The sequence below is a fragment of the Chiloscyllium plagiosum genome, chromosome 6 (assembly GCF_004010195.1).
Source record: "Chiloscyllium plagiosum isolate BGI_BamShark_2017 chromosome 6, ASM401019v2, whole genome shotgun sequence".
NCBI lineage: Eukaryota > Metazoa > Chordata > Chondrichthyes > Orectolobiformes > Hemiscylliidae > Chiloscyllium > Chiloscyllium plagiosum.
The window spans coordinates 9563793-9635881 of NC_057715.1; positions in this window are offsets into that span (position 1 = coordinate 9563793).

Sequence of the window (72089 nt, forward strand, 5' to 3'; positions counted from 1 at the left end):
ATCGAGTGTGCTGGCACTGATGTGAAAACTGGAAGGTCAGCAGTGGTTAGCACCTCACCTCCCTGGCTGTGCAATTCTCTGTGAAAGGTGCCCAAGAGGTGGCACAGTGGCTCAGTGGTTGGCACTGTTGCCTCACAGCACCAGGGTCCTAGGTTTGATTCCAGCCTTGATCGACTGTCTGTGTGGAGTTTGCACATTCTCCCTGTGTCTGCGTGGGTTTCCTCTGGGTGCTCTGGTTTCCTCCCACACTCCAAAGATGTGCAGGTTAGGTGAATTGGCCATGCTAAATTGTCCATAGTGTTAGGTGCATTAGTCAGAGGGAAATGGATCTGGGTGGGTTACTCTTCGGAGGGTCAGTGTGGACTGGTTGGGCCGAATGGCCTGTAGGGAATCTAATCTAAAAAAAAGAGTCTATTGCTTAATTAATGAGGTGATGGGTAGAAGATTGGGTTAGGAAAATTGTTCCAAGCCACAACTGACTAGCCACTATGAATTACACGCACTAAAACATTAAGTTCTAAAGGGCAGTTTCACCACCCCCGATCTTTTAATATCATGTATCATTCTGATTCCAAATGGTTCACCTAAAATCTCTCTATTTCTTCTCAAGCACTTCGCAAAGGCGATGAAAATGATAAAACCCTGGAAACATTGATCTCACATTTGAAGCTGTTGGAAGGTACTTGTCTAGACTCTGTAAATGGAAGAAAGTGAGCACTGCAGATGCTGGTGATCAGATCGAAGAGTGTGGAATTCCTGATGAGCTTATGCTCGAAACATCGATTCTCCTGCTCCTCGGATGCTGCCTGACTGGCTGTGCTTTTGAGCACCACACTTTTCGCCTCGAGAGTCTGTAAATGGCAGTAACATTTAAGCTGCATTTGACACACTTCATCTTGGGTTTATCAACAGGAATGTCTGCATATTGTATACAGACACTGATCCCCAAAATAATCATCCAATAAAAAAAAACCCTCACAATTATAGAGCAGCTTTTCTTTGAAATATATAAACTCTTAAATCCTGGATCACACAATGCACTTTTGATCAATACAAACTACTGTCTATATCCAATCTATCACCTTTTCAACGCACATTCAGAGCTGTCCTCTATTCCCACACCTTGGCAAAAGTGACTGTGATGCTTTGAAGGTGGCACACTCCAAATTCAACTCTGTTTAATATTGTTCATTACTCATGTGTTAGAAAATGATCTAAAGAGCAACAACAGAAATCTCACACTCAGAGTTGTGACTTATCCAGACAATGCTTCACTCTAGTTACTGATTGCTTACCCACAGCAGGAAGCATTTATGACTGCTACACAATGTGAAACATGAGGGAAACTCTACCATTTTACAAATGTTTGTTGCTTATGCACAAAATTAACACCGGAGACCAACGTCACCAAAAGAAGTGTGCGTACAACATAAAAAGTTCAGAGAATCTGGCCAAATTTTAGGCAAATGAATATACCTTTGTGTTCTGTTTTGAACACTACAAGCAACCATGTGTGATAGTGACCATTGGCTGTTTGGATGTAGGTGCTGTCATAGAAACAGAAGCATTTATCAATGTCTTGAGAAACAGAACATTTAATAAGCTCCAGGTATTTCTCTTGCAACAGTGAAAAACCACTGGAAGTTCTTGGGACTGTTGAAATGCCAGTCTCATTCAAAGACATCTGAATACAGAGAATGCTGCTTATCAGTTTCCACGTAACAACAGATTTTCACAACATTATAGTCACAAGCAATTTCTTTGCATGCCAACTATTTTTTAAGGTTGAGATCTGATTGGTTCAATGTTATAAGAAAACCAAGGGGTATTGCATGTAACCTGCATGTTGACCCTCCCGTGCTCCTAGTCTCACATCAAACACAACAGAAGCACACTACTTCCCATCATAAGCAGACAAATACGGAACTTCACCTGGACTTTGACAGTGTGATGTGAAACCCCTGTGTCTCTCACATATAATTTATGAAGAAAAGCAAGAGCGAGGAGCAGTCAATATGGAGTCACCAGTGCAGAAATAAAATAAGAAGACACTTAAAAATAACAATCAATAATATCATAGAAAAGAAAAATGCCACTGTGCATTTCAGTAAACTCATCCTCAGATACAGGCTGCCATCAAATTGAGCTTGGAGAAGAATTGAGGCACCTTTCTGTATTCTCCAGTCACATCAAATTTTTCGATACAAAATGTTTAATGATGGATCCAACTCAGTGAGTGAGGTATTAAAACACATGATTCTGCTTTGGTGACAGTTCATGCTGAACATTCATGATGATACTTGCATCTAGAGATATAGAACAGAGAACAATACAACGCAGAACAGGCCCTTGGGCCCTCAATGTTGCGTCGACCTGTGAACTAACCTGAGCCCATCCCCCTACACAACCCCATCATCATCTATGTGCTTATCCAAGGATTGTTTAAATCTCACGAATGTGGCTGAGTTAACAAAATTGGCAGGCAGGGCATTCCACGTCCTTACCACTCTCGGAGTAAAGAACCTGCCTCTGACATCTGTCTTAAATCAATCACCCCTTAATTTGTAGCTATGACCCCTCTGACAAGCTGACATCATCATCCTAGGAAAAGGACTTTCACTGTCTACCCTATCTAATCTTCTGATCATCTTGTATGTCTCTACCAAATCCGCTCCTTGCCTTCTTCTATCCAATAAGAAGAGATCCAAGTCTCTCAGCCTTTCCTCATAAGACCTTCCCTCCAGACCAGGCAGCATCCTGGTTAATCTCCTCTGCACCTTTTCCAATGCTTCCACATCCTTCCTGTAATGGGGCGACCAGAAGTGCACACAATATTACACGTGCAGCCGTACCAGTGTTTTATATAGAGTCATAGAGTCATAGAGATGTACAGCATGGAAACAGACCCTTCAGTCCAACCCGTCCATGCCGACCAGATATCCCAACCCAATCTAGTCCCACCTGCCAGCGCCCGGCCCATATCCCTCCAAACCCTTCCTATTCATATATCCATCCAAATGTCTCTTAAATGTTGCAATTGTACCAGCCTCCACCACATCCTCTGGCAGCTCATTCCATACATTACAGCTCCGGAACTCAATCCCTCTACCAATAAACCTTAACACACTGTATGCCTTCTTAACAGCACAATCAACCTGGGTGGCAACTTTCAGGGATCTATGCGCATGTACTCCAAGATCCCTCTGCACATCCTGCCATTGGCCCAGTACTTCGCCTTTCTGTTATTCTTCCCAAAGTAAATTACCTCACATTTATTTGCATTGATCTCCATTTGCCATCTCTCAGCCCAATTCTGCAGTTTATCCAAGTCCCCCTGCAACCTGCAACATTCTTCCACACTCTTCACTACTCCACCGACTTTAGTGTCATCTCCAAACCTACTAACTCACCCACTTATGCCTGCTTCTAAGCCATTTACAAAAATGATAAACAGTAGTGGTCCCAAAACAGATTCTTGTGGCATACCATTTGTAACTGGACTCCAGGCTGAATATTTTCGATCAACCACCACTCACTGCCTTCTTTCAGAAAGCCAGTTTCTAATCCAAACTGCTAAATCACCCTCAGTCCCATGCCTCTGCATTTTCTCCAACAGCCTACCAAGTGGAACCTTATCAAAAGCTTTACTGAAGTCCATGTACACCATGTCAACAGCCCAGCCTCATCTACATGCTTGGTCACCTTCTCAAAAAAACTCAATGAGGTTTGTGAAACATGACCTGCCCTTGACGAAACCATCTGCAAACAAATTGTTGCTTGCTAGATAATTATAAATCATATCTCTTATAATCCTTTCCAAAACTTTTCATACAACAGACGTAAGGTTTGCTGGTCTATAATTACTTGGGTCATCTCTACTGCCCTTCTTGAACAAGGACACAACATTTGCAATCCAATCCTCTCGTCCTCTGGTACGAAACCTGTAGACAATGATGACTCAAAGATCAAAGCCAAAAGCTCCAACACCTCCTCCCTGAGACACACTGAAAGTGAACATGAGAAAAGCTTATAGATGTGCTTGCAAACTTCTTGTAAACCTGTCTTAAACAAAGACAAGTTCTTATCCAAACAAAAGCAGAACCAAGTTAATATAGCCATGCATTGTGAGATCATGCCCCTCTGTAGGAAGAATAGAGACATGGACTATTTTCCAAATGGGGAGAAAATTCAGAAGTCTGAAGTGCAAAGGGATTTGAGAGTTCCAATCCAAGATTCTCTCAAGGTAAACTTGCAGGTTGAGTCAGTAGTTAGGAAAGCAAATGTAATGATGGCATTTATGTTGAGGGGACTTGAATATGAAAGCAAGATGCTCTATAAGGCTCTGGTCAGACCACATTTGAGTGCTCAAAAGTATTGTGTGCAGTTTTCGGCCTCTTACCTCATGAAGGATGCACTGGTCTTGGAGCATGTTCAGGGGAAGTTCATGAGAATGGTCACAGGAATGAAAAGCTTAACATATGAGGAATGTTTGTGACCTCTTGGTTTATACTCAATGGAGTTTAGAAGTATGAAGGATAATTGAAACACACGGAATACTGAATGGCCTAGACAGAGTAAATGTTGGGAAGATGTTTCCATTGGTAGGAGAGACAAAGATCTGAGGGCACAACCTTATAGTACAGGGATGACCTTTTAGAATGGGGATAAGGAGAAACCTCTTCAGCCAGAAAGTGGTGAATCTCTGGAATTCATTGCCACAGAAAGCTGTGGAGGCCAGATCATTAAGTATATTTAAGACTGAGATAGTTAGGTTTCTGAGTATCAAGGGGATCAAGGGTTATGGGGAGAAAGTGGGAGAAAGGGGTTGAGAAAATTAACAGCCATGATTGAATGGTGGAGCAGACTCAATGGGCTGAACGGCCTAACTTCCTCTCCTGTGTCTTATGTCTTACGATGTGGGGATAAAACTTGATCAATTGAAAAATGAAACCATTACATATACAACAGATTCCATAGACACACTGTAAATCAAGGGTCTGCTCAGATCCATCATGGACTTCAGATTGCTTCATTCCTGACCTCTCTACAATATTAGAGGAGAAAGTGAGGACTGCAGATGCTGGAGATCAGAGCTGAAAATGTGTTGCTGGAAAAGTGCAGCAGGTCAGGCAGCATCCAAGGAGCAGGAGAATCGACGTTTCGGGCATGAGAAGGGCTCATGCCTGAAATGTCGATTCTCCTGCTCTTTGGATGCTGCCTGACCTGCTGCGCTTTTCCAGCAACACATTTTCAGCTCACTACAATATTAGACAGCCACATGACCTGACATAAAAGGACTATAAGATGAGAGTGGACTGAATAACAAATGGACTGTACACCATTCAAATGATGGATTTTAGCAACTTGCAAAATTCTTGAGAAAACAATCTAGCTAGGAGCAGATACAAGTCTGTTTACTGAGGTGCAGTTAGGTAAAGATGAAGTCATGAAGAAAAATGATGCAGACAGCCCTTCAATAATTATAATAGCAAGCAAATTGTGAAGGTCTCTTAAGCAAATGGAGAAGCACTCTTAAATCACCTAAGAGTTGCTACATTTTCACCTCTGTTTGCATGGAATGGAGTTTTAGGTCATAACCATAGACCAGGAGTAAGCCCATTCACCAATTCACATCGCAAACTATCTACTGAACTCAACAAATTTCATATGGAGTATCAGCCAGGTAAAGCCAATTCAATGGATTACCAACAGTCCTATTACTTGTAAAGAAAAGGTTGGTGAATAAATATCTTAAGTATATACTCATCAAAACATGTTGGAAGCCTGTAGAATTAAGAAATTGTAAATATGATCAAAATAAAGTCTTGGAATGAAATGACTCACAGAATGCAAGGTCTTCAAACAATGTTACATCCACTTCTGACCTCGTTACGCAATAACTCTATTGTCATCACACAATGATGGGGGATTGTTTTGTTGATAAAGCACATGAAGGTCACCAGGGAATTGTAAAAGCCAAACAACTCTTTAGGGAAATGTTGTTTCCTACGAATTGATTGCTTAATCGAGCACAAAAATCAATGTGCTTGTTTGATTTGGCAAACAATGTCAAATCATTGTGATCGTTTCAAAGCGTCTGAATGACTTCCATGAGCATGGATAGATGTTAGTATTGATGTTATCAAAATTCCCACTGGTGACTACTTTACCTGCTTGTTATCACTGATGACTTCAGCAGATTCCCACTCATGGAAACCATTAGATGAGCTTCAATGAAACTTTCACCACAAAAGATTGACCTTGCTTGGAATCCCTAAAATGGTGAGAGGTTGCAGTAGACTTTGTCAAGACAATTTATTTTACTAAGTTTGCAAACTATCCAGATTTCAGCCATCAGAAAATCACATCCCAGTGGCTAAACAGACAACAGAGGATTGTTGACATTTATGTACATTTAAAAAAAAATGCAATACATACAGCCACAGGTGATAGCAGTTGTGGAAGTGCACTATGGTTTACTTTGCTAGTACTGAGCGACTCCTCAAAACTACTGGATGGTTTCCTGCTGCAATCATCTTTGTATTTCCTATGCAACTGTTTTCCCCTGAGATAACCTGAGGAGCCAACAATCAATATTTATATGACGACGTTGAGAACAAAAGGATGGAATTCAATGAAATGCTGAGCATCTCATGAAATTGATAGCTTTCCCACCAAAGCCAGAAGAAAGGCTGAGTGTGAAACATGATCATTGTTAGAAATTGGTCTCTCTCAGCCTGGAATATCCATCAGCCCTCTTCGGGTATTGAATCTATGGAACTCTTAGCCCAGAAAGGAATATTTTCTTCATCCTCTTCTTTTCATAAATTAGGCATACATTACTCTGAGATAATGCCTTCTGGTGTTAGACTTTCAACAATGGGAACCAACCCTCTACATCTATGCTCAAATCCGTGAAGTACACGTTTTGATAAGTTAGAACATAGGACATGAGGAGGCCATTCAGCACATTGAGCCTGTCCTATCATTCAATGCAATCTATTGATTAAACACTTCAATGTCTTTTAAGTAAGTCCAGAGCCTATGGTGTTATAGGTAAGGTACTGGCATGGATAGCGGATTGGCTGACTGGCAAAAGGCAGAGAGTGGGGAGAAAGGTTTTTCAGAATGGCAGCCTTGACTTGTGGAGGTCTGCAGGGATCAGAGTTACAAATCACACAACACCAGGTTATAGTCCAACAGGTTTAATTGGAAGCACTAGCTTTCGGAGCGCCGCACCCTTCATCAGGTGTTTGTGGAGGACACAATTGTAAGACACAGAATTTATAGCAAAAGTTTACAGTGTGATGTAACTGAAATTATACATTGAAAAATACCTTGATTGTTTGTCAAGCCTCTCATCTGTTCGAATGACCATGATAGTTTCACTTCTTTCATATGTAAATCACAAAACTTTTTTTAAAAGTTACATTTTCAGGTTAACTGTAACAATTGGTGTCAGTGCAGATACGATGCTGAGATATTGAAGGTGTTGGCCCCTGTGTTCCCTGTCTGTGCCATAATGTTTAGACTGATCCCTACATGATCCAAATCATGTAGACATCAGTGCTGGGACCACAACAATTCACATTAGATATTAACAATCTGGATGAATGAACTGAGGTCATTGTTGCAAAGTTTGCAGATGATACAAAGATAGGTGGAGAGGCAGAGATTATTGAGGTAGCAGGGAGGCTACAGAAGGACTTGGACAGGCTAGCAGAATAGGGACAGAAAGAACACAATATGGGAAAATGAATTTATGCACTTTGTGAGGAAGAGTAGAGGCGTAGACTATTTTCTAAATGGGAAAAGGCTTCGGAAATATGAAGCACTTTGAGACTTGGGAATCTTGGTTCAGGATTCTCAAAGTTAACATGCACGTTCAGTTGGCATTTGGAAAGGCAAATATAATGTTGGTGTTCATCTCAAGAGGGCTAGAACACAAGAGCAGAGACCTACTGCAGAGGCCGTATAAGGTTAGATCGCATTTGGAACATTGTGAGCAATTTTGGATGGATGTGCTGGCTTTGCAAGGGGCCCAGAGGAGGTTTCCAAGATTGATCCTGGAAATGAAGGGCTTGTCTATGAGGAGCAGTTGAGAACTCTGGGCCTATATTCTTTGGAGTTTAGAAGGATGAGGGGAACTAATTGAAACTTACAGAATACTGAGACGCCCAATAGAATGGACTTGAAGAACATGTTTCCACTAGTAGGAGGCACCAGGAACCAAGAGCAAAGTATCAGAGTGAAGGGATGACCTTTTAGTACTGAGATGAGGAATTTCTTCAGCCAATATAAAGCCAATAAATAAATTGTTAAACCACAAATACTGTTTAGCTAACTTTATAAAATGAATTGATTTAATAATTATTAAAACATTCAATCATTTTAGATAATCATTATCCATTGCATATGCTTAAGAATCACGGGCTCGGTAATCGTTATTAGTTTGTGTTAACTGCTTCACATTTGAAGAACCACTTTTAGAAGGAGATTTTATTGCAGTTTCTGAGAGATAAGGACAGCAAAAGCAACTGAACAAAAGATTATTTGATACCATAGAAACCACAAAGGTTCTATTATATGTAGAATTTTAGTCTTATCTAGTAGAAGTTTCATATTACTTTTTAAAGCCTTTTTTACTTTTTTTTTAAAGAATCTAGTCATCAAATCCAAACCATTGTTTTCAATATTTGATTCTGGGACCAATCATTTCTCCTCTCACATTTTAAAATGTAAGACTTTTTTAACAAGGCGTAATTTGACACTGCTTTGAATGTGAAAAATGTCATTTTTTCTGACACCAATGTAAAAGTTGACTTGTTCAACTTGCCTTATTGAAGTTCAATTGTTAACAGCTCTCAGTAGTTTTGACACACATGACTCATGCTGATAACATAGGTCAAGAAACAGGCACTGCAGAATGTACTTTGCTTGCAAAGATTTCCAAAAATGTACGAGCTCCTGTCAAAGTGAGTGATGTGACTCAGTTAAGCAAAAGTTTGCAGGAGCTGTTTGATATATACACATACAAGAGCTGAAGGACTGTGCACACGTGTCTATTAGGGAGGTGGAGAATCAACTGTAAGGGCTTCTACTCAGTGAATTGGAAAATTGTCTATAAACCCAAAGGGGTCCTGCTCAGTGGGGTGGTAAAACTGACCTAACAGCACAATTGTTTTATTTGTCAAGAAAGCGTTTCACAAGGAAAATGTGCCATTAATAACTTTTGGGTGGGGGTGGGGTGAGGATGAGCTGCCTTTATTGTAATTCACTGATGTTAAAGAGAAATAAAAATTGAACTAATGAACTAATTGAATTTAATGTGGGTAGTCACGTTAGAATATGTCTATCACAATATGAAAAAAAAAGAGTTAACCATTGCTGGAGTTCTGAAGAAGGGTCACTGGACCCAAAATGTTAACTCCGATTACTCTCCACTGATGTAAACAGGCCTGCTGAGATTTTCCAGCAATTTCTGTTTGTGTTTTGTTAACTATTAATGAGTCATGCTAGCTTTCACATGGTAGAGAAAATTTTGAATTAGGAAATTAGAATCATAGATCACAGAAGGAGTCCATTTTACTCTTGTGTGAGGATGAGTTAATCTGGGAGTAGAAAATGTGTTGCTGGAGAAGCGCAGCAGGTCAGGCAGCATCCAGGGAACAGGAGAATCGACGTTTCAGGCATAAGCCCTTCTTCAGGAATGGAGGGCTGAAGAAGGGCTTATACCCGAAACGTCGATTCTCCTGTTCCCTGGATGCTGCCTGACCTGCTGCGCTTCTCCAGCAACACATTTTCAGCTCTGATCTCCAGCATCTGCAGACCTCACTTTCTCCCCTAATATGGGAGTAACCTTACATTGATGTCACAGAGCTGCAAATCACTGGGCATAAATATTACAGTGTGAGCAGAGTTTGACCACACTATTGGACTCTAGAATAGAGACTCTTGGTATTACCATGAAGTCTAAGCCTGACAACATTTATAGAGTCATAGAGTCATACAACAGAGAAGCAGATCTTTTGGTCCATCCAGTCCATGCTGAACATAATCCCAAGCTAGAGTAGCCCCATTTGCCTGCTCATGGCCAAATATGTCCAAATCTTTCCTATTTATGTACTTATCCAAATGTCTTTTCGAAATTGTAACTGCACCCAAATCCACCACCACCTCAGCAGCTCCATTCCACGTGTGAACTACTCACTGTAAAACATTTGCCTCTCATGTCTTTTTTAAATCCCTCTTCACTCAGTTTACTAATATAGCCCCTAATCTTTAAATTCCCCCATCCTAGGGAAAAGACATCTGCAATTCACCTTAACTATACCCCTAATTATTTTATAAACCTCTATAAGGTCACCTCTCCACATTCTATGCTCCAGCAAAAAAAGTCACAACCTTTCTTTGTAACTCCATTCGAGGCAACATTCTAGAATATATCTTAACTTTGCCTTTCCTCCATTTGCCTGGTTTGAACCCAGACTCAGTGTGGCATCAAACTACCTGATAAAAGAACCCAAAGTGCTGGGAATAGCTCTTTGGTAAAGAAACATTATTTGATTGGTTCTGCAACACCTGCTTTCACCCCATAACCTTGCATTGTTGTGATTTTCCCCTATTTCCAACTGCAGTCCAGTGTAAACACAAAATGTTCACAAAATGTGATAACCATTGCATTTAAAAATTTCAAATGAGAATTTGCTCAAGGAGAAGGAGAAAAATTTGAAGGATCTCATTCCTCCTGATGGGAATCTCTAATATAATACAGACATCAGCACATTCAGTCAGTGCTTTACTTAGGTAGATTATTCAGCACCTAATGAGTTTCACAGACAATAGACAGTGAAAGGGAATTATGTATCATAGGATGTTGTCCACATGTTCTGTTCAATAGGATAGAGATGCAAATCTCTTGGATACAGCACATAAAGAGAACCAATCGGAGGCACAGCAAGAGCTGTGCGAGATGTTTGCAGCCCTGTCAGGATGCTGTTCATATCTTGAAGAAATTCCTCAAAGGAGGAAGCTCACCGTACGGAGTACAGTCTGAAGCAAACACCTATGAGTGGTGAATTTTAACATAATGGGACTATTGTTTGTTCTTGTTGACCAGGAGACTCTTTGCTCTTACCATCTCCCATAAGCAGATTGGGAGGATGTATAGGTTGGCATTCAACCCATCCTTGGCCATCAGTTCATGGAGTGAGACTTAAACCTACAGCTTCTGCCTCAGAGGTAGATATCCTATCCATTGCTCCTTGAGATTTGTGGGCGGCACGGTGGCACAGTGGTTAGCACTGCTGCCTCACAGCGCCTGAGACCCGGGTTCAATTCCCGCCTCAGGCGACTGACTGTGTGGAGTTTGCACGTTCTCCCCGTGTCTGCGTGGGTTTCCTCCGGGTGCTCCGGTTTCCTCCCACAGTCCAAAAGATGTGCAGGGTCAGGTGAATTGGCCACGCTAAATTGCCCGTAGTGTTAGGTAAGGGGTAAATGTAGGGGTATGGGTGGGTTTCGCTTCGGCGGGTCGGTGTGGACTTGTTGGGCCGAAGGGCCTATTTCCACACTGTAATGTAATCTAATCTAATCAAATTTCCACAACCCTGTCCATAATTGCATTGCCTAAGGTATTATCACAGATCTACTTACCTCTGCAATATACACCATCGACTGTAGCATCCAGAAGTCTGCTTACATTTGGCTCAAGCTACTGTGTTAACACCTCGAAGGATAAAACCATTAAATGGATTGGAACATCTGTGTTTCAAGGGCTGACCTTTTATAACTGAAGAAGCTCAAAAAGACTTTTAGCCATTGCTGTTTTAATGAGTTGATTTGAACACAATTTCAATTGTTTCTGCTTTTCATTCAAGAGGTACAAAAATCAAAGTTATGTTTTCATGATGAAAACTTGAAGGATGTCAAGGGAATTAATGTTGTAGGGTTACTAGTGGAGGGTAGTCTCTTAATGTAAAATTGATAAAAGCTATCATAAACATCAGATAACAGTGAGAGCATCACGAGCTGGAAGGTGTGACCATGCCATGCATTGGGTTCTCATCTTTTCTTCCTCAATGGGTGAAGAATTCTCCATGCTTTCTTATTGAGTGATGTCGAGCAGAATGCTGTAATATGAAAGTACTATGGCAACTCACTGGTTTGGGCATATGCTTGCATGATCCTTTTCTTGAGATTGCAGATAAATTGCTTTTATTAAAAAAAAATCCATGGAATGTTAGCATTACTGCAAGGTTGGCATTTGTTGCACGTCCCCAGTTGCACTTGAGGAGGTGATAGTGAGTCACTCATGAGAAAGAATATAATCCATCTGGTGAGGGGTGTGCTTTTTTGAATGAAATTCCAAACTTTGCTCCAGTAATAACGTCTGGATGCATTTGGACAGATGCATGAGTAGCTGGGGAGCAGAGGGAGACAAATGCTTAGGAATTGACCGACAGGTTTAGACAGTACATTTGGATTGGCTCAGGCTTGGAGGGCCGAAGGGTTCCTGGGCTGTTCCTGGGCTGTAAATTTTCTTTGTTCTTCTTTGTTCTAATACGAAAGGAACGGTGTTACAATAGCAATTCAGAGTGGAATGTGGTAGGATATTAAGGTAGGCCGACAGAGCGATTACGAAAGCAACCACCCCAACACACACAAAAGAAGTTGCATCAAGACACTGTTCAAAAGGGCCACAACACACTGCAGCACACCAGAACTGCAAAAAGAGGAAGAAGAACACCTCTACAAGGTGTCACCAAAAACGGATACCAGCGCAATTTCATCAACAGATGCCTAAGCCACAACACACTGCAGTACACCAGAACTGCAAAAAGAGGAAGAAGAACACCTCTACAAGGTGCCACTAAAACAGATACCCCCGCAATTTCATCAACAGATGCCTAAGGGAAGGACAATGGAATGTGGACATGCCACAACCCAAAGGACTAGCCACACTACCATACATCAAAAACATTTCTGAACAGATTAATCAATAAGCACATTGACCTGGACCCAATATACCGACCTCTGCAGCGGACAGCTGGAACTGACAACCGGAAGCGGCAGATACAAACCACAGAGGAAACATCACAGAAGCACTTCACAGGAGGCTCCCAAGCACTGAGGATGTCATCTAGACAGGGGACGAAACGTCTGCAACACAAATTCCCAGCTCGGCAAACAGAACCACAACTACAGAGAGAGACCAGGTTGTTTCCTCTGTTACTGGTGTGTCTAATTGTGTGAGATGAAGTTAAGGCAGCACAATCTGAAACATGGGGATATTATGATAGTTTATTCCCACTAATCAATGTGGCTCAAAAATCAGAAAATTCCAAAGCACATGAAATGACACATCATGAATAGGCGACTGACTGTGTGGAGTTTGCATGTTCTCCCCGTGTCTGCGTGGGTTTCCTCCGGGTTCTCCGGTTTCCTCCCACAGTCCAAAGATGTGCAGGGTCAGGAAAATTGGCCATACTAAATTGCCCGTAGTGTTAGGTAAGGGGTAAATGTAGGGGTATGGGTGGGTTTCGCTTCGGCGGGTCGGTGTGGACTTGTTGGGCCGAAGGGCCTGTTTCCACACTGTAATCTAATCTAAAAAAATCTAAAATCTAAAAAAAAAGGCTTGTATCTGTGTAACACATGAAATGAAGCGATAAACACCGCCGTGCAATTTGTAACACGTTGCAAAATCGATGTGGAAACGTGCACTGATGCACAGTGGCTTTTTGCTTTGCGTGTTTATTCAGGCAGTTTTGTCAAGCCACTTGGCTTCAACTGATACAGTTTCCAATTCATAGAACATTGAAGTAGCTAAGTGCCAAATGGCTTCACTCAATTGCAACTGGTTTCAATTTGACTGCCAACTCATTTCAGTTAGATGGTTATTGTTAAAGTCAATGGAACAAGTGGGATACAACAAGGTACAAGTTGATAAAATAGCAGTTATTCAAACTATATCCAGTTGAACCACTTAACAAGTTGACTAGTTCTACCTAGATTGAAATGGTTCCAGTTCTAATCAATTTAATAAGTAGGGTTCCCAACTAGTTGCTGGTTGCAATTTGGTTTGTTTGTACCCTGTTGAAACTAATTGTGGCTAATTTCCAGCAGAAATGACCAATTGATATTCCCAAATGAATGAGTTTTCTGGAGAGGAGGCAGTGGTATTCCAATGCACTTTGGTACTTTCATTTCCAAGTAGTAGATCAAGTATTTAATAAGTATTGTCAAAGAAGCCTTTATGAGTTGCTGCTATTCCTTTTGTGAATGATACATACCATTGTTCTTTTAGGTCAGTGGTGGAGGGCATCTGAGTCTGCTTTTTGCTTTTATTTGAACAATTTTGTGTTTTGTGGTGTTGGAACTGCATTCATTCAGTAAAGTGGAGAGCACACTAACTACACTGCTTTATCATGGGCTATACGTCAGTACTGCGACACGGGCAAGAAGATACAACCAGTCCCTGCATGAGTCTCCCCAGTTTGGTATGGTTCCAGATGGGACTTACCAAATTGAGCTCCTAGATGAGAGGGGACAAACTGACTCCCCTTTTCTATTCACCAGTCACTTCGGTTTAGATGCAATAAGACCCTATCCTATATAAAATGGACCCATGTGTGTGTGAGTGAGAGATGGAGACACAGAGAGACAGAGAGAACACCAGCAGGTGCAGATGGTTTCTAAATCACTTCTCATACTTGACTGTAAGGGTAAACCAAACAGCTTTCTGTTATTAGTCGACTTTTGTTTTAAGTCTCTATGTTTGAAGTGAGTTTGCGCTCCCCAGTGGACTCTGCCAGACACACTGACTGAATTTATATCCACAGTATAACTGTAGCTGTCTTTGTTTGTCAAAAAGATTGGAATTAATACTTAACTATATACTTTAGGCATTTTGACTTAACATGACACTTCCCCTGCAAGACAAATGTAACATGATCCATTCTCATTTAATTGAAAAGTGAGAAAATAAGAATTACATTTATAAACAATATTCATTCTCTTAAATTCGACCAACATTAACTTTGTTTCTCACCAATTCTCTAATATCTGAACAGATATCTGCAATTACATTTAATTTCCTGCGAATTTGGATGATTTTTAGATACTATTGAAGAAGCAACTTCCAATAGAACACCGTGGTGCCCTGGGTCTTGCCTTTTGTGGAAAATAAAATTAAGTTGCAGTCAGTATAGTCTGTGGTCTCTGGTTACCAATTTCAGACATGTATTCTGAAAGCATTTGAAAGCCAATAATGAACGAAATACTTCCTTCTCTGGTGTGGAGTACCATCTCTGATGGTTGGTTTAGTTTTTTTTGACATGTTTCTAATTGTTCTCTCAGTTATAGATTTGTTTTTTTCTGAAGGAGATCAGCCCCGACAGTGATATAATTCACGTGGATAGCTACCTGAAATATGTGATAAAACACAGGCACACATTACAATTGCCTTCAGCGTTTCAAAAGCAGTTTAGCAGTTTTCAATCCATATTCCCATTTTCTTCTGCCGTAAGTCTGTCAGCTGCACAGCTAAGTTTAGGATAAACTTCTGGTAGAATCTATGTATCTCCAAGGACCTAAAAAGCAAAATACTGTCACTGCTAGAAAGCTCAAACAAACACAAAGCTGGAGCAACTCAGGTCTGGAAGCAGCTGGATAGAGAGAGAAAGAGACAGCGTTAGTGCTTCAAGTCTGTATGACCCTTCTTCAGAGCTGGTTACATTTCTGAAGAACATTGAACTGTACAACGTGGAAACAGGCACTAGGGCCCACCATGATGCCATTCTGAACTAATCCCATCTGCCTGTATGTGGCCCACATTCCTCTGTTCCCTGCCTGTTCACATCTCTGTCCAAATGGCTCTTAAACTTCACTGATGTATCTGGCACCTCCTCAGGCACACATTCCAGGCATCCACCACCCATTGCACAAAAAGAAACTTTCCTCATATCTCCTTTCAGCTTTCCCCTTCTCATCTTAAACCTATGCCCCCCTAATATTAGGATTTCCACTCTGGGGAAAAGACTCCAACTATCCACTGTATCCACACCTCTCAACTTTATATACTTCTATCAGGTTGCCTGTCAGCCTCTGATGCTCTCAATAAAACAATCCAAGTTTGTCCAGCCTCTTCTTATAACTAATCCACCCCAATCAAAGCAACATCCTGGTTAGCCACCTTTGCATTCTCTTCAAACCCTCCATACCCTTCCTGTAGTGTGGTGATCCTAACTGCACATAATGGTCCATATGTGGCCGAACTGAAGTTTTATACAGTTGCAACATGACTTGCTAACTTTTAAACTCAATGCTGAACTGATGAAGACAAGCATACTGTATGCATTCTTTATCACCTGATCCACTTTTTCAGGGAGCTATGGACTTGCACCCCAAGATACCCCTCAATAACAATACTCTGAAGGGTTCTGCCATGTACTCTATCCTTTCCTCTTGCAGTTGACCTCCCAAAATGCATCACCTCGCACTCGTCTAGATTAACCTCTATCTGCCATTTCTTCAGCCAATTTTCCAATTGGTTTATATCCAACTGTATCCTTTGACATCACCTTCCCCTTCAGAACTTTACTTGTACATTTGCAGACAACACAATTAATCAGAATACTTATATTTTCATCCAAATCCCCATCATCTGCTTATAAATCTGTTACTTCATCACCCGCTGACTATTGGGAAGATTATAGTTTTTTGCAGTACAACCATAATGATTTATTTGACTAACTGTTAATCTCCTCAATAAATCACTCAACATGCTGACCAACTGTCCTAATTACCACCCACCTGCCACATTAGTTTAAACACTTAATTGGCATTAGTCAACCTCCTTACAAGTATATCGGTATCCCTTCAGTTTAGGAGTAAGCCATCCTTCTTTTACATACCCTCATGCCTGGAAGAGATCCCAGTTATCCAAATATCTGAAGCCTCCCTCCTGAACCAGGTTTTTAGCCATGCATTCAACTATTTTATCTTCCTATTTCTGGCTTCATTTGCATGTGTAATGGAGAGTAATCGAGAGATTACAACCTTTGAGGTCCTGCTTTTCAACTTCCTACCTAACTCACTAAATTCCCTTTGCACGACTTCATCTCTCTTTCTGTTAATGTTGTTAGTATCAATATGGATTATGACCTCTGGCTGTTTCCTTTCCCTTTTCAGAATACGCTGCACCTGCTCAGAAACATCCTTGACTCTGGTATAAGAGAGGCAACCCACCATCTTGGAGTTTGCTAGCAGCCATGGAAATGCCGATGGCCCTATTGTGAGTAAACCCAATTTTAGCTGTTTTTCTCTCTCCAAAGGTTATTGTACACCTGAGTTTCTTCAATTTTCTCTTTTTGTCCAGGAACTCCATGATAATGATTTTGTCGTGGGAATATTCTACTGCTTACACCTTTTCAGCCCTATTTGGCAATTTCAGCAATATTTGTCCTTTTGTTCACAGGATGTGGGCATCCCTGGCTATTTAGTTATTGCCATCCGACTCCCATCCTGGGCCTTAAAAGGATTGCATTTTTTGCTGTACATTAGAAGGAGGTTGTCCATGCTTACTACAGAAAAATCTGACCTTATCCAGTTCATCAGCCTGTGAAAGGTGGCTGGGACTTTTGAGTCCAACTAGCACGTTAATACAGTTTTGAGTCATATCTGAAGTTACAAAATCAGAGATTACCTGATCTAGGCATTCAGGAAAACCTACCAATGTCACTTGAATAAAACTATGTAGGTGGCCTTACCAACTCTATCTGTACAATCCTACATTCAGGGTCATCTCTAGTAACGACATTAACCTTTCAATAGTCAATACACAACGCCTTGTGGATCTGTCCTCTTGCCTACAGCTCCAATGGGGAATTCTAGCTGGTGCTACTAGGCTCCATTAATTGGTGCATCAGCATGACCCTGGGCCAGCTTTACTGGGCCCAGCTGATAGGAACATTGCTCTATAGGTAGGGTCTCTCTGACCACTGTAACAGTAGGGTTCGGGTGGTGCAGCCTGCCTTGTTTTTACGTAAGGTCGTAAATGCAGTGGGCGGTCTCATTAGACCTGAAGAAGGGCTTATGCCCGAAACGTCGATTCTCCTGTTCCTTGGATGCTGCCTGACCTGCTGCGCTTTTCCAGCAATACATTTTCAGCTGCTCACTGTTCTACACCTAGATTCGTGAAGGAGGAGTTGAGATTTGTTAGTGTGTCTGTTTGTGTTGGCTAACTACTAGAGGGTTCAATGTCAGTCTAATCCACATTCCCTTTCAATTCATCCCAGTTATCACCCTTGACCTCAAAGTCAATGGAACAAACCATCATCTGCTTGTCCACTTCTCATTGCTGGTGTTATTTTATTGTGCTAAAAAGACATAATCTTTGTTTCTTTCCCAATCTGGGATCTCCACCAAATAATTCATTGTTGAGCTCCTTCACAACTCTACAATGGGCCACTGAAGGCTTTAGAGAGTTCACATGATAAATTGTGAGGAGAATTAATGCACATAGTCTCTGAGCTGATAGGTTCAAGCCCTAGCCTTGCTGTATGCCCAGCTTGGGTGATGGTGATGCAGTTAGTAGATTTCCCAATAATTGAGAATTAATTAATGGGACAGCAATTGACCAGACAAGATCTGCTTTTTTGTGGAGAGGACATACCGGAGTAATTTCCCCCAGCCAGTTAGATGCTAAAGTATCATCTCGACTGGACAGTTTGAATATGAGTGACCCAGTTCAAGACAATCCTCTGCTATTTTGCCACAGCTCTGTAGATTACAGTTTTCAAGTATATATCTAAATTACATGATAAAATTACGATTAAATTGTTGCTACCCGTCTTTCAGGAAATGCATTCTAGACTATAATAAATCATTCCTGAAGAAGGGCTGATGCCTGAAACGTCAACATTCCTGAAGAAGGGCTTATGCCCGAAACGTCAATTCTCCTGCTCATCGGATGCTGCCTGGCCTGCTGTGTTTTTCCAGCACCACATTTTTCAACTATAGTAAATCATTGTATGAAAAGAAAAACCTGACATTTCACTAATGTCCTTCATGACCTCAAGATATTCACAAGCACTTTATGGTCAGTTAAATATAGCAAGTTTTGAGAAGATTTGTAGCTCAGGTAGAGGTGCTGGATGTAGGTTTGTCCCCTGAGCTGGAAGGTTCATTTTCAAATGTTTCATCACCATACTAGGTAACATCTTCAGTGAGCATCCAGATGATGCACTGGTGGTGTAGTTGGCTTTCTATGTTTGGGTTTCCTTGGGTTGGTGATGCCATTTCCTGTGGTGACATCATTTCCTGTTCTTTTTCTCAGGGGGTGGTAAATGGGATCCAAGTCAATTTTTTGTTGATAGAGTTCTAGTTGGAGTGCCATGTTTCTAGGAATTCTTGTGCATGTCTCTGTTTGACTTGTCCTAGAATGGATGTGTGGTCCCAGTCGAAGTGGTGCCCTTCCTCATCCATATGTAAGGATAGTAGTGAGAATGGGTCATGTCTTTATAAGTATTAAAATTAAGTATATTTGAAGGTTAATCACTGTTGAAGTCAAGCAAGTCAAGCAGCAGCAATGTGCTGCACAACAAGCTCTCTAAAACATTGTAAAAATGACCAGATACTTTTCTATATCGGTTGTTAGGGTTGTATTAGCCAGGATGCATCTTTGATATCGGGTTGTAAGATCAGTCTCTTCCACCTAGAGATCAGATTCCTATCCAATGGTAGTATTGGAACAACACCCATCAATATTGCTCTGAAAAGCCAACCTAGTGTGCTGCAATTTTAAGCAGGGCTTGAACTCAGTCATCTGAGTCATCAGGGAGAGTACTATCACAAGGATGGAAGTGAAAACACTTCTCTAGTTCTTCAGAAAATAATGTTAATTATTGAGCACTTGCCCTATTTCTACTGGGTCACCAAGCCCACTGTTTAAACATGAGATAATCTCTACTCCCTCACTTACCCACCAGAAAAATGGAGAGAATTCTGTATGATGTGCTTGATTAGGCTTATTAAGAAAATGGAGTCCTGATAGGTAATCAAGTAGTTTGGTTAATCTTTCTCAACCTATTGTGAAATATTTTTCAGTGGACGAGCAATGCTTTACTTCTTTAATTTATTAAGCTAGATGTCTGACAGAATTTCACTCAAATACATGTTTATCCAGATTAATGAACACATGGTATGAAAAGAACATGGAAACATGACATCAATGGGTTCAGTTCAAGAATTAAGGTTTTAGAAGTGCTCCAAAAACTGCTCTGTTGACTTCTTGTGAAAATATATTAGGATGCAGTTTCATTCTTGCTTCAAGGACATGAATGATAAGTCTGAGTGGAATTCTTTAAGGTAACAAGCAGAATAGATAAAGGGAATGAGTAAATGTAATATTTTCAGATTTCTAAAAGTCATTTGGTAAGTATTGCACATATGGCCACTCAAATTAACAAAGAAGCCAAATTGGTGGGGATAACATATTAGCAGAGATAGAGTACTCATTGGAGTTTAGAAGACTCCAGCCAGTAATACTTGGAAGTTTAAGTACTGAAACTCCATTTCAATGTATACATGTACGACGGACCATATAATGATGGCAGATTTCCTTCCAAGGGCAATAGAGAGCCAGATGACTTTTTAAAAGCCAATAAAACAGTGACTACATGATGGTCATTCAGCTAGTTTTGAATTCCAGAATTTATTGAAATTTAAAAAAATTCACGAACTGCAATGATGGGATTTGAACCAAAATTCCTAGAGTAGAGTAGATGTTATTTGTCATTTCTACCATATACAACTGATCCAGTAAAAATGAGACAGCGTTCCTCCAGGACCGAGGGTGTTACATGGACAGCACAAAGTACACAATCATACACAGGGCGGCATAAAGTGTATAAGTCTAAAACATGCAAATTACAGGGAAATAAAAGGATAATATTTAATAGACATTTAATGTTAAATAGACACCTGAAGATGGTGTAAAATCAGAAGTAAAAGAGAAATTTGTTGAAAAACCTCAGCAGGTCTGGCAGCATCTGTGGAGAGAAATCAGACTTAATGTTTTGGGTCAAGGCACCTGAAACTGAGTTCTGAGAAACGGTCACTTGACCCGAAACATTAACTCTGATTTCTCTCTAAAGATGCTGCCAGACCTGCTGAGCTTTTCAAGCACTTTCTGTTTTCGTCCCTATATTAGCTTGAATTTTTCAGGCAGTAACCTGCTACAGACTCCTCTTCAGGACACAAGCACAGAGCAGACCAGTTTGTATCATTCACTAGTTTGACTGTTTTGTCTATTGTGTGTCACAAAGAACATATTGAAGACCTCATCTGTAATAAGGTGTTAAAATGAAGTAACTGAATATAATGTTTGCTAACAATGTATATATTTTGCTTTTCCTATCTAGTTTTAAAGAACACAGAATCTGAAAAGACTATTAGACAATTAAAATGAGTACAGAAGAAGCTGGCAAGTAGACTATAAGGAAGACATGCAAGGTTACTCATTTTGAAAGGAATATGAAAAACCCATATTTCTTACACATAGACAAATTAGTAAACAATAGTATTCAGTAATCCTAAGAGTTCAAGATTACCTCTTGGGTTGTTTTATGAAGATAAATAGAGTAGAATTAAAAGAATGAGTGGTGATCCCATTGTAATATTGGAAGATCATGCAACATGTCAAGATATTTATTAAGGGGGCTGTTTCCTTTGGCTGGGGCAGAGTTTAGAACTCAAGAGCATAGCATCAGGGCGTGTGTGTGTGTGGGGGGGGGGGGGGGGTGGCAGGGTGGGGTAGTCATTTTAAAATTAGAGAAGAAATTTCTTCATATTGCTTCTGTTTGAGTGTTTGTTGTTTGAACATTTGTACTTTCTACAACATTTCCAACATTGCAACAAGGGTAAAAAAAAAACCTTTAATTCACACGTGAAATGTTTTAAGACATCCGGAGTTTGTGAAAGGTGCTGTGTAAATGCAAGCCTTTCTTTCTGCTTGTATTATAAACACTAGTAAGCCAGTATGATGACAGATGGAACAAACTTGCAGGAATTGGGAGGCAAATGCAATGTCACAGAGACATGTGTTGCATTAACATAGCAACTTTAATGAAAACATGGAGATGGAATTGGAAGGTGACCAGAACGAAGGCTGTTGGAGATGAGGTGGTAGGTTATAAGGGCAAAGGAGTCAAAATATGTTGAGGTTGGGTGATGATGTCATTTCTCAAGGAGCATAGACCAGCACCTTAGAATGTTTAAGGATAGCAGTTGACACGGTGGTCAGGATAACGTGACCAATCATCCCACATTTTAAGAGGTTGGCCCTTATTTTGATTTTTTTTTTAATCCCACATCCCTTTGTTTCTTACTTCTGAGACAGTGTGTTGGGAGAGTGATCTGGAGAGTCTCCATTGATATGATGAAAGGGATTGCAGTAACTCCCCTCACTCCTCTCCCATTGCCCCTCCACCACTCCTGGTCCCATAGCCTTATTTCATTAGAAAGCCAGTCACAACAGGATAGAGGAGAAGTCACCAACTTGGCAGGTAGAGGATTGAAGGAGCAAAATCAAAATGGCCTAAGGCAACCAGGACTGCCAAATAAGAGGTATAACTTTATTTCAAATTACATTTTCTTGTTTCAATTTGAAGCTAATTCAAAAGAAAAGAATCAACACCATATACTCTTAAAAATCAGCAAGTAGCAAGGTTTTGAACTGAAGATTAATATTTACAACTCCAACATGTTAATTTAAGATGCAATCAAACTGGCAGTAGCAGATCTCAATTGAAATGGGTTTGCCAATTTAGTCCCATGCCACATTGAAGTGCAGTAGAGGTAATTAAATTTGAGATTGAACAATGTTCACAGCACTTGCATTCAGTTCTGATAACTAATTTTATCTACTCAGCAATCTTTATCCATAATGTGTTTGCATGGCTTAACTGTACGGCCAATTAAAAACTCATGTCAAAGTCAGGCTCCAGGGCAATAAGCACCAACCACTGTTAGGTTATATTCTTTGAAATGGAAGAAAACATGCTGATTCAATTCCCACATGGTCATTGGTGTCTGTCCCCCTACTTGGCCTGAAGTAATAAAATAATGAGTACAAGATTTAACCTTTCCAAATATGTATCACTGCCCCAGTGTGTCTTTTGCAAGCATATTTGTTCCACAGTTAACGGACAACCTTTTGGAATGCCTGACCTGCTGTTTCGTGACTTCTGGTCCCAGGTGCTCAGGAGACTGAGCAGAAATATTCAGAGTTACAATGAAGTGGCCCCTGACTGGAACATCAATAGGCAAAACCAGAAGGACCTGGAGAGGGAAGAGAATCTACACACAGTAATGAGTGTTTTGCTATGATTTGCGTTGAATCAGTATAGCTGAAGATAAACAAGATCACAGAATTGACTATGAATTATTCAGCATAGTAGTCTTTTTGCAAATATTTACATTAGTTTGAAAATATTTTGATGAAAGCCAGTCCCACCCACACAAAACAAAACTAGCTACGACACTGTTGGAGTGTCAAGGGTTTTTATTAATTGTGCTTACCTGCAGTTTTGTGGAGAGACTCATACTAATTCTTTTGAATGCAAGAACAGGAAAAGGCTTGTTTTAAAAGCTTTAAAAAAAAAGTTGTCTAAAATGCTGTAATATAAATATTGTTATCTTTGTTCATATAAAGTTTCTCATGTTAGATTGACAGTGTTTAATACTTGAGATACGTATTTACAGTTGCAGTAAACAAACCTCACATCAAGTTACTATTCCTATAACAAAGATTTTTTTAAAAATTGATTTCTTTTGTTACATTATATTCAGATTATATTGTTGCATGGCAGATTGTGTGCTTGGTGATGTGCAAAATTAATTTGATTGGAAACTCAAAAAAAATTCTTATAATCTGGCAGTGAATTTGGACCCAACTTGAGCCAAAATGTCCAACTGCACCCAAATGAAAACTTTAGGCTAGAGACCATGTTGTGAAGGAACATAAGGCACTCAACACAGTCAGTAGACATAATGGGTGCAAACGTATTCAGATTTCTGCCAATCCCAGACAGCATCAGCGGATAGCCCAATAGAATGTCCATCAGATGCTTAGAAGCTTATTATCTCCAGAATCAGCAGTGGAGTCCTCCTCTGCAGGGTCTTAGCACATGGGCTCCACTAATGAATCCATTGTTAGAAGTGAGTGGGTGATAGCAAGCCTGCACAACTCCAATTTCACTTTGTACCTCCACCCACAACACCCCCTCAACCAGTAAGCACTTGGCAAATGCTTTGCTCATAATAAGTAATAGTTTAGATTAGATTAGATTACTTACAGTGTGGAAACAGGCCCTTTGGCCCAACAAGTCCACACTGACCCGCCGAAGCGTAACCCACCCATTCCCGTACATTTACCCCTTTACCTAACACTACAGGCAATTTAGCATGGCCAATTCACCTGACCTGCACATCTTTGGACTGTGGGAGGAAACCGGAGCACCCGGAGGAAACCCACGCAGACACGGGGAGAATGTGCAAACTCCACACAGTCAGTCGCCTGAGTCGGGAATTGAACCCGGGTCTCTAGCGCTGTGAGGCAGCAGTGCTAACCACTGTGCCACCGTGCCGCCCACTAATAGTTCTCGTCCTGCTATAGGAAGGATGTTATTAAACAGGAAACAGTTCAAAAGGATGTTACCAAGACTGGAAGGTTTGAGCTACAAGGAGAGGCTCCGACTTCTTACCCTGGAGTGTGGAAGACTGAGGGGTGATCCAGATGTTTATAAAATCATGAGGGGCATAGATAGGGCAAATAGCCAAAGGTCTTTTCCCCTGGGACATTGGAGTCTATAGGTTTAAGAGTGAGAGAGGAAAGATTTAAAAGGGATCTAAGGGGCAACTTTTTCACACAGAGAGTGGTGAGTGTGTGGAATGAGCTGCCAGAGGAAGTGGTGGAGGCTGGTTTAATTACAACATTTAAAAGGCATCCGGATGGGTACATGAATAGAAAGGGTTTAGAGGGATATGGGCCAAATAGGACTAGTTCAGTTTGGGAGACTGGATCAGCATGGACGAGTTGGGCTAACTGACCAGTTTACATAATGTATGACCATAGCTCTTCAGCCAGAAGTATCCAGCAGATGATTATCTTAGCCTCCTCCAGTGGTCAAGTTTTTATACAACAGTGAACAGCCATTTTTCTGCACTTGCCTTTCCAATATTAACACCTCCGTGCTTGCAGATGTCTCACTGGCAATTGCTTGGGTGATCAACCAGTTGCGATATCCTGACCCTGATTTCTACCCTTTCTTCAGCATTTTAAATTCAGCAAATGTGCATCCATTAGATTGGATGATCTTCCTCCAATTACCAAGCAGATTGCAACTTTGTGAATTGTTTCTGTTCTCCTGTGGAAGAAAGCTGTCATGTGACTGATATTTTACCTCTGGGATCTCTGGCTCAATTTAATATAGCCAGCTTTCTCTGGTTGGGCAAAGTGACAGTCATGATTCCCATTCATTGCTAATTCAATTTCTAAGAAGTGCAACATACAAATGATTAATTTCCTCCTTAAAAATCTTTATTAACTTCCCATTGCACTTATACAAGCTCACCACCACCCATTGCTCATTTCACTCCTCTGTTGATTTCCCCCATCAGAAATCACTCTGTCTGTGCAATTCTAAATAAAAAGAACTGCACTTGTTGGAACTTTCGAACAAAAAGTAGAAATTGCTGGAGAAACCAAGCAGACCTTGCAGTACGTGTGGAGAGAAAACAAAGTTAATTTTAAGTTCAAGGTCACCACACTTTAAGCGCTAGCTGTTTTCTCTCCACAGATGCTGCAAGACCTGTTGAGTTTCTCCAGTAATTTCTGCTTTTGTGTTTGTGCAACACTATGTTGCCTCAGACACCAGCAAACTGTTAAATTCCACCCATGGTAACAAGGCTTTGGATCTAACCAGATTAATAGCTCTTCTATTTATAGAACACCTCCCTGTTATCATGTCGGACTCACAGAGCAATGTTGTGCAATTGATTGCTCCATTGAACAAACAGTCCGTCAAAAGTCATGTGCCCTCCCCCAATTTCGTTCTGGTCAGTGAGAAAACAATGAAGTCCTGTCTAATTCGATGCAGTGTCTCTGTCATGGCTCAATTTAGTGTTTTGAAGTAAACTAGACATTGTGGATATCATTTGCTCCAGCAATGGTGGAAACCAACTGACAGAGATGGGCAGAGCAATAACCACTTCTTGGCTGAGATCAGACTCCTGTTTGGTAGAAACTGCTATGGAAAAGCTTTTGTCCTTCCGTACACTACTTCCCTCTTCATTTCATGCTGCAGCCCATTATGAATTATAACAATAGACCCCACTCCTGAAGCAGGATCTCTCTTGTCAGAAATCATTTCAACTGAATACCATGCTATGATCCAGTGCTACTGCCTTGAGAGTCTAAAGTGTTGCCAAAACTCATCTATTAACTCAACAATACTCCTCAAAACACTTGGCATCCTCAATGCTTCTTACTTGTCCACTAACTGTAACAAGGTCAGCCAGGTAGATCTCATAGAATAGGAGTTTCCTGATTGGGGCTATTAATCTGCTCCAATCAGGGAGCCCTGGCTGACAGATATACACAGGAATGCACACCTGTACGCACACATGGGTACTGGAGAAAAAATAAGCACTACCACAGTTAGGTGCTAGTGTGGGAGTAAAAAGGGGGGAAAAAGCTGGAATAGCAGGGGTTCTGCTCATTCTGAGAGCCGTCTCTAAATTAGAGAAATTTTTTTTAAAAAGAAACAGTAATGTCAGAGGTTCTGTTCACTCAGAGGTGGCTCTGCCAGGGGAATTAGTCAGGGGAAATGTAGAGAGATAAGGGAATGGGTCTGGGTGGGTTACTCTTCAGAGTGACGGTGTGGACTTGCTGGGCTAAAGGACCTGTTTCTGTGCTGTAGGGATTCTAAGTATTCCAAGTACATTAGTTCAGGAGTGGCCAGCAGCATTCTATCTGCCTGTTGTCAGTACGGGCTTACAGACCTGAAGTGATACAGAGCCCACTCACCTGGCCGTGTTGTTCACTGTGCCTGACTTATGACATGTTTCACTTTCCATTCATTGGCCTTTAATTATTAGCATCACAAATGAGCTATGGTGTCCTATGTCTAGTCCAGTAAGCAAAGCTTCACACCTATCGATATGTTCACCTACAGAACTTCTAAAGGTCAGTAAAGAAAATAAAATGAACAGATGAGGTAGCCATGGAAACAGGCTGGAAACAAGAGAAGGAAAAAAAAACAAAATAATCTAAAAACAAGAAGGAAAAGACTAGGTAGTGTGTAAAGTGATAGCGAGGCGAGACAAGGATAATGTTCAAGAGGAAGATACAAAAGAAAGGATTAGAGTGGAAAGATCAACAATAGAGGAAAGGAATTATTTAAGTGAATTTCTGATGCCAAACTAACCATATTTAGTGCATATTCTTTACCTTACTGAATAGTATTTTCTCCAATCAAAATTAACGTCAAATTGTAAAATAATGTAATTACATGCAGTTAAGTGTAAGAGAAGCCTACTTAACCCTGCAAGGGTTGCACATTCGAGCTTATAGGTTATTTAACAGACTATTACATAATTTTCGACAAGTGGTCTTGTAGTTTTTATTGGAGAAAGTGAGGACTGAAGATGCTGGAGATCAGAGCTGAAAATGTGTTGCTGGAAAAGCGCAGCAGGTCAGGCAGCATCCAGGGAACAGGAGAATCGACATTTCGGGCATAAGCCCTTCTTCCTGAACGTCGATTCTCCTGTTCCTTGGATGCTGCCTGACCTGCTGCGCTTTTCCAGCAACACATTTTCAGTTTTGTAGTTTTTATTGCTGTTTAAACACAATCATTCAACATTTATGCTGCCTGTCCAGTCCAATGAGAAGAACTCACATGGTGAGGGTGATCTCCATTTTGACAAGTTTTGTATAGGGCTGCATGTTACACTGAGTGCCTTCTGGATGGATCCTTTGATAAAGCATCCATTACAAATTATTAAAAGCTTTCCAAAGTACATATTGAAATGGACAGGGTACAAAGGATTTTGTTTATCAGGCTGCAGTGATGTTACAGATATTTCAATTCCTGAAGAAAACAGAGTCACTGAGATTGTACTCCTTTGGAGCAGGAAGTATTAAAGGGGATTTAATAGAGGCTTCCAAACTGTGAAGGTTTTTGATATAAATGAGAATAAATCATTTCCACTGTGATGAGGATCATTAATCAAAGGATGCAGACTTAACATAATTGTCAAAAGAAACAACTACAATGAGCTGTTTTTAAATACAATGAGTTATGTTGACCTGAATGCACGACCTAAAAGGATGGAAAATAGATTCAATTTCAAACTTTCAAAACACAATAGAATATGTACTTGAAAAGGAAACATTTGTTGAGCAATAGAGACAGAACACTGAGTGGAAATAATTGGATAACTCATTCAAAGAGTTGGCACAGCTGCAGTAAGCTGAATGTTCATTTTCTATTGAGTGCAATTCTATGGATGTAAATTTGCTGAGTTTCCAAAAATAAGGTCAAAGTGATGAAGTTAACTGACCTGAATTTCAAATCCTAATGTCCAAATCATAAAACATATTGCAATATAAAAATAAACTGTATATTTCATGAACAATAAGAATCCTCAGCTGGAGTTTCATTTTTGGGTCAGGAACTTGACATTATGTATAATTAGTGAGTTTTAAGAAGATTTGTAGCTCAGGTTGAAGTTCTGGACATAGGTTGCTCACTGAGCTGGAAAGTTCGTTTTCAGATGTTTCATCACCATACTAGGTAACATCATCAGGGAGCCTCCAGATGAAGCTTCATCCAGAGGCTCACTGATCATGTTACCTAATATGGTGATGAAACGTCTGAAAACAAACCTTCCCGCTCAGCGAGCAAACCTACATCCATTATATATAACGTTCAGGTCCTGAGCCATCGTGGCTTCAGTGGGACATGGAGATCTCAATTTTAAAATGAAAAGACCAATTGATGGTCAAACTGTGCACTCACTGTCAAAGTAAGGATGGGGGGCAGGTAATCAGCCTTGACAGACCTCCACATGAAAAAAGCTGCAGTCTGGCAATGCAGGTAAGAGAGACAGAGGCTTCTCTAGATGGAAACATCCTCTCATCACATCAAATTATAATGTGCACAACTGTGTACTTGGAGGGAAGATAATCCTGAAGCTCCCCGGGGATGGTTTTGTAAGTTGGTTACATGGCATTGTTAACAAAATATTATGGAGTGTTAAACCCCTGAACCGCCATCACAGGGTTTCTGTGTGTGCTATGGAACCAGGCACAAATAGTTCAGTTCTAACGGACATGTAGTTGTGGTCATGGAGTGGATGAATTCTTTTTCCAGGAATAACCTGTCTTTTATCTGGGCCAGATCAAGTATTGGGACATGGTCGTCTCAGTCCAAAGCACATCCCTGCTGTAGGTGGTGGCTGTTGTAAGGGAGCCCCTGCCCAGGAGTTGAGCTGTCTATCAATGGGGGTTCAGGTGAATGATGGAGCAGAGCACTCACGAGGTTGCTACATGTTCACCTTTCTACAAGAGTAGAAAAAAAGATAGTTTTTTTTAGAAAAAAAGAGACAAGGGTTAAACATCTGTTGGTGTGACATTGCAAAGGACTTGCAAAATGGCTGGTGTCCGCTCCTCCACATGCCAGTGGATTGCACATGCTTCCCCCTTCATGGGTATCAGAGTGTAGACATAGCCAAGGAAGAGACGCAGACACTCAGGCCCTCAATGTCACACTGCCTGGACCTTGGTCAGGATCTGGAATAGGGCCATAGGGAGGTGCTCTTATCCGTGATCATCCCCTCTGCACAGGCTGCCCATTGATCAAAAATGTGAACTGGAGTGTGCCAACCATTTGAAAGCAGATCTTTACATACAGGAAGCCCCTCTATGCTATTTCACAAGGATGAAAGTATTCACTCAAGGGAGCTTGAATTGTGGGGTGCAGGATCTAAAGGGAGAATTTTTTTCTGCAGAGCCAATGTAAAATACCAGACAAACATGGATTGTTCATCCTAAACTCCACTGTATTCCTGAAACAACTCAGCACTTTGAGCATTTTCAGGGCTCAATACCAAAGTCAGGAGGTTTTGGATAGACTGGGCCGTATAATGGTCATTATTTGACACCCATATGACCAATTGATCCAGCAACATCCATTCGGCTCCTGAATCATTGACCCATCTGTCTGGTAACCCCAGTCCCAGTCTTCCAGTCACCCCAGCCTCATGAGTGCTCTGCTGCACCAGCCACCCTCATTGATAGGCAGCCCAATTGCTGGGCAGGGGCTCTCTGACAACAGTTGCCCCCTATTCCTGGGATGTGCTCTGGCCCAAGGTGATCATGTTCCAAACCCGGGTCAGGTTTGGATAAAAGACAGATCATTCTTGGAAAAAAGAATTCATCCACTTCATGAACAGAATCTCCATGTCATGTCATAACTGAGGCTGTGCTCAGCGGAAGGAAGGGGCTCATTAGGGTGCACTAGCTGAGAGCACGCTTAATGCATAGTTATAAAATCTAAAAACACAGTAGACTTCTGGATGCTGAGGCACAGAAGCACCTGACACCCACCACCTTTGTTCTTCCCATGGTTTCTATAGGGGACCTCCTGGTCTTATCCCATGAAGGTTCATTATTTCTATGGACTCAGCCCCGCAACTCACACTCTCTTTCTGTCTAGCCTACTGATAGACCTCACTTTGAGGGCTGACAATTTACACTGTGTCAATCAATCGCTTAGTCAATGACCACAGGCAGAGTGACTTGATGTCAGAGAGATTGCCCAGCTCCATTTGAAGATTGGTTTTCATTTCTTCCAAGAACAAAGCCTTCCAAATTTCTAAAACACTGCACTCAACAATTGGTTAGCACGGGGCCTGAGAAATCTGTTCTTTATTTTTGTAGAAAGTTAGTTATTACTGTTAAAAGAGGTCTCATGCTTCACAGGAAATACTAAATATGGACTACTGAAAGAACTCAGTTTTAAATTGGACTCCAATTTCTACCAATTCTTCCAGGACCTCCACACCGTCATTCCTCAGGATGTCCCAGGACAGCTAGAAATTTCACAGATAGCATGTCCAAGCCTGGAGTTGCTACTAGAGAGCTGGTTGAGGTCACAAGTCAACTCAGTGGTGGAGCATTTCGCTTTTTGACATTTCCTGGTGTAACATGGAACAATGCTTACCACAGACCGTGGCAAGCATCCTTACTAGACTGATCCAGAAACTGATGGAATGAAATGCTCTCACTTGTTCTTTCATGCTCTCATGATCTGAGACAAGTGAAGCATTGTTAGTTAGTCGTACAAACCACTGTTGACAAACCCCATGCTTCTCTTCCCTCCCCAGCCCAAAACAGGCAGAAGGGTGAACTACAGTCTAGCCCCTTAACAAAATAGATTGGCAGTCGCATAAGCATCCCGAGGTCAGACGACAAGCAGCTCTCCAAGGTGCCTTTTTCTCTGTGCGCCCTTTACAGGGGCAGCGCCTCACCAACCTGACAAAAGTGTGGCTCCAGATTGAATTGCACAAAGATGCTCTATCTTGGAATTCTGCCTCTTTGTTCACCAAACACAGACGTTAGGCTCGTTTGCATCCCACTAAGGCCTCGAGGAGGGAAAACCCTCCTTCCTTCTTTGACCAGGCCAGCAGTGATGGAACGAGTCCCAGAACCATTCATCCTGCAGCAGTGTGTTGTTGGGTGCCAAACACAGAAATATTCCACCCATATCAGTTTGTGATCAATGGTTAGCACGCTCTACATGCAGGCTGACCAAATACAGTAAGTGTACACTTTTGAAATGCAAAGGCAGACTCTCTGACTACAGTCCTTACAAAATTGAAGGTAACGGAGTCAGGATTGAGACATCAGACGTCTACCAACTCTAAGAACTGAATAAATGCCTCAACTTCCAAATCAATTTGGGTTCCATTGAAAAATCCTACTTTATTCACCAAGTTTTCACATTGTACTGTACTGAACTGAACAAATGGCATGGCATATATTCCTTGACCCTCAAATTTCCAACTGGAAAAAACTTCCAGGATAGACACCCTGTTGGAGTTTGAGGCTAGGTAAGTATTCTTTTATCGGTTATCAGTAATAGCAAGATGTAAATTAATTGGGGCTTGAGGTATCAGGTGTAGGGTGTTCATCGCAAGGACAGTTAAAATGGTCTTGCTCTGTTACAGTTCAGTTTACTCTCTCACCTTCTTCCCCTGTCCCAATGGGCAGCTGCAGTAAAAGGGAATGGAATGTAAACTAGCACCTACCTTTTAGTTGTTGCTTTTATAATTAAGTCCTGTTGTTGCAGTTGGAGTTTCTTCCATCCACCCAAAAGATATTTGACTGCTTCTCTCATCTTCAATATGGTGCAAAGTCTCTCCCTAACTCTTCCTTCTGCGGGCCACAGTCACAGGGACCGTGATCTCCAGATTTTGCTTCCTTCTCCTGGTCTCACAATAACTTTGTTTTTATTTCAAAAATATACTTTATTCGTAAAATATTTTGATGGTCTGTACAGTTGGTCAAGCCATGCATACGTAAACATTCCATTTCTTTGCATATAGAGATCAGAATTTATCATTTGTACATACAGGTCTGTATGTTTATCAATCATATATCCATATATTTAACTGAGGCTTCAGCAAAGCCCAAATGACTGCGTGGGCACCCAGTTTTTCTTAGGCAGGCAGATGTTACACGGTGGTCTTTCCCCACTGCGCCTTGGCGGCAGCTGCCCCAAGCTTCAGCATGTCCCTCAACACATAGTCCTGGACCTTGGAATGTGCCAGTCTGCAACACTCAGTCGGGGTCAGCTTCTTCAGCTGGAAGATTAACAGGTTTCGGACTGCCCAGAGAGCGTCCTTCACAGAGTTGATGATCCTCCAGGCACAGTTGATGTTCATCACGGTGTGTGTCCTGGGGAACAGACCGTAGAGCACGGACCCTCAAACAGGTGCTGTTCATTACATTGAGTGAATTGACTAGACTAGGTAAGCGATTGTGGTGCAGTGATATTGTCCCTACTTCTGGTCCATAACACCATAACCAATTTCCTCCAGCAATGTGTCTTAATATATCTGAACAGTTTGATTGGAAAATAATACAAACGAAAATTTATCAGCCCACTTCAACTCAGAAGAAGCTAATCCGTTTCAATTCTCAAAGGGTTAATGAGACCAGACCAATGCTAAATAGAAACTGCGACCTCCAGTCAGTGATAGTATTGGAAATACTTGAGTACAACAGATCCCCCAAACAAAAAGCATAATCCATCTTTTGCTCTAAATAGCCAAAGATGAAGGGCTTGCGGCTGTGGAGATCTTATCTCTCTCTTTGTTTCAGCTACAGTATGGCAAGGAATTCCCCTTTTCTAAAAAAAACTGAAGCCAAATTTAATTCTTTATTAATCAATCTGTTCAATCATCTTGTGTCACACTTCCAGGGCACGTGAGATTTGAATGCAGATTTTCTGGCCGTGAGGTAGGGACACTACCATCGCCTTTTTTTTTTAAATTGGGTCTAAGGGCCTATTTGTTTAACAGGAGTAATCATGAGTGATTCTTAACAAGAAGAGCAAAAGGAGTATGATAGCAATAGGTAGGAGTCATGTTGGACAGTGTTAGTCAGACAATCAGGAGACAATGATGACACAGTTATTTCCACCTGGAACACAAGCTGAACGCCTCTTTATCCTCACTCAAGGTTGTGTGACATCATCAAATAATGCAGTCTTCAACACTAACCCTTTCGGAATCATCACTATATTGCAGAAGCTACCTCCTTTCCACCCGCTACCTCAAGTGCTTGCCTGATGACTAAATGTTTCTCATTGCCATGTGGAAGAAAGACCTTTTATTGGCTCTCAGTCTCTCTCATGTGCGTAGACCTTATTTACCTGGCCTCTTTGAAAATGACCACAAGTGGGAAGCTGCATGCAAACCATGACTTTAGCACCCATCCACCTTTTGCCCCACTCCCTAAGCTTTGAAAATCCAGTCTAGTATTTATCCACTTTTATTAGCTTCATTCCTACCTGGGATATGGGCGTTGCTGACAGGCCAGCAGTTGTTTTCCTGAATGGAATGGTTGTTGGACCATTGCAGAGGTCAATTAATCATCAACTGGATTGCTTTGTGTTCTGAAGATGTGCGTTGGTACGGGCTGATAAGGATGGAATGTCCCTCCCTATTGAGATTAATAAGCCAGACAGGTTCTTACAATTACTGGTGGTTTCGTGTTCACCATTTGTGGGAGTAACATTTTGATTTCAGATCTTATGAACTGAATTTAAATTGTAATTCAAACCATAGCATTAACTTAGGCTTCTAGATCACGAGTCCCAATAACATTAACACAGTTTTCCCATCTTACCCCTGCTCGAACTCTAGCACCAAAAAAGGCACAAGTACCAACATTTATGGGTCATCAGTGCAACCCCTATGCCTAACCATACCATTGAGGTTTAAGTTATGAGGAGACGTTGGGGGAATGACCTTGTAGAAGTTTATAAAATCATGAGAGGCAAAGAAGAGGTAGACAGCTGACAACTTTTCCACATGGAAAACAATAGAGTCTAGGTTCAAGGTGAGGGATACTAAAGGGCCCAGAGGGGCAGAAAGTGGTGAGTGTTTGGAACAGGCTCTCAGAGCTGGTGGTGGAACAATGTCATTTAAGAAATATTTATGGATGGGATAGGTATGGAGGGATGTGGACCAAATGAGGGCAAATGGGACTAGTTTAACTGTGAAAACTGGACATCATAGGCTCCTGACACTATGCTCATTGAAAATAAGCTGAAAAGTAAATGTCTCTGATTTACAACATTTGTTCTGATTCATTTCAGTGAGTATAAAATCAAGATTGTCATGGATCACACATAATGGTTATCATTTAGGACCTTTTGGCCCCATTCATCACGGAAGTGAATTCTTGCCAAATTTAAGTAATACTATATACAAGTTCCTTCCTTTACATTGGAACGTAGAGTTCCTTACATAAAAAATACATGCCAAAATTAATACGTTTTGTTTTCTTATTTTTATAAATTTAAATGTAACTTTGAAGAAGTCAGCCAACTAGAATAATCTTCACCACCATGGCTTCCTCAAATGTGATTATACTTCCTGATGAATTTTGAGCTTTAAAAAGCGTTGCAGATGTTACAGCATTGATGCTAATTTTTGGAACGTTATTTTCACTCTTCCTTCTTGCTGTGTCAAGTTATTTCAGTTCGCTTGCTGCTAAGATATTAGAATTTCACATCTTATTTATATTAAACTGCAAAGGAGTTTGGATTACCCCAGCTTTCCAGCTTGAATTTATTGATGAACAAACTATTTGAGATATTGTTAATATTTTGTATCAATTACCTTTTCCCCTTTTAAAGCTTGCATTTTCTCTGTTAAACTCCATTTGCATGCTATTACCAAATGTCAAATGGCTCGTAAAAGAAATTGAAATATACACCAATTTAAATTAATCAGCTTCTGAAACAAACTTCAAAAAGCAGTTTTAAGAACTTAATAAGAAATGTACAGCAGAGTTAGAAATGATATCTAAGTTTAATTCGTAATTGATTTTAGAATGATGCTAAATCAACTTAATCAACAATGCTAGGCAATTCCCTAAATAATTTCTCTTAATCAATCTGAATGATCCAGATTTCAACCTCATCATATTTTCTACCTGTGTGGCTCACCTATCACTTTAGAAATTAAGTACTAATGCTTGTGCTAAAGTGTAAAAGCCTTAGCATGAAGTAAACAGAGTGCATAATGAGCAGCAGAAGTTACTGTGTCAGTGCATACTCAGATCTAAGTCCTACCCATTTTTAACAATGAACATACAGGCCCTTGGCAGTTGGATGAACAAAGTATTTTCTAATTAATTACAACTGCCAGTTTTGTTAGGCTATTTAAAGAGTTTTAAAGCATAAATTAAATTCCTCACATTTCCCAGAGAGTAGCCAGAGATTAGACTCCTGCAGGGCTAATTCCTTGAGATTTATTTGCTTTGATCATGAATTCCTGCCAGAAATGTAAGATGATGCAATTAATCCAGAGATAACATGGTTTATTCAATATTGAAATGTTGTTATGGGGAAGGGAATGTGTCCTGGGAAGCATCAACCGGACAACAGGAACGGAAAAAACAGAAGTTATTGGAAAAGCTCAGCAGGTCTGGCAGCATCTATGAAGAGAAATCAGAGTTAACATTTCAGATCCAGTGACCCTTCCTCAGAACCCTTCACTATTTTTAAATAGGGCTACAGGTCCTGGTTCCTGGCTTTGCATTTAAACCTGATTGGGTTTGTTTCTTATACGCATGTAGCGATTATATAGATTTAAGCTGCTCTTGTGTGTGACAATATTACCCCTTTAACAAGGTTATTTTGTCCTTAGGCTTTGTTTTAAGAGAGGTCATAAAGGCAGAGGTGCTGAAATGTCTAGGAAAGAGCCTAGTTTAACAATGGCAGGGGAATGGCCAGTTCTTCCAGTTTGGTTTTAGTTGTAACAGTCAGAAGTGCTGCATTGGAGAAAGGTTCCAAGCTTTCAAATAGTTAAGTTATCTAAATGTTGTTTTCTTTTCTCGTGTTTCAACTGTAGCATTTAAATAAACTCTGTTTTGTTTAAAGCCGAGTGGTTTGACCAGCTGCATCACTCCTGGAATATACACTTCACATCTGCCTTTAAAATAAAAAAAGTTAGCATCTGGCTTACCTTCTTAAAATACTTTGAGGGAGTCTTGTCTGGTTGATAACAAGTGACAATGTATGAATGTATATAAAGTTCTTTACGAATAACGTATATTTTTGACTTAAAAATTGTTGGGCTGTTCTCAGCCACAATGTTATGTCAGTTCAATTAAAACATTTAATGGTAATTCTAACACACTTCTCATGTTGTGCCTGGAGTTGCAGAGGCTAGGGATTCTGATCCTTAGTCTGAGTGGCAGCAACTCATAAAGCACTGTTGTTTGTCCTTAAAGAGGTGCCTGTCTTTTTATCCGGGAAATGGTTGGGGCCAGAAAAGTTCCACTCAATAATCAGATAATCTATGCAGCAAATCCTGTGTTCCAAATGAGCATTGAGAAACAGAAAAGACATTTGTTGGGATTTCCTGTTCTCCGAGGTGTCGGGAATATTTGCAGACGTGGTGATTTATCTGGGCAAGAGCCCGAAACTCAGAATCTCACCCTTGAGATCTACATTAGCAATTTATCCTCACAGGAAGAGTTGACCTTCTTGTGATCAGTTGGCAAGAACAAAAAATGCTTGCATTTGCATCTCATTAGTTGCACCATGTGCTGGAATTACCATGCTGATTAATGTCTGCCCAATCTAAATACTTGACACATCAAATACGTGTCTGCATGCAGCAAACACATACCTAGCGACTTGGGTCTTCAATCTCCATTTCCGATAAATTCTCTGTTATTTCTGCCTCTGGTGAAATGCTGTAAATAATCACTTTTTTTAAAATATGTGTATCCGAGCAGAGTAAAGCAGAATGAGTCCCTAGGTTATCATAGAACCCAACTAGAGGACAACAATGTCGCAGCCTGTCTCTCAAAATGGCAATTAACAGGGAAGATGAGGCAGCAGCTTGTGGTGATGGGGTACAGTAAAGAGTCAATGTGAAAGGGAGAGTACGTACAGCTGAAGGACACAGTGCTGGGTCAATATCAGAGGCGGTGCATTTGCTTATTACAGATGTAGCAACCAAAATGCGTAAAGAACGTGGTGATGTGTGAATAGGAGAAAGGAAGCGTGGTTAGTGGGGTGAGGATGGACTCCAGGCAGTCAGGAGGGATAACCACAATCACTCCAACAGCTGAACCATTTCAAATATGGGAGTATGTCGTGGTCAGTCAGGTGGTCAGTCCAACTGTGCTGTCTGTCCATCATAGTGTTGAGACTGTGGGCAGATAAGTCTGAGGATTGGTTTGATTGTACTGGTTAGATCTGAGGGCATGATCACGGACATGGGGAGCAGTTGAGTGTCGTATGGTAGCATTGGTTAGTTGATCAGAGTGGAAGTCAAGAAACTTAGGGTGACTCTGGCCTCAGTCTGGGAGTGACAAGATACAGCAGGGATAGAGGCAACTCAATCGTGAGGGGTTCTGGGAATCAGACAGGGACACTATACCTCATCCGAACTGGGGGAGAGTATAGGTTTGTGGGGAGAAATGGATCTTAAAATGAGTAAGGGAGGGACAGAGTGGGAGCGATACTGTACGTCACGAAGAAAGGTGCAACTCACTGCAATGGTCACAAATGTTGGAGCTCACCATATTGATCTGAGAAGCGACTGCCCAGGGCAGTTTAGATTTCAACAAGGCGGCACCCAAACTGGGTGCAAGCAACTCTGGTGAGTAAAGTGTTTTTCCTGAACTGGTGAGTAAAGTTGATAGTTCGAATGACTAACAGGCTACTTTGGTCATCAGGAGTCTAGAGTAATCTGTGTTAAACATCTGCCTTCAAGTCCCAGTTCAGCAGCAGATCTACATAGCTCACATCGTCCATCTCCCAGATTACCTTTGAAGTTTACAGCCTTGAAGGCTCATATCCAATTGGACACCAGGTGTAGTCGACTGCAGGTCTTTTTCACTTGCCGAGTGGGCTGCTCCTCAAATTTGTTTACACTTCACCCCACACTACTGATGGTTGGCCAGCCATTGTGAAAGGAGAGGATAAAGACCGCAGGCATAAATGTTTTGAAGAAGGGTCACTGGACCTGAAACATTAATTCCGTGTTGTCTCCACAGATGTTGCCACATACTGCTGAATTTATCCAGCAAGTCCTGTGTTTGATTAATGGTACTTCAGTTCCAAAGTTACCTAACTGAATCTTGAAGGATGTCCAAAAAGAATGATAAAGTTGTCAATTTTTGTCCCTACACAAAAAAGTGGTCCTGCCAGATGAAAAGCCCCCTGGTTATCCAATAGCCTACAGGGTGGGAAAAAGCAAAACAAAAGAGCTTTTGATGATCTTAAAAAAGGAAATTCTTTATAAAGCTTAGAGTAATACTGAAAGTGGAGAGCTGTAATGAAAAAAGGAAATGGGGAAAGCAAAGGGAATATATGAAAATATATTGGCTGCTAAAATTACGGGAAATTCAAAGATGAGTTATCAGTATATTAATTGTAAGAGGATGACTCAAGAAAAGTAGTTCCTTTGAGAGTTGTACATAAGAAACTTGCGTGGGTGGAGATGGTACAGACAATGTTCTTAACAAGTACATTGTCCTCAGAAAGGGGAGAGATTATGCAGAAATTCCAGTGAAAGAGATGTAGTGAGAAATATTAGATAAAATAAGAGGAATGGGAAGAAAAAGAGAGACTAACTTCATCAAAGAGGGCATAAAATCATTAGGGTCAGATGAATTGTATTTTTGGCTGTTAAAGGAAGCCAAGGAAGGAAATATTAGATGTAATGACTATTCCAACCCTTCACCAGATTCAGGTGAGGTACCAGAGGAATGGCAGTCGATGAAAGTTGTACCATTATTCAAATGGGTGCGAGAGAAAGACCAAATAATTATCAGTTGGTCAGTCTGACCTCAGTGATGGGTGAATTATGAGAATCCATACTGAGAGACAGATTAACTATCACTTGGAAGATCGATGAATGCACCATCGACAGAGATGTTTTATACCTCTAGGACAACATTAACATGGAGATCCATGACCACCAATGATCTCTTAGAGCATGGTACCCAAAGGTGAAAGTGAAGAAATTGAAGTATTCCCAAAAAAAAAGACCCTTTGGTCCAACCCGTCCATGCCAACCACATACCCCAACCCAATCTAGTCTCACCTGCCAGCACCTGGCCTATCTCCCTCCAAACCTTTCCTATTCATATACCCATCCAAATGCCTCTTAAATGTTGCAATTGTACCAGCCTCCACCACTTCCTCTGGCAGCTCATTCCATACCCGTACCAACCTCTGTGTGAAAAAGTTGCCCCTTGGGTCTCTTTTATATCTTTCTCACCTCACCCTAAACCTATGCCCTCTAGTTCTGGACTCCCCGACCCCAGGGAAAAGACTTTGCCTATTTATCCTATCCATGCCCCTCATGATTTTGTAAACCTCTATAACGTTACCCCTCAGCCTCTGACGCTCTAGGGAAAACAGCCCCAGCCTGTTCAGCCTCTCCCTATAGTTTTGATGATATGTTTGCCAGAATTGAGCAGTGCATTATTGTTGGTTAACCTTAATTCTGTGTAGTTTTAAGATGACCTTTTTGTTGTTTAATTCCAGAATTTATACAGTGGTTTTCATAACTTTAGCATACCCCAGAATGTTTTCCAAGTGGTGGAGTATTTTGGATGTGTAGTCACGGTTCGAATTGAGGAATCTTGGCAGCCAGTTTGTAAAATGCATGGTCCATCCTGATTTAATGTCTTATTCAAAACACAACAGCCCCAACGCTTCTTTTGATACTGCACTATAACGCCTGTATTTCTGAAATGGAAAAGTTTCTGATCAATGGTAATATTAGACATTGAATGCAGGGATTTTGACGTTGTTAATGCTTTTGGATGTTTTGGTTCCAATTTTACTTTCTTGTTGGTGAGTATCTGCCAATTATATAGCAGAAATGTTGCTTGCTACTTATCATTCTCAGGCTGTTATCCAGGCCTGGTTGTGGGCAGACTGCTTCAATACTTAAGGAGTTATAAATGAAGTTGCTCACCACCTTATGTATGCAGTATTATTCTATGGTATTATTGTGCAGTCAACAGTGACAGAAGTACTCACTATTCCTGTGATTTTCCATGGATTATGTTGCTGGTTCCATATTTAAAGCCTAGCTGTGCACCAGGTCAAATGCTGCAAGCCAGGAATAGCCCTCACAATGCACATAGTGGGTCAGAAACAAAAAAAATAGTCTGCAAGCAATTAAGTGGCGCAGGTAAAAACTAATTGCAATAGAAATTCACATTTATAAATGTATTGGTATTTTACATCACCTTGTCAGAATGATTGTCATTGTAAGTGCAGATACAAGAATCCAGTTATACAATCCACCAGTCCTTAACACCTTACCATGTTAGTACCCTGTCTAAGGGTATGCTACTCTTTCCCTGATGTTCAGTGTAGCATAACATTTTCTCTTTGTTCAAAGTGGGAGCATCAGATATGGGAAAGCCTTTAAATTATTTAAAGCATTAATTACCCATTAACAACAGGAAATGTGAAAGAAAAACAAACAAAAGTTGCATTTGCTTCTGGAAGCACATAGAAAAACAATGGCTTCTTGCCTTTTGAGCAAGAACAAATTTACAATCAACCAATGATCATTGCACCCAGCTGACACCTATTGGACCCAGTGTCAATTAGTCCTAACAGGCCTGTTGTGCCCAATGCTGCAGTACTCTCTCATACAAAAGATCATGTTCCTCCTACTCAATGTCTTCATCTCACTCCTCAGAGGATAGCTGCTGCTTTTTCAATTCTTCCACCCACAAGACAACCACTGTTTGCCATCTCTAGTGGTTCGGATCACTGCATGAAAGGATATTGTGGCATATTCTGTCTGAACTGTATTGCAAGGCCTGATCCCAAGAATTTGAACCTGGGTGAGGTATAGTCAGCTGCACACGGCCACGGTTTAATAATGGGCTGTATTGTATTAATGCTCAGCCTCAGTCAGGGGCTGTGTGATCGAGTTACCAATCTTCACTGCAAAGAGGTGTTCTTGTCTCCCAGAAACCTTGTAAGGAATATGGCTCTTGAAACAAGGCAGGAGCATAAGAATTCTAAAGGATATCAACATTATAGTAGCTATCAGGGTACCTGGTGAAGTCTTCTAAAACATGGTACCAATGATTGGACCATTGATGGAATGGAAGCCTTTTCTATAGATGAAGAAAGCTGCGTTATCACATGGTGCTCACAACATAACATGTGTACAGTCTGTAGTGCTGTGTACCTGGGAGAAGTCAGCTATATTGGCAAAGCCTACAACCTGGACTACAGCACAAGGGGAAATGGCATGATTGGGCACAAATTGCATCAGTGGCGGCCTTGATACATTTGTGGCTTGATTTATAAGGAGAGGCTGGATATGCTAGGAGGTTATGGGGTGACTTTATAGAGGTTTACAAAATCATGAGGAGTATAGATAAGATGAATAGCCAAGATCTTTTCCCTAGGGTAGGGGAGTTCAAAACCAAAGGGCATAATTTTAAGATAAGAGAAGAAATATTTAAAAGGGACTTGAGGGACAACGTTTTCACACAGAATGGTTCATATGTGGAATGAACTGTCAGAGGAATTGGTAGATGCAGGCACAGTTACAACATTTAAAAGGAATTTCAGCAGGTACATGAATCGGAAAGGCAAACGGGACTAGTTTAGTTTGGGAAACCTCGTCGACATGGACAAGTTGGACTGAAGGGGCTGTTTCTGTGCTATATGACTCTGTGACTGAAAGTTGTCAAACAGGTCACCAGAGGTTCCTTGGTAGCAACCAGTTGTATAAAGGTTTAGTGCAGCTTTCACCTTGACAACCATTGGGATAGGAGAGAGAAGGTCAGAAACAGAAATATCTAGTGGGAGATATTCTAGTTATTAACAATGCAATGGGTCGGAAGTCTCACTCCAGGATTCTTGGATGGTGCCTCATGACATCCTCAGTCTGTAGCATCAATGTGCCTGACTCTTCAGGAGGAAATTACATTGAAGATGACAGACCCTGGGCCTCCTCTATCTCCTCTGCATCCTGAGGGGGTGTTCACCTGTGATTTCTTCATGTGGAGGCTGCTCACCAGCACCTATTGGATCTGGGCTTGTCAGTGCTTCTGCCTGTCCTCGATTTCTCCGCACCTTCTTTATACCATATCCACAGAGACAATGGTCCCTTTTGTGGCTGGTTCCTTTGCACGCAGTTCGAATCAACCTGTGGAGAAAATCAGTAACAGAATAAGATCTTAGTAATATGAGCAGTCAGCATTCATATTACATACAAATAATGGTTTAGCATAGTCCCCTGTAGGTGGGACTACAGGGCTCCTACTGGGAGGACCACGGAACACCTTGATATGGAATTTTGTCAAGAGCATGTAGGTAATTACTTGCAGTTTGATGTGAGAGGAAATCAACTCCATGCCCCTGTGCCACTTATACACTTTGGATTGTTTTGTGAACTATGACCTGCAGAAGATATTTTTAAGTTTGCCTGTGATTACTCTACTTCACCAAAATGACTATGGTCTATCTGAAATGACCAATGACCCGGTCAAGATTACTTGTGACCAGAATTTGTATCGGATATAGTTGAACATTGCTAGCATTTCACATGCAGGGTACTATGATTACAGATGTCTTTAATCTGCCTCTGATTAATGTAACTGCCCCTTAGAGTATTTCATGTGGCTATGTGAGATATGTTCTAAACATGTACAAAAATAGAAACATTTTTAAACAACAGAAGTGATGTTGGTTATATCTGAAAACAAATCAATATTTTAGAACGAACACCAGTTCTGACTCCCCAAGGCACGCTTCTAATAGAACCTATCTCCTTAGATAATAATGTACCTTGTTTGGAAGAAATACCACAGCAATTCCAAAGGCAAACATGTGATCCATGTGAACAAGATATGACAGAGCTCAGCTATCTTCTTTCTGGATCAGTGGTGCTGGAAGAGCACAGCAGTTCAGGCAGCATCCAAGGAGCAGCGAAATCGACGTTTCGGGCAAAAGCCCTTCATCAGGAATGCCAATAGACATCTGTAATGGGTCAACTTGACAAATTAATGAATGGGCTTCAGGAAACAGGACCATTACTATTTATTTCATACTTTAGTACAGAAAGCCAGTAGTAACACCATGAAATGGAAAGCTGACTTTGATGTGTTTACAAGCAAATCCAATAATTGTAGAAAACAGTACAATATTCATTATACAATTTCAGCTCTCCTATCTTTAGGTGTCTATTATTATCAGCGATTCCCCAAAGGATTTAGAGATATTTGACCCAAAGCCAGCTCTATCTACAGATGGTGGATCTCCTATGCTTTCAGCCTACCATTGTACATCAGTGGTTCACATTTCCTTTAACAACATGATTGAAAATTTGACCATTAATTAATGGATTCAACTCCTGAACATCCAACAAAATTTAAGTCTTGTGCAGCAGTAAATGCAACTGAGTTATCTGACATGAGAATGATAAAAGCTCGTTAGTATGCAGAACATGGCCATGTCATCCAGAAACACAACAATTTATCTCTGAGCAGGGTCAAAATTCACACTCTAACGGCATTGTTGGTTCACCAACAGCAGGTGGACTGCAGCAGTTCAGGAAGGCCGCTCACCACCACCTTCTCAAGACTAACCATGGATAGGCAATAAATGCTGGCCTAGCCAGCCAAGCCCATGTCTCATGAATTAATAAAAAATAAAGGAAGGTATATTTTGTCCTAAAATGTGGAGATTTGAGGGCATTTTCGAACCATCCAAGAAGATATCTGCCATTGATCAGTTTAACATGTGTCAGCAACAAAGTGATTTTGGTGGCCTCAAGCAATGCTGGCTGAACTCAGAAGGCATTAATTATTAATAAGACCAGATTTATTGGTATAGTACAACTATTTCACATTAGCAAACAGAGGAAAGTATCAATTTTACTGAGCTGACAGAACTGTTTAACAGTTCCTCACTTGTAGAATCATCTTCGGCACTCGACTTTCAGAAAACTCCAGTACTACTATCACCTGAAACCACTGATTTACTCTTAATCCGATCAGTTCAGAGAACACAACTGTTCTGGGAAGAGATCACCAATAGTGCACTGCACAGTGCCACTGAAAAACTTAAAAACATTCAAAATGATGCTATCACCTGAATGAAAATGTATCATTGTGAAAGTTCTTAACATAAATCCACTTCATGACAAAAACCAAAGAAGATTATTTCCCCAATACAACAGTCTTCAATTTCATGCTTTGAGAAAACTGAAGTTCCTTTGGACAGGACAACAGGACAGGACACAAGTAACATGGACACTAATAGATGTCTTCAGTGAAAAACATTCCCAATAGAGATGTACCACCATTGATGGAGAATGCGTAGATTAACTACAAGCAAATTACCACTTTTTCATCCAAATCAAGATTAAATATATCATAGATCTATGGACGCAAGAAATAGTGGTAAACTTGATATACCCTGCAATGTTAATTCTGCTTTCTCTCCACAGATAGTGCCAGACCTGAATTTTTTTCCAGAAATTTTGGTTTTCATTTCTGATTTCTGCGGTTCTTTGATTTTTCTTTAACTTGATTTACTTGGTTAAGCAGTAATATAGCTTGTTAAACAGGGCAGAAGAGGTGAAATTGTAGGGGGTGATGTTGAATAAAACAGTTGGCCTGATAGACTTAATTGAAGAGCATTTTTCTGGCTCTCCCTACCAGTATACGTACCATCTGTATGTAGGGGAGATGTGTGTGATTACACAGTAGGGGAAAGCTTTTAGTGGGGAAACTCATCACCAGCTGACAATGCAGGAGGTATGGGTGAGCTATAACAAGAGCCTCCTGGACAAACAAGTTGGTTCTTCAACATGAGAAAAACTGTTCTGTCCAACCCCATTACAAATAACCCGCATTGACAGCACAAAGGGAGCATGACTTTTTTTATTCAAATGAAAATAGTTCACATTACATTGGTTTCACTTTATTCATATGTACATTAACATTATTTTATTAATCAGAAGGCTAAATATACTCACGGTCAGCATGCCTTGATGCTCCTCGGAGAACTAATGGCATTTCCTGAATGTGGAAACACGAATGTTGTGGTTCTGAGTTCACTCTTTGTTGATTGTTCATGTTAGTGTCCAGTGTTGTACTCACCATTCTGGGGAACATGACTGAACCTGCAGGATCAGAGACCTCTCTCTTCTGTGCAATGTACAAAATACTGTCCAAGATCAGTCTCAGCTAAGGTAATTGAAACATGGGTAAGTTCAAAGCCCCATAAGGACTCTGCCATTAACTCCACGAGATCGGCACATCAGGACATTGCTGACACTGTCATTTAGCTGTCTCCTTTTCTAACTTTGACTGACAGTTGCTGCTTACTCTCCCGACACTCAGCATGCCAATGTTTTCACTTTTCCACTCTTCCACACTGCAAAACCCACTTCGCGTCAGAGTCATAGAGCTGTACAGCACAGAAACAGACCCTTCGGTCCAACCCATCCATGCTGACCAGATAGCCCAACCCAATCTAGTCCCGCCTGCTAGCACCCAGCCCATATCCCTCCAAACTCTTCCTATTCATATACCAATCCAGAATGCTTTTAAATGTTGTAACTGGACCAGCCACCACTAGTTCCTCTGGTAGCCCATTCCACCTTCCGCATGAAAAAGTTGCCCCTTAGGTCTCTTTTATATCTTTCCACCTCACCCTGAACCTATGTCCTCGAGTTCTGACTCCCCCAGGGAAGGGAAAAGACCTTGTCTATTTATCCTATCCATGCCACTCAAGATTTTATAAACCTTGAAAAGGTCACCCTTCAGCTTCCTATGCTCCAGGGAAAACAGCCCCAGCCTATTCAACCTCTCCCTATAGCTCAAATCCTCCAACCCTGGCAATATCCTTGTAAATCTTTTCTGAACCCGTCCAAGTTTCACAATATCCTTCCATTAGGAAGGAGACCAAAATTGCATGCAATATCGCAAAAGTGGCCCAACCAATGTCCTGTACAGCTGCAACATTACCTCCTAATCCCTGTACTCAATACTCTGACCAATAAAGGAAAGTATACCAAATGCCTTCTTCACTATCCTATCTACATGCGACTCTACTTTCAAGGAGCAATGAACCTACACTTCAGGGTCTCTTTGTTCAGCAACACTCCCAAGGACCTTATCATTAAGTGTATAAGTCCTGCTAAGATTTGCTTTCCCAAAATGCAGCACCTCGCAATTAAACTCCATCTGCCACTCTTCAGCTCATTGGCTCATCTGATCAAGATCTCATTGTAATCCAAGGTAACCTTCTTTGCTGTCCACTACACCTCCAATTTTGGTGTCTTCTGCAAACTTACTAACTATACCTCTTAAGCTCACATCCAAATCATTTATATAAATGATGAAAAGTAATTAATCAGCACCGAGCTTTGTAGCTGGTCACAGGCCTCCAATCTGAAAAACAACCCTCCACTACCACCCTCTGAATTCTACCTTTGAGCCAGTTCTGTATCCAAATGGCTAGTTCTCCCTAGTATTCCATGAGAGCTAACCTTGCTAACCAGTCTCCCGTGGGGAACCTTGTCAAATGCTTTACTGAAGTCCATTTAGATCACATTTACCACTCTGCCCTCATCAATCCTCTTTGTTACTTCTTCAAAAAACTCAATCAAGTTTGTGAGACATGATTTCCCATGCACAGAGCCATGTTGACTATCTCTAATCAGTCCTTGACTTTCCAAATACATGCACATTCTGTCCCTCAGGATTCCCTCCAACGACTTGCCCACCACTGATATCAGCTCACTGGTATATACTTCCATGGCTTATCCTTATCACCTTTCTTAAATAGTGGCATCACGTCAGCCAACCTCCAGTCTTCCAGCACCTCACCTGTAACTATCGATGATACAAATATCTCAGCAAGAAGCCCAGCAATCACTTCTCTAACTTCCCACAGAGTTCTAGGATAGACCTGATCAAGTCCTGGGAATTTAACCACTTTTTTGCGTTTCAAGGCATCCAGCATTTCCTCCTCTGTATTATGGACATTTTTTCAAGATGTCACCATCTATTTCCCTACCTTCTATATCTTCCCTATCCTTTTCCACAGTAAACATTAATGCAAAATACTCAGCACCGAGCTTTGTAGCACTCCACTGGTCACAGGCCTCCAATCTGAAAAACAACCCTCCACCACCACCCTCTGAATTCTACCTTTGAGCCAGTCCTGTATCCAAATGGCTAGTTCTCCCTAGTATTCCATGAGAGCTAACCTTGCTAACCAGTCTCCCATGGGGAACCTTGTCAAACGTTTTACTGAAGTCCATTTAGATCACATTTACCACTCTGCCCTCATCAATCCTCTTTGTTACTTCTTCAAAAAACTCAATCAAGTTTGTGAGACATGATTTCCCATGCACAGAGCCATGTTGACTATCTCTAATCAGTCCTTGACTTTCCAAATACATGCACATTCTGTCCCTCAGGATTCCCTCCAACAACTTGCCCACCACTGACATCAGCTCACTGGTATATACTTCCATGGCTTGTCCTTATCACCTTTCTTAAATAGTGGCATCACGTCAGCCAACCTCCAGTCTTCCAACACCTCACCTGTAACTATCGACGATACAAATATCTCAGCAAGAAGCCCAGCAATCACTTCTCTAACTTCCCACAGAGTTCTAGGATAGACCTGATCAAGTCCTGGGAATTTAACCACTTTTTTGCGTTTCAAGGCATCCAGCATTTCCTCCTCTGTATTATGGACATTTTTCAAGAAGTCACCATCTATTTCCCTACCTTCTATATCTTCCCTATCCTTTTCCACAGTAAACATTAATGCAAAATACTCGTTTAGTATCTCCCCAATCTCCTGCAGCTCCACACAAAGTCTGCCTTACTGATCTTAGAGGGGCTCTACTCTCTCCCTAGTTACCCTTTTGTCCTTAATATATTTATAAAAACCCTTTGGATTCTCCTTAACTCAACTTGCCAAAGCGTTCTCATGCCCCCTTTTTGCCCTCCTGATTTCCCCCTTAAGTATCGTCCTACTGCCTTTATACTCTTCTAAGGATTCATTTGATCTATCATGTCTATACCTGACATATGCTTCCTTTTCTTTCTTAACCAAACCCTCAATTTCTTTAGTCATCCAGCATTCTCTAAACCTACTAGTCTTTCTTTTCACCCTCACTTCACATGCATCCTTACCATCCTTGCTGGCCCTGAACTTTCATCCTCCTGCTCCATGCTCACACAATTGCAAATAGCAAACTATTGAATGCCGTGTTTAAATGAGTGTGAACTGGGTGCTACCATATTCTCAAACATTGCTGACTTTATCCTAATGTAGGACAAAATCGGATAATTTCCTACGGTAAAATTATTTATGATTTGCAGATTTCTCACAAGGAACCCACCACATCACACTGTGAGGTTTGATATGCCACAAACAGATATTGACTTAACTTCTGCATATCAACCTATCATCAGGAAATCCAAATTTCATTTTCCACTCACCCCACTCATTCATCAACCCACACACCATGTTAGCCCTCCTCCCCAGGTTTCTTCATCTTCACTAGCTTCTTCCTCTTTTGCCAGAAACTGAGAACATTCCAGATCTTGAGTATCTGAAATTAAATGCACCCAAGTCTTTGGTTGTGGTGAGGGATGTACAGCAAGTGCTTACATTGTCTACGAGTTGTGAGTCACAATAGATTGCAAACTAAGGAAGAACTAAGAGGTAAGGTTTTGGTATACATCAACTATTTTCATTGATCTATCTAATGGCTGTGGGGTCAGCAATGCACCTTCAGGTAGGGTTTTAAATAGACAGGACTGCATTTTCCCTTCCTGTAGTTTGTAGCTGCCTGGGGTTGTACATTCTCATATGCACAAAATAAGGAAATGCATCAGTGCTGACTTGCAATGTGTGTGGGGAATTGGACTCCCAAAGGTGAATGGCCAGCCATGTGTGTAAGCTGAGAGCTGTTGGTATAAGTCATGTAACAATGTTAGAAAAACAGTAATGGCTGGAAAAGCTCAGCATATCCAGCAGCACCTATGGAGAGAAATCTTCCTTGTAACCGGACATGAATCTGATTTCTCTCCATAGATGCTGCTAGATCTGCTGAGTTTTTACAGCAATTTATGTTTTTGTTTCTGATTTCCTGCAGTTCTTTTGGTTTTTAATTTCCGTAACAATATTAATTGCGTGAGGATGAGATCTACATTAGAATTGAATTCTGCTTCTAATTGTTAATGAGTGTGTGATTGGGGTGTGATGAAATGAGCCATGGATGATGCAATTGTTAAGGTCATTTATATATTCATACCGATTACTTCGATAGCCCATGCCTTCCATCCAACATCAATGTTTTGTCAGCTACATTCCTGACATTGACTTCTGGGGTTACTTTCTTTTTTCCCGACTGCTTCCTAAACATGTGCCTTGAGGACCTCATGACACCAGCCAAAGGGCAGATGATTCTTTTGGTTCTGATGATGTCTTGCCTTGAGATCGCTAGTGAATTGTCAGAGAGACTTGGTGCCCACTCTGTCACAGGCTCAGCATTCCTGACAGTAACATAGAACAAATTCACTTCTCAAAGGATTCTAATAATTTCATGCAGCCACAATTTACCGACCCTTTAAGATTTTGTGGTTCCCTGCTGGTATGTGTGGACAGTGAGCATCCCTGCAATGGAGCAGCCATTAACTTTAGCAGGCAGTACAAATCTAACACATTGTCTGCATCACAGTGAAGTGGTAAGGATTATGCATAATCCATAATTTGTGCAGCTCCTTTAGGAATCATTCCCATACAAACCAGACATAAATGCTGTTTTTGCAGTGTGTCAGTTCAAGGAATTAAGAGCACTACAGTTTTTCATTACGAGGCAAGACATTCTAACAAAAATCAATGTCACCATTACAGTTACATGCTATTTTGCATCTGACTCATTAGTTTGTAGATGTGGGATGGTTATTAAATAACTTTCCATTATTATTTGTTCACAATACTGACAAGGCATTTCCAGTTGCCCTGACAACTCATGACTTTCAGTGCGTGGGCATTAAATATCAACGGCATAAGGTAGTCACAACTAAGCTAGGTCAGTTAGGGCTCACTGATTCCCTTCCTTGAAGGATATTTGTGGGTTTTTACAATAACATATTGGTAATCTCTGTTACTGTTAGTCTATAATTGATGGAAATTATATACGATCAAAATAGCTCACAACATTCCCCGACAGATTTAAGTTCATGATCTCTTAATTCTTCATCCAGCATCATAACCACTGCAGTGCACATAGCTTTCTTGGCTGTGAATTCACACACTTGATGATCCAGTTTTCATTTAATCTTGGACAATTGTTACTGGACTATGTGTGAATACACGTAAAAGCATTTCATAAGCATGTGAAGGTGCTGTCGGGGACAATACTCTGCATGGCTGTGTTTGGTTACTTACTCTTGAGGCAGCTGTAGTCTGGAAGAGAAAGTCATCAAGCCAGTTCTGAAAGGAAAGAAGATCTGGAAAGAGGTGTAGTCTTTTTTTTAAAATTGAGCTTTATCTTGAGCAACTCTGTAATGCAGCACTCTGCTCAACAGAACACTCCCAGAGGTTTTCATTGAGGCAAACATAAGCTGCTCCTGGAAGACATCAAATTCAATGAAGATGGTCTTTGGTCTGCCCAGAAGTTGTTGATTTTCCAGTTCTCTGATTTGTTGGTGATTGACATTGTAGGCTGGCACATTTCAAAGTCCAGGATCTGATGGATTATGATTAACAGTTTCCACAAAGGCCTAATGGGGAAAGACCACAGCCTAAGACTCTGCCACGATGTACACCAAGTAATGGGACCACATGTAAAATTCATTCAAGATGTATGTAATGGAGGATGTTTGACTCTAAATATATATTGTAAGTATAGACTGTAATTTAAGGTTATTGAGATATCACAGAATGCCATATGATGTATTGAAATAAATTGCATTGCATTGCACCTCAGTGCATGTCACCTCTGAACTGTTAAGTAAAATCATTTTATAGATTATATGAATGATCTATCTATCTCATCCATAAATATCCACAAGGAGTCTGCTCCCTCACCTCTCTGTGCTAAGGAGTTTCAAAGACTCTCAATGCTCTGAGAGAAGACATTCCTCCTCAACTCAGTCTTAAATTGGTGTCATTTTATTCCTAGCCTATGCCCTCTGGTCCTAGATTCTCCCATGAGGGGAAGCATCCTCTCATCAGTTACCTTGTCAAGCCCCTTATAATCTTGTATGTTTCACTGAGATCACTTCTCATTCTTCTAAACTCCAGTGAGTAGTGTCCCAATCTGTTTAGTCTTTGCTCACACGACAATACCTCCTTACTGGGGATAATCTTAGTGAACCGTCACTGAACTGCTTCCAATGAAGTCATAGCTTTCCTCAAGTAACCTTTCCTTAAATAAATTTTATAATTGTTATAAGACTTCCTTACTCTTACACTCCAACCTTTCAGTGTTGTGACAATGCTGCTCCTTTAACAAGGTTGTGTTGTTGTTGGTTTTGTTTTTCAGTGAGATCATAAAAGACACAGACTCCAAAAAGTCTAAGTTGAAGGGTTTTAGAGCCAATTTGATTATAACGAGCAAATAGGCAAAAGTCTTTTATGTTTAAAAAAAACACTTGTACAATGACAAGGGAGTGGCTAGTTGTCCTAGCTCAGCTTCTCTCTGGTTTGGTTTGGTTTTAGCAGCAGTGTTTTGAAGCTACTGGATGCAAAGAAGCAGGTCCTCTCTCAATGAAATCATTCCTGTAAGACGCTGTGTTTGATTTTACCTTTTGTGCCAAGGGGGTATTTATGGGGATTGTTGCAAGTATTTAGAACTGCATCATTAGGTTTGAATAATGATTAGATTCCCTACAGTGTGGAAACAGGCCCTTCAGCCCAACCAGTCCACACTGACCCTCCGAAGAGTAACCCACCCAGACCCACTTCCCTCTGACTAATGCACCTAACACTATGGGCAATTTAGCATGGCCAATTCACCTGACCTGCACATTTTTGGACTGTGGGAGGAAACCGGAGCACCCAGAGGAAACCCACGCAGACATGGGAAGAATGTGCAAACTCCACACAGACAGTCATCCGAGGCTGGAATCGAACGTGGGATCCAGGTGCTGTGAGGCTACAGTGCTAACCACTGAGCCACCGTGCCACCCACTATTCTGTTGGGTTTTCAGATTGGTTAAGTTATTCTGTATTCTGTTTTCTTTTGTTTGTGTTTCATTCGGTAATCTGGTAAATAAATTCTGTTTTGTTTAAAATTAAGTGTTTGGGCCAGCTGCATCACTCCCGGAATATCCACCATACACTTACATAAAACAACCAAAAAAGTTAGGGTCTGGACTACTTTCTTGAAATGTTTTGAGGGAGTTCGGCCTGGTCCAAAACAGTGTGCTTACTTCCAAAGTTGCATTGGCAGACAACATTTAACCTTTTGACTTATTCCTTTAATGTGGATATTTCAATGGAAAAAGAAATTAACTGGAGAAAATGAGGACAAATTTTAAAAAGAGGAAAATAGATAACTGCCCTCATCTGTCCAGAAGTTAACTACTATTCCTGATCTGATCTTATTTCCTCGGAAATGACTTGGACATTTCCCTGGATAATGGGTCAGGCTTAAGCTATTAAATGACAAGTATTTTAGAACATGGTGTGAGCTTGAATTATCCATATTAGACCTGAACCTCTTGAAGTCAATATTCATACTCTGTAATGATACAGGTAGATATTACAGAAAATACTGTGTCAAAGGTTTTGAACTTAGTGTGGATTTTATGGTTCTGAACCTATATTTGAATCTGTACATACCTCTAAGTAATTCATGTACAACTAAAGCCAACTAATTTACTGGCTTACGTTATTAAATATGAGCCATTAAGAATTCTAGTTCTTCAGATATTCTGCACAGTGGTTAAAATATTTATTAGCTGAGCTCAAACAAAGGACAGCATATGGTGGTACTAACATACTGCCCAACTTCCAAAAGGTATTAGAAGATTTGAGTTTCATTGCCAACATAAGTATTCTGAAATATGTATTAAATCATCCCCTAAAATTGATATAAAAACAGAAAATGTTGGAAAGACTCAGCAGGTCAGGCAGTATCTATCGAGTTCTGTTTCACAGATGCTGCCTGATCTGCTAAGTATTTCCAAATTTTTTCCCTGTGTATTTCACATTACAGACATCTGGAAAATTTTGCTTTGTGTTGGTGTTTCAATGAGAAAATTCATAATATTTATATATGAGTTCAGAATAACATTGTTTGGGAACGAAATGTGATGAAATAGTTCATAGATTTTGTGAACGTTGTTTCCTATCAAGAACTTGTAGTCTTGATCAGATATCAACGTGTTAAAAAGGTTTGAGAAGGTAGATAAAGTGAAATCATTTCTTCTGATGCTGGAATCAAGAACACGAAATAATTGTAAAAATTGATCTGAACTATTTCAGAGGGAAACCAGGAACATGTTTTCTCACAAAGGATAGTAAATATGTGGAATTCTTACTTCTCAAAAGGCTGTAAGCTCAAGACCAATTTGAGCTTTCAAGAGTGAAACCAGTGGGTTTATATAAATTATGTGTGTAAAGGCAATATGTGTCCATAAAACGAAATGCAAACTAGAGCGGGCAGTTCAGTCCCTTGAGTCTGCACTGGCATTCGATAATACTATGGCTGATCCAAGATTTATCACATCCACTTTCCTTCACTTTCCCCATAACCTTTGATTCCCCTACTGATCAAGAATCTATCTCAACATTAAATATACACAAGGACTCTACCCCCATACATTTGTATGGAAAGGAATTCCAAAAATTCTAAGCCCTCTGAATTAAGAAATTCTTCCTTATCTCAGTCTTAAACTGATGTCCCTTTATTCAGAGACCATACCCTCTGGTCCTAAACTCTCCCCAGTGGCCAAACATTCTCTAAGTACTTTTCCTGTTAAGCCACTTAAGAATTTTATATGTTTCAATGATCTCTCATTCTTCTAAACTTCAGTGAGTACAGTCCAAACCTATTTAACCTTTGCTCAAAAGATAATTCCTCCATACTAGGAATCATTCTTAACTGCCTCCAGGGAAATGATATCTTCCCTTACATAAGGAACTGCTCAGTGTACACCAGATGTGGGCTCACCAGCACCTTGTACAGTTCCAGCAAGACTTCTTTACACTTAAACTCCAACTCATTGAAATAAGGTCCAACATTCCATTAACCTTCATGATTACCTGCTGCACTTTTGTGCTAGCTTTCTGTGTTTCATGCAGAAGTATTTCTAAGTCTCATTGTGTTTCAGCTTTCTGCAGTTTTTCTCTATTTAAATAATATTCTATTCTTTGGTTCTCCCTTCCCAAATGAATAACTTCACATTTTCTCATATTATACTCCATTTGCTAACTTTTTGCCCACTTATAAAACCTATCAATATCTCTCTGTGAACTGTTTGTATCTCCCTCACAACCTGCCTTAGTGCCTATTTTTGTGTCATCTGCAGTTTTGGCTCCAGTAGATTTGCTTCCTTCCTCAAGGTTATTAATATGTTGTGAAAACATATGGTTCCAGAACTGGTCCCTGTGGAACCCCATTAGTCACAGTAAAAAAGAACCCCAATATCCCCAATCCCTGTTTTATTCGCATGAGCTAACATTCTATCCATGCCAATATGCTACCTCCAACACCTTCAGCTCTTACCTTAAGATTTAACCTTTTGTGAGATACCTTGTTGAAAGCCTTCTGGAAGTTCAAATACAACACATCTATTTGTTTCCTTCTATCCACTGTGGCTGAAACTTCTTTGAAAATCTCTAGTAAATTAGTCAGATATGATTTCCCTTTCAGGAAGCCATGCTGACTGTGCATGATTAACTTATGATTTTCCAAATGTTCCACTATTACTTCCTTAATAATCGATTGCAGTACTTTTCCAACAATAGATGTTCAGCTAATCAACCTAGAGTTACCCACATTTTGTTTCCCTCCCTTTTTGAATAATGCTGTCAGATTTGCAGTTTTCCCATCCTTTGATACTTCTCCAGAATTCAAGGATTTATGGAAAATTTAAGCCAATTCATTTGCTATCTCTGTAGCTACCTCTTTTCGGATCTGTGGAGTATGGAGCTCAGACCAGTGATTGGAGCTGAGGTGCAGATGGGCCTTGATCCAATTAAGTGGTGAGACTTGAGACTGAATAATCTCTCTGTTCCTTTATTCATAATATCTACATTTAAATTGGTTCACTTGCTGATTAGCTTCACAGAATTACAGCATTGTTATAGTACAGTTGGAGGGCCTTTGATCCAGTTGTCTCCACTGGCTCTCTGACATAACTAAATGCTATTCTCCTGCCTAATCCCCATAAATTTGCACATTGCTTTTATTTAAACATTCATCCCATGCTCTCACAAATGTTTCAATTGAACCTGTCTCCACAACACCTCCAGGCAAGGCATTTTGTACCTCAACAACTCGATAGGTGAAATAAAAATCCTCTCTTTCCTTCTTTTGCAAAGCACTTTAGAACTGTGGCCTTAGGTTCTCAATTCAAGAAAAGTTTCTCTCTATCTACTTTGTCCAGATTCTACATGATTTTGAATACTTCTATCAAATTGCCTTTCAGACTTCATCTCTCTCTAAGGAAAACAATCCCAACTTTTCCAATTAATCTTCATAACTGATTGATTATTTCATCACTGGAACTATTTCCATAAACCATTCTAACCATTTAAAATCATGTTTAACCATTAAAGTCACTCACTTATACGGCCCTCATAGTAACAAGAGTGCAGTAGTAGATGCTGAGCCAATGAAAAATATCTTTGCAGATCAGAGAAAACCTACAGGTCGTTCTGCTATAACGCAACAATTGAATTTCACTGCAACTCTGTGCTATGGAAAATCACACTACAGAAGCCCGCTATAGAAGATTGCTAATAGAAAATTGCTATAAGCGTTCAGTAGGAAGTTCACGTTATCCAAAAATCATCCACGATTCGTCAATTGTGTATAGCCAATTCGCATTAATGAAACTCAGGTTATACCAGAGTGACCCAGAGAATTCTCTGGTGGATTTAAGTGAAGCAACCTGTGGGCCATGAATGTTGGGTCTACTCATCAGAAATTCAACCGTGACAGAGGCACCCACAACAATTTCCATCCAGGATGTTTGGAAATTCCTCTCGGGTCCTGTTGAATTTCACACAAATTTCCAATAAATCGTCTGAAATGCAAAAGATATCAATGTGCTTCACCAACACGGCCTTATAAAATACTCCATATAAAACAAATACATAATTCCACCTATGTTAAGCAATACTGATAGACTGCCAGGGACAGAAGTTACTTTGCCATAGTATTGCAACTGTCCTCCAACATGAGCATAAGAATCCCACTCCTGAGCACCACCAAGCACCCTGGAGCTCCAGGTCTTGGTTACTGAGCCCTCACCTACCTCCCCTTACTGGGACTCAATGCCTATTACATTGATACAAAAGCAAAATACCATTGGAAATCTGAAATTTGAAAAGAAGAAGCTGAAAATTCTCCACACGTCAGGCAGCGTCTGCTCTAGAGAGTTAACATTTTAGGTCCATTATCTTTCAACCTAGCTAGAGAAATTTAGAGATTTCACATATTTTAAGCAAATACAGTGAGACAGGAGAAAGGGAGAAGTAAAGTGAAAGGGAAAGCTGTCATTGGGTGGAACATAGAAACAATTGAGTGAGAAAAGGGATAACAATGCTGTGCAAAAGGAAATAGGATCAGAACAATGAATCTGTAGAGGATGAGCATGTGAAAACCAAAATCAAACCTGTAAGTTACACTGACAGACTGAATGAAAATACCTTGTAAAGTGGTCCCCCAATCTCACCAAACTGGAGGAGATTGCAATGAAAGCAGTGAATATAGGATATTAAATTAAAAGAAGTATAAAACATTTACAGTTTCACTTGGAAAGAATGTTGGTGTGCTGGGCTGTTGGAACGGAAGGGGTGAAAGAGCAGGTGTAATATCTCCTGTTTTTAATGGCAAAGTACATCGACAGCGGAGTTTCTGTTGGTGGTGATTGAGAAGTGGACCCAAGCACTGTAACGGGAATTGTCCTTTAGAATGGCTGAACGTGTGGAGAAGATGTATTGCAAGTGTCTTTGTTTTGGGTGTGGCAGTAACCTGATGAATATGAAAAGTGACAAGGTACAAGTTGAGGATGGGGGAGTCTCTTTCATGGTTCCAGATGGGAGTGAGAATGATCAAATAGAACTGGGCAAATTAGAATAGATACATTGCAAAATCCTCAACCAGAAGTTAAGAATATCCTTTGTTGATGGACAAGGAAGATGTTTTGGAATAATTGATATTAAAGGTAGTATTATCAAAACAGATGCAACAGAGATGACAAAATTACAAGAATGATATTAAATCTTCACAAGGGATGTGGGAAGAAGTTTAAAAAAAAATTCCCAGGGATCAATGGATTTTTAATGGATATTAGTTGATCATCTCCCTTCAGAAAGAGATATTAAATTCAAATAAGGGAAGAGAAGATTGGAGTGGACCATCTGAAGGCAAGGGAAGGATGGAAATTCAAAACAGAGCTAACAAAATGAATCCTGACAACACTTCTTCCCATCTGTCTTACTGTCCCATTTCATCTTTCAGATGGGATGTTACTTCCGTAATACACTGGTCAACTTCAATATTTTTGGACAGGAGATGCATACCTTTTTTTTTAAATCCTCCCTTCCCATCATTCAGGGTGACAAATGATCCTTCCAGTTGAGCCAATGATTTACTTGTACAGCTTTAAATTTAATATCCTGCTCTTGCCCAATCACAATAGGCTGATGAAAGTACAGGTGGAATGATTCCTACACAGAACACCTTCATTCAGATGTCAAGCGTGATCTTGAGATTCTAGCTGATTGTTATTTTAATTCGCCATTTCATTTGAACTGTTTGTTGTCTGAATTCTGCACTGTTTCAATGAAGCACAATGGAGTAAAGTGGAGCAGAGCCTCATGTTTTGACAAAGTACTTTGCAGTGTCGTCAACTCAACATTGATGTCAGGAATAATACAAAGAACTGCAGATGCTGAAGATCTGAAACAAAAACAGTAATTATAGGAAAAACTCAGCCGTTCTGACAGCAATTGTGGTGAAGAAGCAGGGTTCACGTTTCAAGTCCAGTGAGTCGACTTCAGAACATTACAGATCAATCATTTTTCATCAAAAATGACAATCGACGATTGATCAGAAATAATATATTTCTATCTCTATAGATGCTGCCAGATCTGCTGAGCATTTTCAGCATGTTTGCTGTTTGAACACGATTCTGAAGAAGAATTGTTGATATCAATAATTTTGTTTTGTTTTCATTTCAACCATGGATGTGAGTGTCCCTAGATAGATCTGCTTTTCCTGTCCATCCCTAATTGCCCCTGACAATAGGATGGTGATGAGTCACCTTCTTGAACCACTACAATGTATCTGGTGTAGGTGACCCACAGTTCCATCAGCTTCATTTTCTTCAGAGAGCACCTTTTGGCGATGATACTATTGCCATCTATGCTTCCTTTAAATTCATATTTTGTTATTTTACTTGTCCCACTGCCATTTCCTTTTGCTCTTCTGCATCATCTTGTGATTTATTACCTTTCTATCTAAATGCAGACTTCCCCTTTGCTTCTTCCTTCCTCTCTGTCCCTGCCTCAGTAATTACATCAATCCGGTTACATCTCCATTTTTCATAAAAAGCAGACATATTCAAAACGCTCAGCAGATCTGACAGCATCTCAAGACAGAAAAATGTAATATTTCAGATCAATGATCAATTATCATTTCTGTGAACAACCATTGATCTGACGTGTTAATTCTGTTTCTCTGTCCACAGGTGCTGGTGGTCTGCCTGAAGATTTCTGGCATTTTCTATTTCGATTTCATATTTTCAGCATTTCCAGTATTATGCATCTGACTAAAGATCATTAAGTTGAAATGTTAACTATTTATTTAGCTTTTTCTGCTTTTATATCTGTGACAATATCTTGGTTATCACAAATATGTATTGGAAAATTTATAGAGAGCCTCCAAGAATGGTCCATCTATTAACTGAAAACAAAAAAAAACAACTCATCACTACAGGAAGACTATAAGTTGCACTAATCTATTATCCTGTTGTATGACTTGCTTAATACATCCTTAACTGAGCATAATAATTATGCAACTTACAAATAATCAGTACAAATAACAGGTACATTTTAATGCAAATGTCCAAAGATTAATTATTTAGACTGTTTTTGCAATTATATTGCCTAGTTTCTGCTCATTTGGCATTATATTTTGTTATGAGGTGATCCATCATCTTCATGCAGTTCTTTCAATGGCCTAGTTTTTGGCTTTATAGTCAGATCCCAACTTTGCAAACTGCTGCTCGCTATCTACTTACCTGTTGAGTCTGCTTCCATTTTCAGTGACTTTTCATTCATTACCATCCTTCTCCCTAACACCTACCTGACCTGTAAAATGTCTCGAAATTTGCAGCTTGCACATATTTATCCAGATTACCTACAGTGTGTAAACAGGTCCTTCAGCCCAACAAGTCCACACTGACCCTCCAAAAAGAAACCCACCCCCCTATATTTAGCCCTGAAGAAGGGCTTATGCCCGAAACGTCGATTCTCCTGTTCCTTGGATGCTGCCTGACCTGCTGCGCTTTTCCAGCAACACATTTTCACCCCTGTATTTACCCCTGACTAATCCACCTAACACTACGGGCAATTTCGCATCTTTGGACTGTGGGAGGAAACCGGAGGAAACCCATGCAGACACAGGGAGAATATGCAAACTCCACACAGACAGTTGCCTGAGGCAGGAATCGAACCCAGGTCCCTGGCACCGTAAGGCAGCAGTGCTAACCTCTGAGCCACTGTGCTGCCCCATCTTCCAAACTGGCCCATTCATCCTCTCAATTTGCCAGGCCAGCTGTTGTCAATCGTTGCACCTTCCCAACTAAAAGGGCATGAACCAGTTTTGTGAGCATGTTTTTGATGTACAGTCCTGCCCAGATATTGTTTTGTATTTTGTGAAACTAGCAATTGGTTGTGGTAGGAGTTGTCAGCAATGGTCCATTCTATTCTAGGTTCAAGGGCTTATTTGGCTAACAATGTTTGAGGATGAAACATGAATAAGTTTGAACAAAAAGAGGCAATTTATTTAGCCACAAGGTGTACTTCCACGTGTGATCAAAAAAGTACAAGTTACATAGGCGAGTTAGACACAATTGCTAAGGTGCCAGGGATGATACATCAGAATCTATTGGGATCTTGATCAAGAGTTCTCACCCTCCACCCAAGACTGTGTAACACCAGCAGATTGGGTGAAGTCTATTTCAGTTTCCAACATTTTGAAAGGAGCTTGGACCATTCATTGTAGGGGTCCAGAACAGAACAGTACGGCACAGGATTAAGTCTTTCTGCCCACCAAGACTGCACAAACACATGATGTCTTCCTAAACTAAAAACCTTTTGCCTCTATGCTTTCTGTATTGCTCCGTACACTGCCTTGTCAAGATGCCTCTTAAACGTTGCTATTGTATCCATCTTCACCATCTCCTCTGGCAGCACATTCCTAGGCACTTACCATCTTCTGTGTAAAATCCTTAACCTCTCATGTCTCTTTTAAGCTTACCCCCTTTTACTTTAAACCTATACCTCATATATTACCCTGGACAAAAGAGCCTGACTATCCATTCTATCCATGCCTACCATAATTTTGTAAAGTTTTATCAGGTCTTTATCCTTTGATGTTCAAGTGAAAACAATTCAAGTTTGTCCTCATAGCTAATACCCTCCAAACCATGCAACATCCCAGTAAATCTTTTCTGTACCCTCTCCAAAACCTCCACATCCTACTGGTAGTGTAGTGACTAGAGTGTACACAATATTGTAAATGTGGAGTAATTATGCAACTGACTTGCCAATTTTTATACTCCATGCCCTAACGGATGAAAGTAAGCATGCCTTATGCCTTCATGATTATCTTATCCACTTGTATTGCCACTTTCAGGGAGCTGTGGATCTGTATGCCTAGATCCCTCTGGATGTTGATGCTTCTAAGAGTTCTGACATTTACCGCACACTTCCCTTCTGCATTGAATTTTTCAAATGATGTCACTCATATTTGTTCAGATTAGACTCCATCTTCTATTTCTCTGCTCAGTTCTCCACCCTATCTATATCCTACTGTATCCTCTAGCAGTCTTCCTCATTGTTCATAGTTCCTCCAGTCTTTGTGTCCACAAGCTTACTAATCAGGCACTTACATTTTCCTCCAAATCATTTAAGCCCAAACACTGATCCATGTTGAACACCACTGAGCACAAATCTCCAGTCAGAAAAACACTGTCCCACTGTTACTCTATGTCTTCTATGACTAAACCAGGACTGTATCCATCTTACCAGCTCATTGCGAATCCCTTGTGACTTTATCTTGTGCACCAGCCTGCCATGAATGGTCTTGTCAAAGACCTTGTAAAAGTCCATATGTAACATCAACCACCCTGCCCTCATTTTTAGACTATGTAACTTTTTTCTTTTTGACCATGTACTGAATTTGTGGTTGTTAGTCTGTCTTCAATGGGTCCATGTAGCTCATCTTAGCTTTGTTTTATTTTGATACTAGTGGATTATTGCTTAGTTAGCATTGTCTCTGTCACTATTACTTATAATTCTTCTTTGAAAGGCAATGAATTGTAATGTTGCTTTTGCACTTGTGTCAGCTTATCATCTGGGAACAAAGACAAATCTGCCGTATCAAATAGTTCATAAATCAGTTTTAGTGACTGAACAACTTCAGTTAATGTTTCCTCAATGGGTTCAAGTGGGTTATATTACTCATTTTCACTTCAGTAATTGCATCTTCTGGCAAACATTGCTGATTATTTTTCAAATGAAGATTTTTCAGTGACAATAGGAAACATTCTAACCAGCTTTGTCAAGTCATTGGCTTCCTTCCCTTTAACAATGTGAAACAATCCTCTTATGTTAACTGAGGTAATCTCTTTAGAGTGTTTCTGCTTTATGGGTTTCACTATCATTCATTGAAACTTAATTCACCTCACTGGTTCTTACAGATCACTGGTTACTCTTGGCCACTGGTCGACAATGGTTTGTTCCTGAAACAGTTGTTCCCTTGAAACAGGTTGAAATCCTTTTGCTATTGCAAGGATATTAAAGTTAAGACATGCATGCAGCCTCAAAATTGGGAAATGGTGATTGCGAATTATGCCAATATTAGCAGCTTGTGTTGTCAAGTTACTGTACCATTGCCTTGTTCTTGCTCATTTTTCTGCCCTACCATTTCTTCCATGGCTTTTGCAGACAGCTTCTGTGACCAAGTGCCTGTAGGTTGCTCTGTCCAATTATTTTTAAAGTGTAATACCTTTAAAGTTTCCTGGACAATCTAGTTTCATCTCTGCAGGTTGTAACTTCAGTGTCTTCAGCTTCTCCAGTCAATTTATTTTTGTCTTCTTCTGCCAGACTTTGTCTTCTCAATCTTTTAAATTGCCCTTTGGTTGCTGGAATTCTGCTCTGCAGTTTCTGCTCGCTGCTGTTTCGGTATTAATTCATTTAATAGTGATGCTCTCCTGCGATGGCGAGGTCACTTACAGTGAATGGTCCGTGTTCCATTGCTTCCTTAAAACCTCCCAGTCTGGCTCTTTGTGCCATTAATTTTATTTTTTTCTCCCTTGTCTAAATGAATTTTTAACTTGCCTCAAAGAGTTCTGAAGAGGTCACATACCTGCCAAACCTTTCTGGCCCGACAGATTCTTCTTTTTGAAGGCCAAGTGTTTTACCAGCCCACACTGCCTTTCCTGAGTCTCTTGCCAGCTCTGAATTGAAGGTTTTAGCCTGGAGTATCATTTTTGCCCACTCACTCTGTCCACAGATTCTGTTGTTTGTCTCCTGATGTGTTTGCAACAGCTGACTGAATGCCTGTGTATTCTTAAAGTGGTAATACTTTTTAGACAATAAATTTACTTGGCTCTTTCTCCTTGTAAAATTACATTTTTTTTTTCCTCACCATTTCAACTGCGATCCTACCAGAGATCACGGTATCATCTTGTTACTAGCTAAACGTTGGGATAGGGTTGCCACCAATCCTTCCTGTTCTAAGTCCAAGGGGTTGTTTAGTTCACAAGATGTACCATCTTAACAAGGAGAAACACCTACCTATCTGAACAACAAGATGTAGTTTATTGTTACGAAGAAAAAGTTAGGTATAATTACTAAGAATATCAGGAACTCAAAATAACATGTCTGATACTATCAAGATCTCAAGGCTAGACAACTCTTCTTCACTGTGAACTGTCTGACATCATCAGATCAGATGGAGCCAATAGCAGTCTCCAACATTGGCCCTCACAGAACTGTTGTCTTCTTCAAAAGTTATTGGATCCCATCAGTTTGTTGTGCTGATGTAATGGCTCCTGTGTATTATGCATGAAATATTTACTAAGTTAGTCATAAGTTAACTGTTTGTTAACTATAAATGTTTCAAAAATGTCAGAATATATTTGAACAGCTAATAGTTTGTGAAATCTTAGGCCAAGTTTCTTCTGTTATATCAATTAAAATTTCATTAGCTACGAGCTTGGGAGTAGGAATATTTGAGCATAATCAATGCTCTGAGATTGACCCAGTTTGTGTTTGAATAGAAGCTTTTTTTTGAATTTGAGAGGTCAGAGAATAAAAATCTAAGACCTCCCGTATTTTTTTACATGGCATTACAGAAACGTGTTTAAATTAAGGATGTTTTATTAGAAAAATCAAATCAAAACATGGAATCACTATAGTGTGGAAGTAGGCCAGTCAGCCTATGCTAACCTTCCGAACAGCATTCCAGCAAGACCCACCTCCCCACCCCCATAACCTTGCATTTCCCATGTAATTCACCTAGCTTGGACATCCCTGGACACTACAGCCTGGACGATCTATCTAATCTGCATACTGTGGGAGGAAACCAATGCAGACACAGGGAGAATAGGCAAACTCTACACAGATAGTCGCCCAAGGAAGGAATCAAACCCAGACCCTTGGCACTCTGAGGCAGTAGTCTTGCCCACTGAGCCATTGTGCTGCCCATGTGGCATCTGACAGCTTGAAGTGAACTGACAGTGGTAAAATTCCTCGCAGTGAAGGAAAATGCAGTCCCAAAGGAAGTGGAAAGTTTGAATATTTTTAAGGCATAGGTAAATAAGCAAGATTATCAGTAAGCATGGGTGTGAAATGTTATTTGGAGTAGATAGGAGAGTGGAGGGAATCAGGTCTTATTGAAGGTTGGAAGAGTCTTCAGGATTAGAAGTAGCCTGTAATTCATATGTTTGTATGTTTATAATATTCCACATGGACTGCTCCAAAGATGGAGGAGTGATGGAGTAGAATTTTCACTCAACAGCTCCCTTGCACATTAAGATCATACCAATTTCAGCATTAGGTTAATTTACAGACATAGTTTAGGTCATCAACAATTGCAAGAACAATTTACTGTTCTCCCACCTCCCTCTGCCACACCTGTTGAGTTTCTCCAGCAATTTCTATTTTTGTTTCAGATTTCTAGCATCCGTTTTGATTTTTGAAAAAAAAATCTTTGACTTTAGCAGAAAGAATTTTGTCCTGAGATAGTATTGATCATTATGGTCCACGTGGTCTCTGTGGTCTTTCAAGATCTGATAGGAATTCCAGTAAGACCTTTTAAGAGCTTAAAAGATCGAACTCCTATGAATCCTCTCAAAAACGTCTCTATAATATGAATAAATGCTCCAAAGACCTCTGTGGAAAATTTTACATTAAGCAAGTGAGGCAACTTAATTTAATTTAACTTTCTGTCTCTATTAATGGAGACCTATTTCAGCAGTTGCAAAGCACGGACAGGAACCTCAGAACTCATCGTATATTTAAAAATCTTTTATGAAGGAGTGGACTAATTATTAAATAAAAATTGTTATCTGTTTAGTTTGGCAAACTTTTCACCGTGATTGCATTATATTTTTATTCCATTCTTGTCATTATTCAATTTTTGAAATGTAAGGCAGAAATTAAGCTAGATGAAGGTAAGAGGTAGCTCAGAACCAAGCAGACATTATCAAACAGGGGGTTTGGTGGTTGCTTCCAGTAGATAATCAAAACCTACGCAAAATTTCAAACAATGTCTGAACAGGCACATAGATGGAAGGAAAAGCTTTGTACATAGTGAAATAATGAGCTGCAAAATGAGAGCTGTAATGGGATTGGAAGGGGAATTTCAAGCAAATTTTAATCTGCAGAGAGTGAAATTCGAGAGGTAATAAGGTTGTTGAAGTGCAAAAGTCAGGAGTGATGAACCATGAGGAGGTAAATTATTGTAGTGGTGTTACTCAGGCAAATGCTACATTTTGCAGTACTTTTACACCGATAAGTCTTTGCTTTGGATATAGATTTACAGTACATCCTTCAAAAATACTGACCAAACCAAAGTGTTCATTTACTAAAGGAGCATAGAAAGAAATCGTGCGACAATTACATTCTTCCACGAAGAGAAATAACTGGAATAACCAGACACAACTGGAAATGCTGTGGGAAAGTCTCTTGAGCATTGGCTTTGTGGAAAAATGGGCAAAAAAGAAAGCACAGAAAAAAAATGACATAAAAGGCAATTTCTGTAGATTTATTGCTGAAGTTACAGTCGTAGATTGGGAGAAAGCTCCAGAAGCTTTACGTCAAATGGTTGAACCCTTGCGGAGGAACGTAATACTTAGCAGGTAGCAATTTCCGAGCTCAGTTCATAAAGAATAATGCAAGCAGGAACAGCATGCTCATTACTTCCAGTAGTCTGACAGAGTAGTAGGACAGAGCTGGGTACTGAAAGATTGCTTGGTATGTTCAAATCATTCTTAAAGTATTCATTTAGTAAATCAGACAAAGCAGTTTCCCAATGGAGGGAAGTGTCTCTGAGTCTTCTAGGCCATAAATTGGACATTAAGTTCACTATCGCTGGAATTCCCTCCCTAAGGGCATTCTGACCTACAGCACATGGACTGCAGCAATTCAAGAAGGAAGCTCACCACCACCTTCTCAAGGCCAACTAGGGATGGGCAATAATGGCTGGCCCAGCCAACAATGCCCACTCCTACTGATTGAATAAGAAAATAACATGTCCCTCTTGGATGTTTTCCTGGCAGTGTGGCAGTGTGCTTCGCCCATCACCTTCTCACCCAACTCTGAACCCACTTTTAAAACAGTGGAAGTGTTTTTTAAAAAAGAGAAAGTGTGCTTTCTGCTCACTGGAATAGAAGGGAATCAGTAGATTAGAATTAGAATTCCTTAAGTGTGGAAACAAGCCCTTTGACCCATCAAGTCCACACTGCCCCTCCAATGAGTATCCCACCCAGACCCATTATCCTGACTAATGCACCTAACCTATACATACCTGAACACTGCGGACAATGTGTTGTATTTGGACTTATAAAAGGTAAAACCATAAAATAAAAGCCCATAGTATTGGAGGTAGAATAGTGACATGCATAGTATATTGGTAATAAGCAAAAACTGCAAGTAGGGTAAGTGGTTATTTTTCAGGCTGATGATCTGTGACTCATGCGGTTCCACAGGAATCAGTTCTGGGATTGTTCCCATTTACAATATATACTAATAACTGCTTGGAGTTTTTTTATAGGCCTCCACAGAGCTCCAGGGAGGTGGAGGAGAGGATTGGCAAAATGATTCTGGGTAGGAGTGAAATGAACAGGGTGATCATTATGGGGTCTTTAACTTCCCCAATATTGATTGGAAATGTTATAACTCTAGTATGTTGAATGGATCAGTTTTTGTCCAATGTGTACAGGAGGGTTTCCTGACACAGTATGTCAAAGGGCTGACAAGAGGGGAGGCCATACTGGACCTGGTGCTCAGTAATGAAACAGGCCAGGTATTTGATTTAGCTGTAGGTGAGCACTCTGGAGAAAGTGACCATAATTCAGTTACGTTTAGTTTAGCGATGGAAAGCGATAGGTATATGCCATAGGTCAAGAGTTATCGATGGGGCAAGGGCAATTATAATGCGATTAGGCAAGAATTAAGATGCATTGAATGGGGAAGCAAAATGCAGGGGATGTGGATAATGGAAACGTGGAGCTGGTTTAAGGAACAGAGATAGCATGTCCTTGATAGGTATGTCCCTGTCAGGCAGGGAGGAAGTGATAAGGTAAGGGAACCATGGTTTACTACAGAAATTGCATCTCTTGTTTAGCGGAAGGAGGAGGCTTATGTGTTGATGAGACAAGATGGTTCAGTTGAGGTGATGGAGAGTTAGCTAGGAAGGATTTAAAGAGAGAGTTTAGAAGAGCAAAGAGAAGACATGAGCAGTCTTTAGCAGATAGAATAAAGGAGAACCCTAAAGCTTTCTATAGGTATGTGAGGAATAAAAGGATGACGAGGGCAGGAATAGGGCAAGTCAAAGTAAGAAGTAGGAAGTTGAGAATGGATCCTGTGGAGATTGGAGAGGTGCTAAACGAACATTTCTCAGTGGTTTTCACTCAGGAGAAGGAGAATGTTGTAGAGGACAAGAATGAGATACAGGATATTACACTAGAAAAGATCGAGGTTAGTTATGAAGAGGAGTTATCAATTCTAGAAGGAGTTAAAGTAGACAAGTCCCTGGCTGGATGGGGTTTATCTAAGGATTCTGTGGGAAGCTAGGGAGGAGATAGCCTTTGGCTTTGATATTTGAGTCATCATTGTCTACAGGTTTAGTACCAGAGGACTGGAGGATAGCAAATGTTGTGAAGGGCAGGAGAGATAACCCAGGTAATTATAGAACAGTCAGCCTTATTTATGTTGTAGAAAAGATTTTGGAAAGAGTTATAAGAGATAGGATTTACAACCATCTAGCAAGCAACAATTTGATTGCAGATAGTCAACATGGTTTCGTCAAGGGCAGGTCATTGTTGTGGTTCTGTTCGGCAAGCTGGGAATTTGTGTTGCAGACATTTCGTCCCCTGTCTAGGTGACATCCTCAGTGCTTGGGAGCCTCCTGTGAAGCGCTTCTGTGATGTTTCCAGTTGTCAGTTCCAGCTGTCCGCTGCAGTGGCATTCATCCACAGATTCAATCAATAAGCACATCGACCTGGACCCAATATACTGGCCACTGCAGCGGACAGCTGGAACTGACAACCGGAAGCGGCAGATACAAACCACTATAAATGCCGGAGGAAACATCACAGAAGCGCTTCACTGGAGGCTCCCAAGCACTGAGGATGTCACCTAGACAGGGGACGAAATGTCTGCAACACAAATTCCCAGCTCGGCGAACAGAACCACAACAATGAGCACTCAAGCTACAAATCTTCTCACAAACTTTGAAGGGCAGGTCATGTCTCACAAACCTCATTGAGTTTTTTGAGAAGGTGACCAAACGTGTAGGTAAGGGTAAGGCAGTTGACGTGGTGTACATGGACTTCAGTAAAGTCTTTGAAAAGGTTCCACGCGGTAGGCTATTGGAGAAAATGCAGAGGCATGGGATTGAAGATGATTTAGCAGTTTGGATTAGAAACTAGCAGCGAGTGGTGGTTGATGGAAAATATTCAGTCTGGAGTCCAGTTACTAGTGGTGTGCCACAAGGATCTGTTTTGGGACCACTGCTGTTTGTCATTTTTATAAATGACTTAGATGCAGGCATAGGTGGGTTAGTAAATTTGCAGATGACACTAAAGTCAGTGGAGTAGTGGAAAGTATGGAAGAATGTTAAAGGTTGCAGGGGGACTTGGATAAGCTGCAGATTTGGACTGAGAGGTGGCAAATGGAGTTCAATGCAGATAAATGTGAAGTAATTCACTTTGGGAAGAATAACAGGAAGGCAGAGTACTGGGTCAATGGAAAGATTCTTGGTAATGTGGATGTGCAGAGGGATCATGGAGTACATGCACATAGAGCCCTGAAAGTTGCCACCCAGGTTGATAGTATTGTTAAGAAGGCATACGGTGTGTTAGGTTTAATTGGTAGAGAGATTGAGTTCTGGAACCGTAATGTCATGCTGCAACTGTACAAAACGCTAGTGCAGCCGCACTTAGAATATTGGGTACAGTCTGGTCGCCACATTACAGGAAGGATGTGGAAACATGGAAAAAGTGCAGAGGAAAGGCTGAGAGACTTGTGTCTGTTCTCATTCAAAAGAAGATGGCTAAGAGGGGATTTGATAGAGACATACAAGATGATGAGAGGATTAGATAGGGTAGACAGTGAAAGTCTTTTACCCCGGATGATGACGTCAGCTTGTATAAGGGGGCATAACTACAAACTGAGGGGTGATAGATTTAAGACATATTTCAGAGGCAGGTTCTTTACTCAGAGAGTGGTAAGCGCATGGAATGCCCTACCTGCCAATGTAGTTAACTCAGCCATATTAGGGAGATTTAAACAATTCTTGGATAAGCACATGGATGATGATGATGGGATAATGTAGGGGGATGAGCTGAGAATAGTTCACAGGTCGGTGCAACATTGAAGGCCAAAGGGCCTGTTCTGCGCTGTATTATTCGATGTTCTATGTTCTAACTTGAAGCAAGGAAGTGCTGTAGCCATATTTGGGGGTGAAACAAAAATAGGTGGAAATGTAGGATGGGAGAGTGATACAAACAGTTTAGAGAGAGATACTGATAGGTTAAGTAAGTGAGCAAAAAAGTTGACAAATGGAGTAATATCTGAGAAAATGTGAAGTTGTCCATTCAGAAGGGAGAACAAAAGAACAAAATATTATTTAACAAAAGAAAAAACTGCAGAAAGCTGCAACATTAAGGATCTTGAAGGGTACTTGTGCATGAAACACAAAGCTAACACAGAGGGGCAGCAGGTAATCATGAAGGCTAATAGAATGTCGGCTCTTATCTCAAGGGGGTTGGAGTATGAGACTAGTGAAGTCTTACTGCAACTGTACAAGGTGCTCATCAGACAACCCTTGGAGTACTATGAACAGTTGTCGTCCCTTTGTTTGAAAAACAATCATTTCATTGGAGACAGTTCAGAGAAGGTTCACATTGATGATTCCCAGTATGGAGGGATTGTCCTATGAGCAAAGGCTAGACAGGTTGGGACTCTACTCAGTGGAGTTTAGAAGAATGTGAGATGATTGTATTGCAAAATAGAGGATTCTTAAAGGGAGTGACAGAGTAAATGCTGAGAGAATGTTTCCCCTCATAGGAGAGACTGGGACCAGAGAGCATTGCCTTAGAATAAAGGGGCATCAATGTAAGACTGAGCTGAGGAGGAATTTCCTCTTTCAGAGGGATGTGAGTCTTCTGAACCCCTTGCTACAGAGAGGTGTAGGTGGAGGGGGGACCTCCTTGTGTATATTTAAGGCTGAGATAGATTCTTGATCCATCAGGAATCAAGGGTTATGGGGACAGGGCAGGAAAATGGATCGGACAATGTTAAATCAATTATGATCTTCATGTGTAGGCTTAAGGGGCCGAATGGCCAACTTCTGTTTTTACTCCTTATTTACTTATGGTTTTTAATGCAAGAATCAAACTGTCTCAGCTGTAAGTCTCCAATTACTCAGATGTTTAAAGTATTTATGACTCTAGGCCTCAGTATTAGCACGAGTAAGCCAGATTATCTCTGGCTCTCCAACACAGTTCGATCTGGAAGTTAGATCATCATCTGTCTATTTCTAGGTTTTGAGAGTTTTGCAAAGATGCTGCTTAAGAAGCCTTTATATAGAGCAATTTTACACTTGTATGAACCAATAAATTGAATTTATGTTGCACAAACACTTGCAGAAGGATGGTCCTTCTCCTAAATTGTGTGCTCCCATTATATAAGAAGATTGACTAAAGATTTTTAACATTTTATTATATATTCATTTTAACAGTACCAACCAGAAACTGGCTAAGTTGACAATAATATTTTAAAAATATTTTAACCTTCCCTAAGGCAATTAATTCTGTGTTGTCAAAACAAATCAATGTCGCTTTCTGAATGAAAAAAGGACATTTAGTAGAAATGAACACTATTTAGATATAATGTCAGTGGGCTTTTTTTTCATTGTCAGGAGTTTTCTTCTTGGGATTATTTCTGCTTTATATTTATTGATATTTGGTGCAATTAGGTATTGATTCTGGAAGACTCAATTGCTTGTGTTGCCTGGCTCTGAGTGTTTCTGGCATGTCCTGACAA